The sequence below is a fragment of the Micromys minutus genome (genome assembly GCF_963924665.1).
Source record: "Micromys minutus genome assembly, chromosome: 25".
Lineage (NCBI taxonomy): Eukaryota > Metazoa > Chordata > Mammalia > Rodentia > Muridae > Micromys > Micromys minutus.
In genome coordinates, this window is record NC_137960.1 from 40767734 (window position 1) to 40838858 (window position 71125).

General features: G+C 44.3%; 4 protein-coding genes and 1 pseudogene across 6 annotated transcripts in view; 4 read left to right on the top strand and 1 right to left on the bottom strand.

Moving 5' to 3' along the window:
- The window catches only part of LOC308437188 (sodium-dependent glucose transporter 1), a gene marked incomplete at both ends in the record, with an annotated part of 9897 nt that extends 5711 nt beyond the window's left edge, over nt 1–4186 (top strand). Inside the window, 2 exons of the mRNA XM_080938245.1 lie at nt 1732–1848; nt 3177–4186. Coding sequence (XP_080794371.1) covers nt 1732–1848; nt 3177–4186 — 1127 coding nt within the window. The remainder of the gene's footprint in view (nt 1–1731; nt 1849–3176) is intronic.
- An 8312-nt stretch (nt 4187–12498) lies between these two features.
- Nucleotides 12499–28621, top strand: LOC308437199 (sodium-dependent glucose transporter 1C). Its single transcript, XM_080938259.1, has 4 exons — nt 12499–12768; nt 23483–23651; nt 25055–25171; nt 26402–28621. The coding sequence occupies exons 1-4, from the start codon at nt 12718–12720 to the stop codon at nt 27328–27330; spliced, it is 1266 nt and encodes a 421-aa protein (XP_080794385.1). The 5' UTR covers nt 12499–12717; the 3' UTR covers nt 27331–28621.
- An 11429-nt stretch (nt 28622–40050) lies between these two features.
- On the top strand, nt 40051–46417 carry LOC308437154 (sodium-dependent glucose transporter 1B-like; the record flags this gene model as incomplete). Its single annotated transcript, XM_080938207.1, is given in 6 exon segments — nt 40051–40097; nt 41235–41271; nt 41483–41651; nt 42862–42978; nt 45199–46164; nt 46167–46417. Coding segments are annotated over 6 exon segments (1587 nt in total).
- A 16915-nt stretch (nt 46418–63332) lies between these two features.
- Nucleotides 63333–63886, bottom strand: LOC308436846 (chromobox protein homolog 3-like; annotated as a pseudogene). The gene has a single exon. The product of its transcript is annotated as a chromobox protein homolog 3-like (transcript).
- A 2845-nt stretch (nt 63887–66731) lies between these two features.
- The window catches only part of LOC308437198 (sodium-dependent glucose transporter 1C-like), a 9120-nt gene continuing 4726 nt past the window's right edge, over nt 66732–71125 (top strand). Inside the window, exons 1-2 of one of the 2 annotated variants that reach the window (XM_080938258.1) lie at nt 66732–66952; nt 71097–71125. The exon at nt 71097–71125 is cut by the window's right edge and continues 140 nt beyond it. The gene's annotated coding sequence lies outside the window, so the exon portion shown is untranslated. Of the gene's footprint in view, nt 66984–71096 lie in introns of both variants that reach the window. The other variant, XM_080938257.1, reaches the window with a different exon arrangement.

Sequence of the window (71125 nt, forward strand, 5' to 3'; positions counted from 1 at the left end):
TATTTAGCAGTAGCCTGAAGACGTGGACAATCAGCGTGCTTCGCTGTCCTTCACAACTACTTCAGAGTCTAAAGTCCTGTGTCGGTGACTGGAAACGACTAACCCGGAGGGAGGAAGGAGTGTTAGCAACCCCAAGTGCAGTCAGCCTTCGCGAAAACTCAGACTGTGTTCCTGACGCACAGAAGTGCCGCCCCCAGCGCTGAGCTTCTCCGCGGCACAGCGGGACTCCTAGAGAGCTAGAGATGAGAGACTCCCGCCCTTAAACCCTGGATTGGACACCGAGGCGTGCAGAAGGCTCACGGCTGCTGCAGGCTGCATTTTCATCTGCTGCCTCACATCAGCCTAGAAGCCGGGAAAGTGTATTGTTCTTGATGGATAAATGAGTTAACCCTCTTATTTCCAAAATGGACTGAAAGAATCCATAGAAGGACTATACGAATGTAAGGTCTTGTTTGTGGAGAATCCTGTTACACAGAAATCCATCCCAGGGACTCTATGCCTTGTATTTTCCTCCCAAGTCTACAAACTAACTTATCAAAAGCTTTACTATAAACTGCTAAACTAATCCCTCCGTTTGGTCTTACTGTTATTGCATATATAAACATCTCGTTTACTCCTTGGATTTTGTTTTGTTTTTTGCCTGTGTATGTGTGTGTATGTGTGTGTATATATGTGTGTATGTGTGTGTGTGGTGTGAGTGTGTGTGTGGTGTGTGAGTGTGTGTGTGTGGTGTATGTGTGTGATGTGTTTGTGTTTATGTGTGTGTGGTGTGTGTGTGTGTGTGGTGTGTGAGTGTGTGTGGTGTGTGTGTGGTGTATGTGTGTGATGTGTTTGTGTTTATGTGTGTGGTGTGTGTGTGTGTGTGTGTGTGTGGTGTGTGTGGTGTGTATGTGTATGGTGTTTGTTTGTGTGTGTGTGTGGTGTGAGTATGTGTAGTGTATGTGTGTGGTGTGTGTGTGTGGTGTGAGTATGTGTGCGTGGTGTATTCATATTCACATGTGTGTGGGCTCATGTGTGTTCAGATATGTGTGTGGGAACATGGAGGCCACAGGTGTGTTCCTCGATTGATTTCTGCTCTGTTGAGTGAAGCAAGCTCTCTCACTGAGCCCACAGTTCACAGATTTGACTAATCTAGCCAGCCAGCTTGCTCTGGCGAGCCTCCTAAACTCTGGAATCACAAGGGGCCACCATGACTACTCAGCTTTTAGGTGGGTACTGAGGATTAGAACTCTGGTCTTCACACATGCATGGTTCATGTTCAGCCCCTGGGCCAGCCCTCTCATTACTCCTTTTGGCTTATTTTGTATAATTGTTAAGAAACATTAATTAATGACTGCGCACATTCCAGAGCCCTCCTGTGCAGGTCGGAGGACTTTCTCCTTCCACACGTGGGCTCCTGGGCTCTGATTCAGTTTGTCAGCGTTGCCATCTTACTCGGTCTCCTTGTGCTTCTGAAGTGTAAAACATTTAAGTAAATAGTTTTTATCACTTTTGTTATAAAACGTGGCTTAATTGTATAATTTATAGTTTTCTTCTGTCAGTGATAATATTATATCCAATTCATAAACTTCTTTGCAGAGCTTATGCAAAGGCATGGCTACAACTCTCACCTTACAAGGTTACCCACTTTCAGTTGATGCTGTTTGCATTTGGGAAGCTGTTATCATGCTGACTTGACTCCAGACCACGAGTACTGAGCTTGACACCTGATTTTCAATTGTGTTTTCTCAGGGCTGTCCAACCTGCTCACCACAGCTGGTCTTTACCTCACTCCTTTCTGTAAGACAGCCGCCTTACTGACTACCATGATGTCCGTCACCGGAGTCTCATTTGGTGTTCTGGATACAGGTTAGTGAGTCACTCAGGGTCCTATCTGAGACTGGGGCATGCTACTGCTGAGAGGAGAGGACAAGGTATTAAATTGTTCTCGTGACGGACTTGAAGTGACTGGGAACTATCGATCTGGTCGTCCTGCTAGCAACTGCTCTTCGTATAAATTAGGGCATTGATTTTCTAAGTATCCGACGACAAACGATCTTAGATTCTGTCCTAGGAGAGATTATGAGTTGTTGCCGTCAGGATCCGAAGAGGAAAAGCCGAGAGCCAGTGCTGTGTGCTACTTTCTTTGCATTTATTCATTTTTTTTGTTCTTTGTTCTATAGTAAAGTTTCTGCATATGTGATGCTGTCTTTGAAAACCTACAGGGGTGGGAAAGGTGACTCAGGAAGATCTGAGAACTCACTGGCCATCTGGCCTAGACAAATGGCAAGCTTTTGGATTAGTGAGAGACATTGAATTTATGAAAATTCAGAGTGGAGTGGATTTTTAAAATTAATCATTTTAAAAGAGAGATAGTTGTGAACTTGAAGTTTTCGACTTCTTCTTGTAGGTCCTCTGATAGAGTTAAAGGCAGACTCTGAAATATGTAGTGTTTCCTACAATAGGCACACCAGGGCCAGGATCCTGAATGGGTATTTTGCATCTGTTTTAAGCATAAATAAACAGCATTTTTATTATTGCAAGTATAGCAGCTGATAATGTGTCTGAAGTATATGTATATGAATGTTGTTGTCTTAGTTAGGGTTTTACTGCTGTGAACAGGCACCATGACCAAGGCAACTCTTACAAGGACATTTGATTGGGGCTGGCTTACAGGCTCAGAGGTTCAGTCCATTATCATCAAGGCAGGAACATGGCAGCATCCAGGCAGGCATGGTGCAGGAGGAGCTGAGAGTTTCTACATTTTCATCTGAGGGCTGCTAGCAGAATACTGGCTTCCAGGCAGCTAGGGTGAGGGTCTTAAAGATCATGCCCACAGTGACACACCTACTTCAACAGGCCACACCTTCTAATAGTGCTACTTCCTGGGCCCAGCATATACAAACCATCACAATTATATAATGTGTTTGTGTGTGTGTGTGTGTATCAAATAAAATTCCCCAGGGCATTGTCAGCATATTTTATAAAAAATTTAAAAAGTCTTTTGCTAATGTGTTCCTGGCTCTAAGAGGCAGTAGTTGATCAGATAGTTGGATACCATGTGTAAATAAATATGAGACAGTTTGCGTAGAGATCCTACACCACAGAACTGAATCAGTACAATCTTTGATAATTTACATTAGTCATGTATTAGATAAGTTACTGTATTTAACTTAAATCATTTCCTTTGTTGGTAGGTGGAAACGTCCTCATCTTGGAACTTTGGGGGGACAAAGGAGCCCCACATATGCAGGCCTTGCACTTTAGTTTCGCTTTGGGTGCTTTTCTGGCTCCCCTGCTGGCTAAACTGGCCTGGGGTACCACAGCATCTGCGCAGAACTACACAGAGTCCCAGTTTGACCGGTCAGCCTTGAACCGATCCTTTGAACCCTCCCCAGACTCTGTGTTCGCGGTACCCGATGTCAGGAATCTGCTGTGGACATATGCCTCCATCGGCACATACGTCTTAGTAGTTTCTGTCTTCCTGTTTGCTCCGTTCTTTAAGAAAAGCTCAAAACAGAAAAAATCCTCAGCCTCTGCTCAGGGAGCTCAAAGGGCTAAATATCACAGAGCCCTGCTGTGCCTCCTCTTCCTCTTCTTCTTCTTCTATGTGGGGGCCGAGGTGACCTATGGCTCTTTCGTATTCTCCTTCGCCACCACCCATGTTGGTATGGAAGAGAGTGAGGCAGCTGGCTTGAACTCCATCTTCTGGGGGACCTTTGCAGCCTGCAGGGGCCTGGCCATCTTCTTTGCAACACTCTTACAACCTGGAACCATGATGGTGTTGTGTAACATCGGCAGCTTGGCCTCGTGTTTTTTTCTGGTGCTTTTTGACAAGACCCCTCTTTGTGTCTGGATCGCAACTTCTGTGTATGGAGCCTCAATGGCAGCCACATTTCCCAGCGGCATCTCCTGGATTGAGCAGTACACCACCTTAACTGGGAAATCTGCAGCGTTTATTCTGATTGGTGCTGCCCTCGGACTAATGGCGACTCCTGCACTATCTGGAATTCTTCAAGGACACTATCCAGATCTGCCAGTAATTCTGTACACTTGTCTGGGCTCAGCAGTACTAACAACTGTTTTATTCCCTGTGATGTACAAAGTAGCCACCTTACCTCTGGATCAAAAGCAGGAGAAAAGCATCAACAGTGAGGGCCAGAAATTTTTACTTTCTAGCTCTAGGCTAGTCAGAGAAGCTAAATGAAAGGGGAAGGCAGAAAGGGGTGTGTGTGTGTGTGTGTGTGTGTGTGTCTGTGTGCATGTGCATGTGTATGTGCAATGATTTTGCAGTGGTTAAAATAAAGAATGGGACATTCTCCGATAGAAATACAATAGAACTGCTTTTATATAACCCATAGCCAAGGTCTCCAAGCAACTCTCTTGAAGTATTCTGCAGCCTGTGTCTTCTCCTGATGACAGGGAACATGCAGTCATGAGGTATCAGGTCTCCTGAGACCCCTTACACTGCCCTTATTGAAGTTATTGTCCCTACCCATGATTCTAGAAAAGTCTTTCTAAAATAAAATCCATAACTTCTACAGTACCTATAAGACAATCCCGAAAAGTTAATGTAATTGCCAACCTATTCTTCATTCTAGTGAAGTGAGACACAAAACAGAAATAGCTTTAAGAATATGCTCCTATTGTGAACATGGACCTGTCTAAAATATTTAATAATATATTTGAGTTCTGATTTTCTGAGAAGTGTGATTTTAAAGCCATATTTCAATTCTAACAATAAAATTATGACACTCCTTACAATAAATGATTGTTCAACATTTTAGCAAGGCTGATCAGCAGGTCCCTCCATCTTCACATATAAAATGCTGAGTCTCATGATTTGGCCCGGCACAACATCACTATTTACGTGATTAAGATTATGAAGACACCTAATTCGGCATCATTTTCCTATTTTCTTTGGCATCCATTGTGCATAACACTGCTCAGGGTCAAGGCCAGAGACTTAGTATATACAAGGCAAATGCTCTACCCTTTAGCTACATTCTAGCCCCATGACAGCTCCTCTCACAGCTGCTGTTGTTTGCTGTACGTAACACTGGGTTTCATAAGAGCTGGTGAGTGGGAGTTCAGAGGTTTCGTCCATTATCATCATGGCAGGAAGCACGGCAGTGTCCAGGCAGACCGTGATAGAGAGGGAGCTGAGAATTCTACATCCAGATACCCAGGAAGAGAGCGTAACATTGGGCCTGGCTTGAGCTTCTGAAACCTCACAGCCCACACCCAGAGACACACTTGCTCCAACAAGGCTGCACACTCCCTATAGGCCAAGAGGGGGGGCATTCTCATTCAAATCACCACGCCTCCTAATCCTTCCCAAATAGTTCCACCAGCTGGGGAACAAGAATGGCCCTATGGGAGGCATTATCATTCAAATTCTACAGCCCTAGACAGTGGCAGGTTTTGGCCACTTTGAACCTTGTTAAACTTGGATTCTGCCTTAGCATCTACTTTAAGAGCTCAGAGATCGTGCTCAGAGAGAAACATGGTGCTAAGAATATGGAATAAACTAGGAATCCACACTAGAAAAATCTATTTGGATTCCACAAACCAAAGAGTGAATGGCTTTCTATTACTACAGAAATACTTGGGACAGTCAGCTTATAAACAGAAGAGGGCTTTTTAGGATCATAATTTTGGAGAATCCTGTCCATGATTGCTTGACTCCTCAGCTTTGGGGCTTGTGGTAAGGGTACAAGTGGAATAAAATCACTCATCTTATACCCAGGATGCAGGAGAGAATGTGAAGATTACTTTAAGAGATGAATGCACAGTGGCCTAAAGGTTTCCCACAAGGCACCATGGCTCAAAGTTCCACCACTTCCAAATGCCTGACTCTCACCATGTATCATCAGGATGTTGTGACATTTAATATCCAGACTGTGGTATTCTACCCCGTTTCCCAAAGAGCTTATCCATTTTACAGCACAAAATGTCAGTCACAGTAGAGACTTCCTGACACCTTAGATGTCTTAGTATTGTTCAAAGTTTCAAGTCCAAAAGGCCTCACCTCTGGGACCCAAACCTTTCAACACATGAGTGTTTTATGGACATTCACGAGTCAAACTCATACCCATCTAGTCTGTCTCCAAGGCTCTTCATGGTATCAAGGATCCCAGTTCCCTGTACTGTTCAAAAGGCCAATCCCAAAATGGTGGGTCCTCGTCCTGCCCTGATGCTGGGCTTGGGAAGCACCCAGACACACCTCTCCAGGGATGGGAAAGCACAGTCTGAGATGTGAGAAAGCCAAAGCTGGTATTCCCTGGCTTCTGGGTCCCTGGTGCTCCCAAACTCCTGGACATCCAGGCGCAGCTGAATTGTGAGGAGTTGAGAGCAGAGTTGGGGACCTGTGGGCTGAGGATGGTGACGAGGCTGGGGCAGGGTGGTGGGGGAGATGGAGCTCTGGCTTTGCTCATCAATGAAGGTCCGTAGCGTGCCTGCGGTTGTGGCTAGAAGCACAGAAAGGCCTTCTGCAAGAGGCGTAGGCTGAAGCTTGGTAGTCAAAAACCCTCTTCATGTTCCCCATGGTGATTCTTGATGAAAGAGACAGTCCATGGTTCTAAACTGTTCTTCATGGAAAATGGATGCATACTGTACCCTTCTCAGGGTGAACCCTCAATTAAATATCTACTACAGAGAGAAATGTCTGGTAAGGGAAGCTTATTGGCTAAACGCTCAGGGTTTCTAGGCACCTCATTAGCATGGAGAACTCTGTTCTGGGCCTACGTGACCATGTCACATTTCCTTATGTGGGAAGTGTAGCACATGTTCCAGGCCAGGAATTTGGCAGAAAGCAGGGAGGTACCCGCAGAGTCTCTGGGTCTCAGACCCTCTCTACCTTACTAGGCTTCCTGCCATGGTTTACCATCTCCCCAGAAATCCTCTCTGAGGCTCAAGCAAACTCTTAGCTTTGAACTCCTATAGAAAGAAAAAAGGAGGACTGGAGAAATTGTTTATGGATAAAGCACTTGTATGAGGCCCTGGGATCAATTCTCAGCTACACTCAATGCAAATCAAAATTTCCCAACTCCATGATGAAACATGCAAAGGGTAAACACTCCATTTAATAAGGAAGAATGAGGAAATAGGAAGAAGAAATTGGACCAAATTAAGACCTAGCAGATAAGACATTATATCCCATAGTTTCATTTCCAGCACATAGGGAGGAGAGGGTCGGGAATTGACTGGTGTGACCTTTGCTTATTGTAACATTCATGGCCACATATATGCATACATTTTTCCAACCTACTTTAATAAAAATCCAACCTCTTCTCTAGCCCACCACCCACCATAGGTAGTGGAAAAGAAAAGTTATCAGGACATGGGGGAAGGAGACTGTTAAAAATAGTTCTTTGGGGGTGACTCCAATCTTGGTTGTCAGGATATCAGCAGTTCAGTCCAGAAGCAAACACCACACACTAATCAACAGCTGCCGTCCAGTCCTCTGGCCAGACACCACACATGAACTAGCAAGGGCAGCTCAATCCAGAAGAAACTTCAAGGCTCATCAACTGGCCCAAGGCCACAGAAGCGGCAAGAAGCTGAAGGAATTTCACAAGAAGTAATTTGGCAAGTCTCTCTCTAAGGCATCCCCACAAGTGGAGCTCAGCAATGCAATGTAAGGCGAACCAGTACATAAGTCCACTCTGGACTCTCCCACATGTCTCTCTACCTCTGCCTCCATGCTCCCTTGTCTACAACGAACTTTCTCCTCCACCACATTAGAAGCGACCATGTCCCTTTCATTTCTTTTTTCATGCAGAGGGAAAGCGGAAATGTATGCAATCACGCATGTGGGCAGAGGCCTGCTGCTGGTGTCGGTACAATATAGAATAATCGAGGCAGAAATCTGACATCAGCTTTGGGCCTCTGCGCACACATATGTTACATACAGTATTAAGTGAGCACCTCTAATCCAAGGTATGGTCAAGGGGGTGGGGCCTAGAGAGCACATGACCAAAGCGGCAGGATTACATAAGAATGAGAAGCTGAGGGGAAAGCCCAGGAGTTGGAGAAGTTAATGGTAGGGTTGGAGCGAGATGTCACAGGTACAGCCACAGCATAGGAGCCAGGAGGCCAGCATGCGCTTCGGTGTGCTAGTAGTCAGCCATTTGTCCTCAGTTTCTTTTGAACGTGACACATACACAGCTTTCTTCAAGGTGCATCATGTCAGATGTGTGGACACATGCACACACATGCAATAAATACAGTGACAAAGTCATTTGTGAAATGTCAAAATTAATTTTAAAAAAAGAACAGCATTATTGTACATTGTTCCAAGTCTCTTTAATGTCTGTCTCAATAGAAAAAAAAAGCTTGATTTTTCACATTTCAATCTATAGTAATGGCAATGTAATGAAAGTCATAAAAGTGGAAAACAAAACAGACAGAACCAATCCACAATGTCTTAGAGAAGCACAATTTGGGCCTTGAAGTCCCCTGAAAAGAATCTTTAGCTAGATCCTTTTTTTTTTTTTTTTTTTTTTGTTTGTTTCTTTTCTTTGTATTCTCCTTAACTGGCCTGACTTCAAACTGGAACAAAAAAAATACATCCATAACTGTGACTTTTCTGCGTACTGCTTGTCAGCTTTGTGGGCTCTGGAGCAAACGAAGGTGCAAGCCTCCCGGTTGGTGTGTGAAGTCATTCAGAAAGGATTAGCTGAGCCCCTTCCTCAGGGTGGGAGGCACCTTCCATGGGGTCTCCAGACAAGAGGAAGTTTCTTAGCGTCCCAACATGGACGGGAATCCAGGCTTCTCCAATCTTTGCCAGAACAGACTGGGGCTTTTGAGGCTTCTAGCTTTGTGAATTGAGCAACTACTGAGTTCTCGGTTTCCCCAGCACAGAGGCAGTGACTGGACTACCAGCCTCTGCCACGTAAGACAGTTTTGTGACTCCTTTTACACAGACAGTCTACCAGTTCTGTTGCTCTGGTGGAGCCTAAAATATCACTCTCAAGTCAGTCTGCCATAAAATTCGACTTGCTTTCCAAATACCAACTTAAAAGGCTGAGACTAAGAATCTCCGCTGTTCTTTCTACTCTGCCAACCAAGTAAATCAACTTCCCAGGCTCCGGGCCTGGGGAGATAACGCTGTTTCCACACCCAAGTTGGGAACTATCTAGATGAGTAAAACTCGTCTTTAGTAAGCTTTAAAAATGTAAGTGTAGAAGTCTGGGGAGGTGGCTCAGCAGCTAACAGACCTGCCACAGGAGCATGAAGACAGGCTAATATCTCCAGTAGCTTTCTCTAAGTAGTTTAAAGGGGACTGGAGAGATGGCTCAGCAGGTAAGAGGTGGCTCTTCCAAAGGACCTGAGTTGAATTCCCAGAATGGCACTGGGCCTCACACTTACATGTAGCCCTAATTTCAGGGGATCCAACACTCTCATCAGACTCTGAGGGCACTGCCCGTGAATGGCTTAAAGGTCACAATTCAGGCAAACATTTATTTAAAAATTATTATTATTATTATTATTATTATTATTATTATTATTATTATTTTGCTTTTTTGGGACAGGGTTTCTCCATGTAACAGCCCTGGCTTTCCTGAAACTCATTTTGTAGACCAGGGTAGCATCAAGCTCACAGAGATCCTCCTGCCTCTGCGAAGATTAAAAGAGTGGACCACTGCAGCCCGTTAAGAAGAAAACTTTGTAAACATTAAAGTTTTAAAACCTAAGTGATTGCAGTCCACCTGTGTAATTCCAGTGCAACCAGGGAATGTCTGGATCAAGCTGACCAGCCAGACGAGTTCTAACAAATGAGCTACATGCCAATGTACCCAATGAGCTGAGTTCTAAATGAGGAAGGCAGTCTCCGGCCTCCCCACACACAAAAGCTACTTCGAATGTGTGCCCTCACACTCGAACACACAGACACATGCTGTGCCGCACTCACACCTGTGTGATAAAACTCTTGTGTTGTGAGTCCGGTTAAGAGTCCACTTTGCCCGGTGTTTGCTCGGCCTATCTGTGAAGAATGTGCCTAATCACGTGTGGGAGGGAAGTGCGTGGGCAGGACACAAATAGTAGGAGATGTGTTAGGATGTACGTTTGCCCTGACTGGACTTATGTGAGAAGTAAGTTAGTCAAGAAATAAGTCAGAATGTATGCTCGGGCCTGATTGGACCTCGTGGGATGAATGTGAGTTTTGCATTTTCCAGCCTCTGAAAACATGATCTGTGTCCATTTCCTGGGAACCCAGAGATGGACCTGATCAATTTGTCATCCTGGCCAGTATTAATTAAAGCTTGCTTCACATTTGGCTTAAATTGTCCTGACCACCACAGGTGCCATGCATGAACACTCTCAATAACAGTAAAAGCAAGAGTTAGGATGTACAGCCAGTGACTTGCTGTCTGGCGTCGGGCAAGCTATTCTGTATTATGCAAGCCTTAATTGTTCTACCTGTAAATAGGGTTAAGGTAGACTTAGTGTTTGCTGTGAGATAGTGCACATCAAAACGTACGCAGCACATTCAATTCATATTTGCAGACAGTGAACAGAGGGACAGACCAGGAAATATCAGGTCTGGACAATGTGAGGACACACAGGGATTCTGGAACATCGTGTATAAGGGCAGCACCTCTGGCCTCCCTCCATTCCCTAGATAACCTGAGCAGGGGGCAGGAGCTTCTACCCCAAGTTTGAGCTTATTAGAGTTTCCCAACTTGACACAAACTGGTCACTTGAGAGGGGACCTCAACTGAGAAAGCACCTCTACCAGGCTGGCTTGTGGGCATGCCTGTGGGGGCATTTTCTTGATGATGCTTGAGGTGGGAGAGCCCAGCCCACTGTGGCAGGTGGCTGTGGGTGTGTGCAGAGACAGGCTAAGTAACCAACGGAGAGCAAGAGAGCAGTAAGCAACATCCCGTGGGCTCTGCTCCAGTCTCTGCTCCTGCCTTAGCTTCCCTCAGAGGTGAGCTGTAAAGTGTAAATGAACTGTGCCCTTCTCCGCGTTGCTTTTGGACATGGTGTCTGCCCTGGCCACAGAGCAGTGCATAGAACACAGTTCTCGGCCCCATTTCTTCATAAGGATTCCTCTGTTGTCTCGTTGCTCTCTGAAGTCTGAAATACTTGCAGTTGTTGGGACATGATAGAGCATGCTCCTCCAGCAGCCCGGGTTTCCTCAGCAGTTATCAGCACCCTAACATGCATCCTGAGCAGCAGGGATGCTGAGAGACTGAATCTGTGACTTTACCCACATCCGCTGTTTCTTCCTTTTAGAGTCGTGTTCCTTTAAATCCGTTAATAAAGTTGCACCTGGGAGAGTCATGGCCTCTGATGTCCTCCAACGGCTGGGTGCGCATTTGAAATGTCACAGCTGATGTCATGTGGATTAGAAGCAGCAACAGCTGATCAAGACAACACAAGTCTTGACAATATACTACCCCATTTTGTCTTCTCGAAGTGAATCTGAACATCTGTCCGTTCCGGAGAACAGCATCTTCATGACGGCTTTCCAGACTGTCGCCTACAAGGATTACTTAATTTGGAGGTCTTTCTAAATCCAGAAATTCCAAAGGACTTTGTTTGGGCCCATTTCACAAGGAGCAGGTTTTAGAACTAGAGGTTTTAAAAGGATTTGACCAAGGTCAAGATTTGTTGGCCTTCAAAGTAAAATGTCTTGGGGTTGGGGAGCTCGGCGGTAGAGCACCTCAAAATGATTTCACTGTTTTCTGCTACACAGTCCACTCCAGGTCTCGCGCTGCCTCTGGCATTTGGAACATGGAATCCTTGTTCCTGACCAGAATTCGGTGGTGGTACTTTTCCTTTTCCTGAGGCCCTCATTTGTACCCAAGTGCATCCCACTTTCTGCTGCATTCTTCTGGTTTCCGCCGTCTTAGCGACAGTGAGGAAAGGAAGCGCTCCTTCGCTGTCCTGTGGTAACTACTGGTCGCTATCTGCGCAAATGCTGGCCTTTGCGAATCGAATCTTTCCCTGGACCTGCTGGAGAGGGCAGGGCAGGGCAGGGCAGGGCAGGGCAGGGCAGGGCAGGGCAGGGAGTCCTGAGTATGCTAGATGGCTTCCCAGTGGTTCTGATAGGCTTTTTACAGTTCCTTAGCAGGACGTGCTGGTTGAGGTTGGAGACGAAGGCACCTACAAGCTTCGCACCTTTTTGCTTTATTTTTCAGACAGGGTCTTTCTATGTTGGCCTCCGACTAGCCTCCCAAATGCTGGAACTAAAGGCCTGCGTGCCACAGTTTAGCACTTGCAAATTTCTCCACCTCAAGGCACCCGTCAGTCAGCTGCTGTCCGCGGTTCTGCTAGGTGAGGTGCTGCAGCCCAAGAGTAACAAGCCGGTCTCCCGGGTAACCACGTTTTGCTTCCAGCAGGAGACCCCACCCTCATTGGGTGGAGCCTTCCTTCGTATCACGTGATCGCACTGGCTTGTGCGAGATTGGGCTTGAATGTCTTCTTCCTCTTGCAACACAGGCGTGTTCGAAGTCCAGCTTTCCTTGACCTAATGCAGAAAGGTTCCTGGGGCAAGGTGGCAGGCACTAGGCGGAACCTCCAGGGACTGGAAGGACACGAGCTCAGAGCTCCAGAAGAGTCTCCCGGAAAGCTCGGCAGTAGCCTGGAGTCGCCAAGCTGGAGCTGGAAGTGGAGTTCCGTGGGTTCGGGGCCGCGGCTGCTGGGCAGCGCCTTCTCCAGACCGAGACCCCAGCGCAGAATGACCAGAAGGCGGTGGCCTCCCGGCGGAGTGGCCGGGCCGGGAGCATGCTGCGCTGGTTCTCCACCGCGGTCCTGTACGCCGCCTTCCTGGGGCTGGTGAGAGCTGAGGCTGCACCCCTCCCAGGCTGGGGGGCGAGCCTCCTGCCCTTCCCAGCAGGACTCTCACCCTCGCTGCCTGCACGTTCGGTCTGTGACGCTGGGCACTTCAGGCTCGTCAGCTATCTAATGGGCGCTATTTTAATCTCTGAGGGTTCCTGTCCAGTTCGAAATTGATCTGCTGTTTTCTAACTGCAGCAAACTTTCCTAGCATTGCCTGGGGCTGTAACCACCGCACTCTGAACTATCACTTGCTATACAATAAACTGATTTTTGTTTTCTAGCACTTCCATTTCTGGGTGGCCATTCACTTGGTTTTGCAAATAGGCCCAAGAGGAAAGAGGCCACTCTGCCCACGGTCCTATTGAAGTCAATCCTGCTGCACTTCTGATGTTTTCTTAGAGCAAAATGTCACATCAGAAGTGCCTTTCGCCAATCCCGATGTAAACTGAAAAATTCCCCGTTACTTGGTAAATGTGAACTGGGGAAGTTGGGGGGTTGGGTTCCCCCAGGACACAGCTATGACACCCGGCCCCTTTAACAGCTTCTCAACGTTTGAAAAGACTGACTAACACCTTACACACTGAAAAGCTTTTCTGCCAATCGATTAATTGCTTGATCCACACAGACTCTCAGTTCATTGCACTGCTAGGCTTTCTTCGTGTCCTAATTTGCTGTTTGAACTGCAGACAACGTCAGAGTAGGAACATTTATGCTCACCCCTTGGGGGTGGCTGGGAAGAGTCTTGCTATGTAACCCAGGCTGGTTTAAACTCTGGAGTCTCCTACCTCAGCCTCTTGGGTACTGGAATTACAGGTATGCATCACCACGCCCAGCCCTGCGTGTTTATATGACATGATGATGCTGTGGAACTTATTATGGTTGTCTCTGTGACCCAAACGGAGTATAATCAAATAATCTAGACATTACATTAAAAAAAGAGTTCAAAGTGTTCTATTCCTGCTATTGGTCAGAATTTTTGTTTGGGTTCTGATGGCGACTAAGAACCACAGCCAGCTGTGAAATCCACTGACTTAACGTCTCTTTGTGGCTAGTCTGCCTGGTAACAGTCCATGGGAACCTAGAGACACACGTAGCTAATCGTAAGCAAGTCTTAGGGTGCCCAGGCTTGCCACCACCACTCTGGGTGTCTGCAAACCAGCTGAGCGGTTCCTACTCCCCACAAACATTACACTGTTCCTCTGAGACGCTTTCTTAAGGTATTCATTCACCACCAACACCGTCAGCTATTTTGATATTATTATTATTATTACTATTATTATTGATGTAAATGAACTCAGGGTCTTATCCACTTACCCGCATGCTCTTCCAGCTGATTTATTTCCTGCTCCTCAGCATTCCTCTTCAGTACTTTGCTTTAATACAAGGTCTCACTATGTAGCCTTGGCTGACCTGGAACTTGTTACGTAGACCAGGTTTGCCTCAAGCTCATAGAGATCCGCCCACCTCAGCCTTCTGAGCACTGGGATTGTAAGTTTGTGCTGCCACACTCAGCGTCACTTCTCTCTGGGTAGTAGTAAAATCAAGGAGAAGTTATGTATAACACTGCACTTTACTAAGCACCAGGCACAAGCTCACAACATGGGCAAGAAGATCCAAAGCTAAATTTTGTTCCACTAATTGACGAGCATAAACGTTCTCATCTATCTTTCTGAGAGTGCTTTACCACACTTCTGAACAGAGAGATTTGATTTTCTACAACACACAAAAGTTCCCCCGACTTAAACCATAGCTTCAAGTACCATGACACCAACTGTTGCCCAGAGTGAATTCAGGATCATCAGGTCTTTTCTTCAGTGGACGCGCTCTTTATCGTGTGGTTGGAACTAATCTTGGAAGCTCATTATTGCCTGCTGCATGGTCAGAACTAATTTTGGATATCGGCTGCTTTGGTATGATTGTGGGAAGTATGGAAAACTATTCAGAAGGCAAGAGAGAGTTATGCCAAACAGTAGTTCTAAATGAGCAGAAAAGCTGGAGAGAGTGGAGAAATTCTCCATAAACCAACCTTGGGCGTTGGGGATGGAAAAACATGGCTACCTACGGCCATCTGAGCAGAACTCAGTCGCGTTTGATCATTCCTAAGTTTGTATGGCTCTTGAACATAGTCCAGTGGATTAGAAACATGGAGCAACATTGTCCACTGTAGCAGTGGTTCTTAATTTGGAAGTATTGATTAGCCCATAAACCCAATAGCTAGCTGATGTTTTGTCTTTTGTTGTTGTTGTTGTTGTTGTTGTTGTTGTTGCATGGCCTTAGCCTTAGAGCAGCCTCCACAGTACAATTATGTATCTCCTCATAAGGAAGGGGAAGGAATGGGGACAGTTGGTGATGGGGAAAAGGGCTTTTTCAGTAACAGATTGGTCTTGATCCGTGAGTTAAGCTGTCTTCTGTTTCTTGGGAGAACCGTTCCTGGCTAGGTTTGCTGTAAGGTTCCCAACAGGTGGATGGTTTCGAGTCAGGTCGTAAAGTACAGGCCACCAGCAGTTGGCTACGAAGAATTTCTTTTACTAGTGACTATGCTTTGACCTTAACTACTGAGTCATGGCACACTTCATCTGAATGGAGTGAGAGATACTTGGAGCCTATCAGGAGGAGTGGCCCTGCAGTAGCTTCGTCACAAGACGTGTGCTCTCCTGATCCAGTTGGAACCATTTGATAACACCATTGACAGGCAGTCTGGCCCATCCAGGAGCCGGCTTGATGCTATTGTGTTTGTGATACTGGTACCGTGAAGCAAGCATTGCTGTTGCTGAAGAATTGGGGAGGGTGGAAAGGAAAACACATTTTTTGTCACTGTAGCTATTTATAGCATTAGACGTTCTGTATAGAAAGCTTCCATCCACCTAGAAGAGAAACACTGAAATCAGCAAACGGATGGACCTCAAACTGTTCAAATCATCCAGGGGCCTTTATTAGCTTATCAAAATTATGAGTGTGACTAGCCAGACGTGAGCTATGAGCCTTTTGTGCAATTTCCATAGAGCAGACATCCCTTGATGTTCGTTTGACTTATTTCAGCTCTCCCGTGATGAGTCTTGGAGTGTTGAGCTTTTGCTGTTGGATGCTGTGAGGACCCAGAAACACCAAGCAGCCATCCAAGCTAGCCCAAGACCAAGCTTGACAATGCGTTTACACTCTTCACCAGTTTGCTTTTTCTATTCAGGTGCCTGAAAGTGTTTGTGAACTGGCTGATATAAGGATTTGGTTTGGGTCCATCTTGTGGAGATTGTCATTACTGCACAGCTCAGCAATTTCACCACTAGCTTACAGTGACAACCTGCCTTTGTCCTTAACTAATTCTTGTGGTTCATGTTTATGAGCCATAAATATGTTTCTTCACTAGAATTATAAGTTTTAGCTATTCACTGGAGCAGCCTTAAAAATAGCAGAACTCTGTACTTAGAATCCTTCCAAGAATGTCAACCCTAAACAGATACAGAGCAAACTGTTCATGACAAGACTTAAAATGGCCATGGCTTAGATCTGATGAGAATTCACTACATTAGTAAAGCACTTGACAAGAAAAGTTGGATATTTCTGCTAAGTTTCTTTACACACGATATGTCAGTCATGTTGGCCAGAACTCCCAGGCCTCCTCCTGCCTCAGCCTCCTGATTATTTAGGACTACACATGTGGGCCACTGTTGCAGGCTCTTGTATGCAGTTAAAGATAACTATCAGAATTATGACTGCTGGTGACACATTAGGAGCACTGCATTTCTACAAATCTCATATAATTTCTGAAATATCACATTGACACAGTACAACTCAAAGAGATTTTAATGTTGCTCATTGGACTGTGTTTCCTATATTATTGATTAAATTTCCCCAATTAACTTGCTTCTACTCTTTCTAGGAATGTAGATCATGTTTTAGAGAAACTCCAAGGGACTTTCTGAAAGACCTTAAGTTAATCCAAGGTAAAAACAAAACAAACAAACAAAAAAACCCCACATGATTTAATTTGAAGAAGGTCATAAAAACATCAAAAGTTTAACACATTTGATCAAGGTAGAATTGCAGGTAATTGTGAACAATAGTCTTTCATTTAACCAAAACAATATTAACACTTAAACTTAATTTTAAAAAATCACATAACTGTGGGGGTAAGCTGAGATCTGTTAGTAAAGAGGACTCAGTTTCCTTAAGTGCTTAAAAAAAAAGTCACAAATGCAGCATGAGGCACAGAAAATGATCCTGGTCGTTTCTGTGAATTTTTGTTTCTTGGGCCAACTACCTCAAATGACACAATAGCAACAGACCCTTCACACTTCCTACTGAGCACCGTCCAGTATACCAGGAACACGAGAAGACCAAGTTCTAGTTCTACAGTGAGCCTGAGCTTTAACGCTCAACTTCCAGGAAAACTGCCAAACAATTCTCTTCTGTTCTCAGGCAGCTAGGCCCCACAGAGAGCTCTTTTCACAAATTCTACTTGCACAGACATCCTGCAAGATTCTAACCCACTCTACCTTGGCCGTACCTTAGTGTAGAGCAAGTCCTGTTTTAAGAGAAAAAGGAATTCATTTTTCCTGATCATGCATCTTCATACTTTACAATTTTCCTTAAAGTCTTGGTGATAGTAAGGATCACCATGACCAAGGCAACTTATAAAAGGAAGACTTTGTTTGGGGCCCACAGCTTCAGAGTCTATGACTATCAAGGCAGAGACAGGCAAGCATGGCACCGAGGCAGTAGCTGAGATATTATGTCGTCTTAGTCAGGGTTTCCATTCCTGCAAGTTGGGAAGCAAAGCGTTTATTCAGCTTACACTTCCACACTGCTGTTCATCACCAAAGGAAGTCAGGACTGGAACTCAAGCAGGTCAGAAAGCAGGAGCTGATGCAGAGGCCATGGAGGGATGTTACTTACTGGCTTGCTTCCCCTGGCTTGCTCAGCTTGCTTTCTTATAGAACCCAGGTCTACCAGCCTAGGGATGGCACCACCCACAATGGGCTGGGCCCTCCCCCCTTGATCGCTAGTTGAGAAAATGCCTTACAGCTGGATCTCATGGAGGCATTTCCTCAGCTGAGGCTCCTTTCTCTGTGACAACTCCAGCTTGTTTCAAGTTGACATAAAACCAGCCAGTACTTATGTGTTGAGAAAACAACCACATACCAGAGAGTTGGGGGGGGGGGCAGAATCAGAGACAGGGAGACAGAGATAGAATAAACACTGGGAATGGCTAGGGCTTCAAAAATTTCTAAGCCCAATCCCAGTGACACACCTCCTCCAATAAGGCCACACCTCCTAATCCTTTCCAAACAGTTCCACTAACTGGGGACCACGTATTCCAAATATATGAGTCTATGGGAGCAATTCTCCTTCAAACACTGCATACCACTCTCTGATCCCCATAGACTTGTAGCCACATCATAATACAAAATGCATGTATTCCAACCCTGTGGTCTTTCAGTCTCAACACAGTTTGAAAGTCCACAGTCTCTTTTGAGACTCAAGGCAATCCCTTGACTGTAAATTCAAAGCTCATATCACATACTTCCAACATACAATGGCACAGAATATGAATTCCAATTCCAAATGAGGAATAATGGGCTTGTGGGGGAATAGTGGACCAAAGCAACCCCAGAAACCAGCAAACTCCAAATCCTGTAACTCAGTCCAGTGTCAAAGGGCTTAGATGGCTCTGCTCTTCCAGCTTTGCTGACCACGACATACTTCTCTCCCTTGGGCTGTTTCTGCTCCCTGTCTGCAGCTCTTCTTGGAAGACACCCTATGGTGCTGCCATCTTGGGTGGGGTTTCTAGCACAATCCAGGCTTCACTTTCCAGCTTCATGCAAGTGGCCTCTCTGAGCCTCCATGAAAGTAAACTTCTTACCACACACAAGCAGCTTCGCTTCAAACTTTTCTTAGAGGTGGAGGAAGATTCCACAGCCCCTATATGCCTGCATCCTTTCAGAACCATGTGGCTGAAGCTGCTAAGTTCTGCTGCCTGTTTGGTGGCACCTGGTCCCTCTTTTGAACTGCTCTTGCTTAAGCTTTTCTCTGTTGCAGAATCTCTCGTTTTTATAAGCTGGAAGCTTAGCTGGGTGGTGTCTGGTCCTGAGAACATGGCTTCCTTTATTCCACTTCATATCAGGCCTCTTCTCTTTGAGCACAAGCCTTGGCTCCAGCATTAAACTTCTTTCTGCTTCTTTCTGCCCTAAACCGTGTGTTTTTTTATTTCTTTCTCCGACCTTTTTCAAAAAAAAAATTATTTGTTTATCTTTATTTTTGATTTTATGTGCCTGATGTTTTGCCTGTGTGTGTGTGTGTGTGTGTGTGTGTGTGTGTGTGTGTGTGTATACAATCCTCAAGAACAGAGATTGCAGACAGCTTTGAAGTGTCATGTGGGTGTTGGGAATTGAACCAAAGAGTATCCAATACTCCCAACCACTGAGCCAACTCTTCAGCCCTGTTTCTTGCTCTTTTTAATAGCAGATCTGCATAAAAGTCATTGCTAATAACCAAGTGACTAAAGCTGTCTTGAAATATTCTGTGCCAACAAAATTAGCCCATGACTTTTTAATGTAGCCTCAAGTGGTTTTTAGTGCAAGACAAAAAATAGCCACACTCTTTGCCAAAGTATCACAAGAAGAATAAGTAGCCCCGTTGCTAACATTTGCTCCCCGCGGAGGCCTCTTTGAGCTCACCTCCATGGTTCACCTGCTCACAAGCACTACTGTCCGTGTCCCAAGCTTCACTCATAACATCCAACCACTTTGCTAGTCCACATTCCAGTCATCCACATTCCTCAGACATCCCACCTCTCAGGCCTGTCCCAGCAACGCTGGAACCATCACTGAAAACTTAAATGTTGAGCCAATAAGTAAAGACAGAGCGAGAGAAAGCTAACTGGGAGTTTTGGAACCTCAAAGCCCTTGGTGCCACACCTCTTCCCTCAAGGCCATGCCTCCTAATCCTTCCCAAAGAGTTCAACCAACTGGGGACCAAGTAGTCAAAGATAGAAGTCTGCGGGGGGGAGGGCATTCTCATTAAAACCACCACACTTAAAAAAAGGCATGTCTCATTTTTAGCAATATTATTTTCATGTATTAGAATTCTAAAATGTACTTACCTTAGTTTTCATCAATGATAGTAAATGTCAATTTTATTCAGTTGTGTGTAGAGTCCTAAATCTATTGATCATAATTCCTAAAAGACGCATGTGCTCTTAGGATAATCTGCCAATGTGGTACAGATATGTTCACTAATAGTCCTGATCTTTAGTCTCTGTGAGAAGAAACTATAAAAGAGCCATAATTTTATCGCTAGTCCTTTGGCATCCTCTGGTTTTTGCTAGCTCTAGGTTTAAATTATTTGAAAAGTTTTCCCTCATCCCTAACTGTACATTTCTTTTTTAAAATTGCTTTTTAAATGTGTATCAGTGTTTTGCCTGCACGTCTGTCTGTCCACCACATGTATTCCTGGTGCACAAGGAGGCAGAATGGGGTCAGATCCTCCAAGACTGGAGTGAGACAGCTGTGGACTGACATGTGGGCAGCGGGAGTTGAACTCAGGCCTTCTGGGAGAGCAGCAGTAGTTTTAACCACTGAGTGATTTCTTCTGCTCCCAGCACATCCTTGATGATAAGATTTTTTATAGAGACTTTTATGTCTTGTGCTTGAGATACTGATAAATGTGAGGTACCAAGTGGCTACCAAATGCTGGTTTTCTTGCTAAAAAAAGAAAAGAAAAAAAAAATAAAAGATAAGTTTAATTTGTAGTAGCCCTAAGGAGAAAAAGTTGTAAATACGTATTATATTTAATGGCGAAAATTCTATAAAAATGTAAAAAAAAAATTTTAATTCTGTTTTATTAACTAGACTATGGTTAATTTCTTTTTTAAAAGACGTTTGTAATTCTATGTTCTTTTTAGATCTATTTGTTTTATTCTTTGTGTATTAGTGCTTAGTCTGCACACATGTATGTACACCGCACACATTAGATCCCCTGTAAGAGAGAGATGGTCGTGAGCCACTATGTGTGTTAGGAAACAAACCCAAATCCTTTGCAAGAGCAACAAGAGCTCTTAATTGCTGGACCCAGGTTCTATCTTCTTAAGCAACATGATTTTTATGTTTAATTTAGGGGCTGGAGAGATGCCTCGGTGATTGAAAGCACTGAGTGCTCTTCTAGAGGACCCAGGTTCAAATTCCAGCACCCATATGGCAGCTCACACGCATCTGTAACTCTAAGATTTGACACACTCACACAGACATTCATACAGGAAAAACACCAATCACACAAAATACAAATAGATAAAGAAAAGAAAAAGAATTATACTAAATTTAGCAATATAGTCAGTGTAATGGTACAGACAAATACAGACAGATATACTTCAACATATAAGCAACAGATATTAACTTTTTCATGTAGAGAGTCTGGGCAGAGCCAGGCATTGTGACACATCCCTTTAATCCCAGCACTCAGGAGACAGAGGCCTGAGTTCTCTGAGTTCAAGGATGGCCTGGTCTATAGAATGAGTTCTAGGACAGCCAGGGCTGTACATCTACAAAGAAACAGTGTCTCAAAAAGAAAAAAACAAAACAAAATAAAACAACTAACAACAAACAAAAATTTGTATTGATTTGAACAATCTAAGCAAACATCCCCTTTTTGTCCACTACAACTCTATGGTACCCTTAGATTAACTCATTTCCCACAAAGTACACAGGTTCTGAGCCCGTAACATGTGTTAATGAAGCTAGCAGACGTTAATGAAATCAGCAGACTCCCAAGTCCTCCTCAGATTTTTTTAAAGGGTCTGCCTGAGACCCCTGGTTGGATACAGTCCAGTTAATTATCAGATCGAAGGCATCTTGGAGTCAATCCAGTATAAAACGCTCAAGCACAAGCAAGAACTCAGCACATACATCTACATCAACCTAATCGAAGAGGAAACCTGCTCACAACCCTGGCTGTCGTGTGAGGTCTGGCCAATACATCTGAGTATTTGGTGCTGTCATGATCAATGGAGATCTAGTTCCAATGATCCATCTGATACCAAGAGTCCAATTTAGCAAGAGTTCATTTGAGCAAAGACTCTAATTGTGAATTTGGCAGCTCCTGGAGCCAACAGAAGCAGGCAGCCCTACCCAACAGTGTGGGAAAGGAAGGAAGTCTTATTTATGCAACCTATGGGACTGGCCATGTGTTAGGAGAGATAGGGTCACAGAGTTACAATGTGACAGGTTAGTTAGACTTTGTTACATGCCAAGGTAGAGTTACTGTTAAAGTGATGCTGTGTCTATGACCATAATATTTTGCAATAATATTTCACAAAGAAGGGTGATATTCTGTGCTTCCAGTGGCTGAGGATTTCTTTGAAAGAAAATGTAGACTTGAGTAAGTTCTATTGACTTGTCTCCTGTGTACTCTGAATGTGTGGAACCCCTTGTGCACCAGGAAAACTACCGTTCTAATGGTATAAGAAATGAGACAGATCTGAAATGTGGCTCAGAGGTTCAGATTTCTGGCCGTTCTTCCAGAGGATCCATGTTTTATCCCCAGCGTCTATATCAGGTGACTTGTAATTATCTATAACTTTCATTCCAGGAAACCTGAAGCCATCTTTGGGCCTTCGTGGAACCGTCGAACACACATCACACACACACACACACACACACACACACACACACATACACACACATACACACATATACACACACATACATATACATTAAACATAAAGATGTAAAATGAAAACAATTTGGTAATTAAAATTTTTGACGTGTAAATTCTCATGTTAGTGATTATAACACATCTCACAATATTAAAAACTGTATCAAACATATATTTGAATATATGTTTCAAAAGTATTTCAAGCTTATGATAAATTCATATTTTATAAATTTGCTTTATTTATTATTTGATTATTTTGAAATGAAGGTCTCACGTTGCCCAGGCTAGATTTGAACTTGCTATAAACCTGAAGATGCCCTTGAACTCCTTGATCTATCTACATCCACCCCAGGAATGCTGGAATTACAGGTGTGCGTCACCACACTCAGATTTGTTCGGAGCTGGGAAGTGAACCCTGGCTTTGTCCATGCTAGGTAGGCCCTGTACCACTGAGCCATATTCCGGCCCAGATTTATAATCACTGATAGACGCCCAGTGAATACTTGAACATGCTTGGCAAGCACTCTACCACTAAGTTATATCTCCAGTTCATACTAATGTTTCTTTAAATGGGAAAAGCTAGAAGAGTTAAATCAGTTTTGGCCTGGAGAGATTTCTCAGCACTTTCTTAAGTGCTAGCTATTATTCTCCCAGAGGACATGGGTTCGATTCCCCGCATCCACATGGAGCATAGGTATAGCAAGGGCATAACTCATAACTCCAGTTCCGAGGGATCTGATGCTCTCTTCTGGCCTCTGCATACCATGGTGCACATGCATTAAACACACACACACATAAGATAAAAGTAAATAAATATTTAATTTTTAAAAAAGAGTTAAATAGGTTTTTTTTTGGGGGGGAGGACCTTGAAAAAAGAGAAAATCAACTAAGTCTATGGCTCTGGCACTATCAGCATTAGATACTTCTGTACCATGAAAGGGGCTTAAAAGACTTTCTGCTTTGTAACTCACTCCTCAGAACTTTTTTTGTAGTAGATAAAAAAGAAACGGATATTATCTTGTTTGCAAGTAAACCTTTCTTTCTTTCTTTCTTTCTTTAATTTCAGGGAATGACGGTTGCCATATTGGGACCCACATTCCCAGACCTGGCGAGGAACGTGAACCGGAACATCAGCAGCCTTTCCGAAATCTTCGTGGGCCGAGCCCTTGGCTACTTGTGCGGCTCTGTGGTTGGTGGGGTGCTTTTCGACTGCATGAGTCCTTTTCTACTTTTAGGTGAGTAAGCATAAACGTCTGTGTACAACTTGACACCGAGTATGAAACGCAGAGGCTCAATTCAGACAACACACCAGAAATGGGCGTGGCTGTCCAGCCGCGTGTCCGTGGCTCCTGCCTCTACCTTGGCAGGCGGAGGGACTCTGTATGAGCCCTCCGGAAGCTTGCTAGTCCTCGGGTTTTCCATATTCTGGGGGGGGGGGGGGGCGATGGCAAAGCTCTTACTGTACTCACAATTGAGTAAATTGATTCTCTCTATGGAATATTTAGACTCACATTACTACCTGTGAAGAATGGAAAATGGTATATCATTTGTGAGCTCCCTGCAAATGCCATGGCCATCAGAGTGGTGGCCGGCAGAGTGGTGGCTGGAGAGTTCAGGGTACCCAGTAACAGGTAGGGTCTGAGGGATGAGGGAGAACCAGGAAGCCAGGTCTGCTTTCATATGTTAACTAGGCACCTTGTCCCAGGTTTGAAACTTAGGACGCTCTAGAACTGTTGACGAATAAGTAAGCAGTAGCTCTTATTTCCAAAGTAAACTTAAAGAATACACATGTGTATGCAGTTTTTGGGGAAAGGGTCTCTAAGAATCAGGGTCAGGGCCTGTGTCTTCTAACTGGATGTTCTACCACTGAGTTATACACCAGCCCCAAACAGGAATCTTGATTTTCTCTTCCTATCCACCACACTAGGCTATTTTAAATGTTTTTGTTATTTAATTTTAATTGTGGGGAGGTATGGGCAAGTCAGAGGTCAACATCAATTTCCTTCCTCAATCACAATCTACCCTATTTTTAAAATTTTTACTTTTGTGTGTCTGTCTGTGTATCTCTGTCAAACCTTTCCATTTTTTAGCTTATATTACTTGTTAGATTATTGTATTATGTTTTAAATGTGTTAATAGTATTAAAATTGTATTCACATCACACACACACACACACACACACACACACACACACACACGCCAAGTTGGCTTCAAATTCAAGAGATCTGCCTGCTCTCTGTCTCCCAAATCCTGTTATTAAAGATATGCGCCACCACACCAAGTAATTTTATCTTGTAATTCATAATGATAATATAAGATTTACATGGTGTAACCCATTTGTATGAATTCTCTAATTATCCAGGTTTTTAAAAATGTATTTGATGTATGAATGCTCTGCTGCATCTACATCTGTGGACCAGAAGGGGGCACCAGATCCCCATTATAAATGGTTGTGAGCCACCATGCGCTTGCTGGAAGTTGCACCAGGACCTCTGGTCAGTGCTCTTAACCGCGGAGCCATCTCACCAGCCCCCTAATTGTCCAGTTTTAATGTGACTTTACATTCGTTTTTGCTTTGAGACATTGTCTTGACCCTGTGGGAACACTTCCTATAACTGATGTTTTCACCTCTTCTCAGGAATGTCCATGTTGGCTACCACAGTTGGTCTTTATCTTATTCCTTTCTGCAAGACAGCAACCGTATTGATTGCCATGATGTCTGTATTTGGTGTCTCGTTTGGTGCTCTGGATACAGGTTAGTGACTCCAACTGTTGTCACTGGGGAAAATGGATAAAATTACACTGTCACCTGCAAAGCCTCGTGAAGTGACAGGGTGGTGATGAGACCGTCACAAGCTCACTTATTTAGATCCACCCTTCAAGCAGCCGTGTTCCGTGACAACTAGGACACCGGTTTTGAAGAGCTAATGGTTAAGTGAGCTAGAATATATTTCCCTGTGTGAGCATATTGATCTGTGTGTCCAAATGGGAAAGGACCCCTTCCTTTTTGGTCATATTAAGATAAGAAGAATCAATGGCTTATTTATGCACTGAGGTTGGAACCACAATTGGGCCATGGAAGCCATGAGTCACTGTCATACTTAGGACACTTGGAGTTTCTCCGAGCTGCGCCCACTTCTCTCCATTTGTGTCCTCGGTGGCTCTGAGTGCTGTTGACCAATGAGCATGATCTGTCCCCAACTCCAACTTTCTCTTCGGAGCTCGCCAGACAGTGTGAGCTCAGCTTCTAACAGAGATCCTTGCTTCCTGTCCTGACTCGGGGTTTACCTCACATATAAATAATCTTTAGTGGCTGCCAACTCCAAGTACATAAAGCTAAAAATTTGAATGTATTTATTCAAGTTAGAAAATATGCTTATTAAATACATTATTAAAATGTCAACATATTTATCACATACATAGTAACAAGTGCATGGGTAAAAATTATCCCCCAGTGTAGTAATTACAATGTTTTGTGAAAACCTTTACATATGTGCCATGAAGGCAGTGACCACCATGCTGTGGGTCATGTATGTGAGACATTACAACGCGTACTTCTTGATGATGTACTGGAGAGCTTTAACCACAGAATCAGCTCACAGCCAGTCAAGAACTTATAACTTTGAGCATTTCTCATGTTCGCTCTGTGCAATGCATATTTATTCTATTTCTGATGGCAATGAAGCACTTTATTTTTATAGAATTTTTTAGCTTTTTATTAATTTAATTGTGTGCATGTATTTGCATCTGTCTGTGGGTGTGGGTGTTCAGGTAGATGAGAGGTTGCCAATCCCATTAGGAACTGGAATTAGGCAGGATTGTGAGCCAAGGGACTTGGGTGCTGGGAACCTAAACCTGGTCTTCTGCAAGAACACTAAGTACTCTTAACTGCTGAGCTGACTATCCACCCCTTTTATAATTTTTTTCTGTATTTTTACTAAGTTACCATGTCTAGCAAATTATTTTCACCATGTTTCATTGGCAGGTGCAAATGTCCTCATCTTGGATCTTTGGGGGGACAAAGGAGCCCCACATATGCAGGCCTTGCACTTCAGTTTTGCCTTGGGTGCCTTTCTGGCTCCCCTGCTGGCTAAACTGGCCTGGGGTACCACAGCATCTGCTCAGAACCACACCGAGTCTGACTTTATCTCTCTAATGCTGAACCGATCCTCCAAAGCCAACGAAGACTCTGTGTTCGCAGTACCTGATGACAGGAATCTGCTGTGGACATATGCCTCCATTGGTACCTATGTCTTAGTAGTTTCTGTCTTCCTGTTTGGTCTGTTTTGTAAGAAAAGCTCAAAACAGGAAAAATCTTCAGCATCTGCTCAGGGAGCTCGGAGGGCTAAATATCACAGGGTCCTGCTGTGCCTCCTCTTCCTCTTCTTCTTCTTCTATGTGGGGGCCGAGGTGACCTACGGCTCTTATGTATTCTCCTTCGCCACCACCCATGTTGGTATGGAAGAGAGCGAGGCAGCTGGCTTGAACTCCATCTTCTGGGGGACCTTTGCAGCCTGCAGGGGCCTGGCCATCTTCTTTGCGACACTCTTACAACCTGGAACCATGATTGTGCTCAGCAACATTGGCAGCCTGGTCTCCTGTTTCTTTCTGGTGCTTTTTAACAAGACCCCTCTTTGTGTCTGGATTGCAACTTCTGTGTATGGAGCCTCAATGGCAACCACGTTCCCCAGTGGAGTGTCTTGGATTGAGCAGTACACCACCTTAACCGGGAAATCCACAGCATTCTTCGTAATTGGTGGTACCCTGGGAGAAATGGCCATTCCTGCAGTGATTGGAATTCTTCAGGGACAGTACCCAGATCTGCCAGTAGTTCTGTACACGTGTCTGGGCTCAGCCATATTCACGGCTGTCTTATTCCCTGTGATGTATAAATTAGCCAGCTTAAGTCTGTAATGAGAATGAAAGGAAAATATCTCAGGGTCAGAACACTCTGTCCTTGAAGTTTGTCCCATCGAGAGAAGAAGCAACGGGAAGAAGCAGAAGAGTACCATGGAATGGATTTTGAAGTAGACGCAGTGAAGCGGTCTGTGTTCGTGGACTAGAAGCCACCGTTGCTGTCCTCACCAACTAACTACTCTCGGGCACATTGCTTTGGATGAACAGGATGGCTCATCCTTCTGTGAAATCCTGTGTTCATTTATTTACTTGTGATTGTGACCAAAACTTGACCAGAAGCCAAGGGACAGTTTTGTCTCACAGTTTGAGGGCGCGGTAGATCATGGAGGGTGGACATGGTTACAAGACGCTCAGGTGTCAGGCGTCGGGGCCGGGGTCCTCATTCCTTCGCTTCTTGGTAGAACAGGATGCAGAGAGAGCAAAAGGGTGGCTAGGTACAGAATCCTCAAGCCTTGTCCCTAGTGATGCACTTCCTCCAAGGGAGCCCCACTTTTTCCAGAGGAACCCTACTTCCTAAAGGTTCCACAATCCTCTAAAACATTGCCCCCAGCCAGGAACCAAGTGTTGAAACAGATAAGCCCAAGGTGGGGAGGGTTGCATTTCTTGTTTAAGCTATAGCAAGCACCTTGTCAGAATGCTTAGAGAAAGCAGAGTTCTTACTGATTCTGTTTTTTGGGGAAGTAGGAAATTGAAAGGTCAAACTCAGGCCTCTGCATGGGTTACCCAAGCCCTCTACCAAACTTCAGATCTTCAGCCCCTGGTTTTCTTGGATCCACACTTCTAAATAAGCCAATCAGAGATGATCAGTGGTCTCTGGGGATTTTGGTTCTGAGGTCAAAATGTAGTTAATGCTAAGATGCTTTGAAATGCATAAGTATTTCTTGGTTTTCTAATCTTAATTTTTTGTTATGAGGCTCCTGTTTTGGTAGGGGTCATCAGGCTATATCTTATTCTCTCTAACTTTCAGAGTGTACTCAGAATTCCTTCATGTTTAAAAAGTTGGGTAGCATTCACTTAGATCACTGGAAGACAATGGACTTGTAGAGTCAAAGTCAGGCCATCCATATTCCCCAGGAAAGTTGGGCAGATAGTTCCATTAAAGATTAGATATGGACAGATGTCTTCATTTTGACTGACTTTACTGGTCAGTGGATTAAAGAGTGTTAATTACTTATCTCCCTATATCTACAGAGAGATTGTGTAGTGGGTTTTAAGAGAGCCGTCTGCCAGGCTGGACTCTGCCTTCTAGGTCGGTCTATGCCGCGGCTCTTGACATGACCTCGTTTGTCTCAGCTTCTGATTGAGATTCCAGGAATGAAGGAGAAGCGTTCCAGGATGAGTTCGTCCAGTGTGACTGCTGGCACATCCAGTGTGACTGCTGGTACATCCAGTGTGTCTGTGGAACAGCCAGTGTCTGGGGCACAGCCAGTGTGTCTGGGGGCACAGCCAGTGTGTCTGGGGCACAGCCAGTGTGATGCTGTCACAGCCAGTGTGTCTGGGGCACAGCCAGTGTGTCTGGGGGCACAGCCAGTGTGTCTGGGGCACAGCCAGTGTGTCTGGGGCACAGCCAGTGTGTCTGGGGCACAGCCAGTGGTGCATGTGGAATGAGTGTGATGCTGGCACAGCCAGTGGTGCATGTCGAATGGAGATGGAGAAGGAAGCCCGACAGGCTCAGAGGCGCTCCTGAAGGCGGACATCCGCCGGTTGGATGTGCTACTCTACGTATACCTGCTGGCTTTCTGAACAGTGTGTTTGATTTGAAGGTATGTGTGCCCTTCACAGTTCAAGCAGACCTCAACCAGAGTGTTTTGTAGTCAATGATCGTTTAATATCATGGCCAATTATAATTGTTTCTGTATACAGAGTAAAGATAAACATAATTTACATTCGGTGCTTTGTATTAGTAAAAAAAAAATGGTGACTACAGTTCCAACTCAGTAGACATTATACCACCTTTAAAGACAATTTTTAGGGGGAAAGGATATTTACTTGTTTGTTTATTTCAAGATGGGGATCTTACATTGTCATTTTAGCCTTGTATTAAACTCCGGTACTCAAGCAGTCTGCCTTCCACAGCCGTCAGGGTCCCTGGGAGATACAGGATTACACCAACCCTCAGACTAAGTATTTTTAATATATGAATTTTTGTCTGTTTTCAGAGAGGATTTGTAGACAGTTTGTTCCAATATCTTGACAGTGGAATGGATTGGCTCTAGTTGTGTTCAGAAGGAATTGTGGCACTTTGTTCTCTACGTTAGTGGAAGGGTGAATTTTTATGCTGTCGTATCTAGAGATCCGTAGATACTTTGTACCCCTGCCTTAAATATGAGAACTACACTTGGATCTTTTTGAGCCCTCAACTACCTCAGTAAGACATAATAGGCCTGGGCCTTTAGACCTAGATTTGACATTTCCTAGTAACAATTTGAGTAATAATCACATTATAAACACTGTGAATACTTGACAACTTTCTTTTATAGTTAGCTAGTCTGCCGAGGGGTTGGAGCAGTTGTGTGGCACATCAGACAAAGCTCTGCCTCCTGAGTGTCTGTCTGTCTGTCTATCTATCTATCTATCTATCTATCTATTATCTACTGCAATCATTTTCAACCCAATTGCCAATTTGTTGCATTTTCCTCTTCAACCCAAATAAACACATTCAATGAAAACACAACTCAGTAATTAGGAAAACAAACTGTGGTCTATTTTGGGCAGATTCACCACTACACTCTCTATTCCCCTCCTAAGAAATCCCCCTCACTTTCCGTGAACAGTCCTCTTGTTCCCGTTCCGTCCTCTCTTCTTTCTCCTCTGACTCCTCCTCTTCAATTTCCTCTCCTTTTCCCCATTTCCTCTCCCTGTCTAATTATGTATTGCCTTAACATAAATCTACATCTATCTATCTATGTATCCATGTATGTATGTATCTATCTCTACCTATTTTCTATCATCTATCTATGTATCATCTATCTATCTATCTATCTATCTATCTATCTATCTATCTATCTATCTATCATCTATCTATCTATTGATGGGCTCTTTCTCTGTCACTCAGCTGGCCTGGTACTTATTCACTATGTAGCTCAGATTGGCTGCTACCCTTGGTAGGACTCGTGTTTCAGTCTAAGCATGAGCCACCATCCCCAGATAACCAGAGAACAAAACAAAACAAAACAAAAAACAAAACAGGCAGAGGAGATTTTTTAAATGTGGTAAGAAAGTACTTGTGCTTAGAAGAAAATATAAAATTACCAAGTCTTCTGAGTTTGTGCAAATGTAGTTCGGTGGAAAAACAGAAGGACCTTAAATGATGACCATGTTCCCCGGGGCCATAATTAATCTTCAGTCTAGCAAAAGCTACAGATTGCTCTCGTAGTACAGTCAAGGTCTACGGGAAGGTTTTCAGGGTTGTTTTGTTTTTTCTGGGGTGGGGGTGGAGCAGGGATTCTTAGATCAAAATTAGATGCAAATGTGCTTGTTTGTTTTATCCTGGGGTATAAAGTGCTTTTCTTTAAACTGTGATATGAAAAAAGTTTAGTGATCCTGAACGAGGACAAGGTGCCATCTGCTTCTGCCCCTCCAAGAGCCCATAAGCTCTGGAGGAGAAAGAACCCTGACAGAAGGCGATTGCACTGTCCTTTTGTCCCTAGGGAAAGTGTTTGGTTCAGTGGATTTTAATCCCGACTACTGAAGAGTAAACCCGCAGTGTTCCTACATCACCCACGTCCAGAACTGTACACTGAAATGCCCACTCACTCGTGTACCCTCCGGCAAAGCCGAGGACCAGCGCCACTGGGAAAGCAGACAGCTGGAGCCTCGGCTGGTGACGGTGCGGGTGATTTATAGGGTGCTCTCCCCGAAGGACAAGCTGGGGCGAGGAGATGCCTTGTTTGCTGTCAGCATTGATAACGCTTGCTCAGGTATGGAGAAAGGTGAATTCTGCCTCTGGAAGTTCTGCCAAAACACAAGCTGCCAGGCTCGCTGGCGCCCTCACCTCCTCCTCGGGCACTCTAAAGAATTGCGACGTTGTTTCCGTCTAATCAACCGTGGTTTTATTTCCTGTTTGAATGAAAATAATGAAATAAAACGAGGAGACATCTACTTAAATCTACTACTCCTGTAGATTTAAGGAAGAAAGGAGGCAGAAGATGGCTGGCGAAAACCAGACCTCAAAAGGAGAGAGCGGGAGGGAGAGCAAGGGAGGAGCTGCTGACTAAGAAAGGTGGCCCAAGCCCAAAAGATTGTAGGGATTGAAGTGGGGAAAAAAAGCAGAAGCCCAGCTCCTGGAGGGAGAGGTTTAGGGTAAGGGGCTGGGTGGAGTGCTGGGAGGGGCCCAAGGTACTGAGGGATGGTGGGCGATCTGGGAAGGGGGGCAGGTACTGAGGGATGCTGGGAGATCAGGGTGGAGGCAGGTACTGAGGGATGCTGGGCGATCTGGGAGGGGGCCACAGGTACTTCATGAGACCAATGTTGTGTCTGAGTCCTAACACTCTTAAAGAATAAGAGTTGTCCTGTGAATTCATTACAGCTACACATGATTGCGCTCACTGTTTATATGGCTTTTTATAACAGCTTGAGTAGACTATTGTGATACTGATAATTATAAATGCATAACAAATGCTTGCATTAAGCTTAGACTCTTGGATCACTAGTTGTTTCATTAAAAAGAACACCTTCATAGTTTACATTTTGAGTGTTTCACACCTATACTGGGTTCCTACAATGTGAGGAGCATTTACTTCACACTATTGCTGTAAAAACAACCTGCACAGTCCTCCCCGGCCCCCAGCTTCTCTCAAGAACTTTACAACTTCTAAACTTACCAGTTCTCCAATGAAACTGTTATTTCCGACAGACTTAGAATGCTCACTGTGGATACATTTCCTAGTTGGGGGGGGGGTGATAGAAACTCCTCTGTTGCAGAGGAGGAAGGAGACTTTCTGAATGGCAGGCAGAAATGGACTTTGCTCCTTGTTCGTCATCCGAGGCCGAGGCCGGGCACCTGAAAGCCTGCTGCCGGTGCTCTTGCTTGCTTTGCACTCAGAGAAGAACGCTGCGACAGCTCCCATCTTCCCACTCCGAACAGTTATGAGTCTTTGGGAAAGGTACTTTGAAAGTGGGAAAGTTGAAGGAGATTAGATGTCTTATCTAAACAATTATAATAAATGATAGTCCCTGAGGCCTTAGCTGCTAATTGTCTCTACTACTTTGAGTGACCTGGGTTTACAGCTGTATTGTACTCTGCCCTGGACAGGATTTTCTTTACCTTTACTTCATACTTGAGACTCTGGGCAAAGGTTGGCCATTTTGTCTCCTCAGAGAGGCAATGCGGAAGGCCAGGCAGCTCGTTTTTAAAAAGCCCCTTACTGAGGAGAAAAGCCGGTTCTTCCAGAGAGCCTCTCTGCACAGTAACTGTGGCTTCTCCCTAGCACTGTGGCTGCCGAGAAAGGTCCAATAGCACTAGAGAGAGCTAGGCAGTCAGTGGGAAAACTGCAGCCCAATCCAGGTCCATGCTGAGAAAGCCAGCCCTACTGTGAGCCAAGGTGGCCCAGCCATCTGCCACTGAATCCTTCTGGCCTGAGAAGCCTCAGATGCACAGAAGGGCAGAAGGAACGTTTCCCCAGAGCAGCAGTATGACAGAGGGGTCCCCAGCTTACAAACGTGTAAGGTATTAAGTTTGAAAACTGGGTATCAAAAATCATAGAAAAATATTTAGTTTGAAGATAAGAAAATAGAGTCTCTAAAGGAAGGAGAGGGGGATGAAAAGAAAAGGTAATGACACAATGTATCTGGGCCCCATAGGATCTCGTTTCAATCTTTTCCCATCTTGTTTGCTTCTCTTGAACTTTTCTAGTTCTTGGGGGGGGGGCTCCTCTGTCATCTCTGATCCCTAACACTCTGAAGGGGTCCAGATCTTATTCTCCTTTGCTATGAACACAAAAGTAGAGGGTTTCCCCCAATGTAAAATGTCCTTGAGTCAGTAACCAGAAAAAAACTTTAGCTTGACTTCTCTCCCAGAGAATAATGTAACCACAAAACTCGAAATCATGCTGGTTTTGATAATTAAGACATTCAAGACAATTAAAGCAAGCTAAACAAATATTGTATGAGCCTATTCTTAGGCTTTCTCTAATCTGTGTGTCAGAATATTTAACCCAGAATTCTCATGAAGCCCACACTTAAAAGAAAATAAATTATCCTGCAAGACTTCTTCAAGAATTTCCTCAAGCATCTATTTATTTATTTTTCATACAATCCCCCTGTATATTCTGTTGGAGGCAGCAGCCCTTCCTCTCAGCCTACTCTTAGCTCAGCCTGTCCCTGCACAGCAGGGGCTCCCAGTGCCTCTAGGCCCAAATTTCCTGCACTAGTTCTAGACCACAGGAAGAATTTCCCATGTGGCTCAGGCAAAATCTGTGTTCTCTTCTATCTTTAAAAACAATTAAACTGGGCTGGAGAGATGGCTCAGTGGTTAAGAGCACTGACTGTTCTTCCAGAGGTCCTGAGTTCAATTCCCAGCAACCACATGGTGGCTCACAACCATCTGTAATGGGATCTGATGTCTGAAGACAGCTAAAGGGTACTCACAGACATAAAATAAATACAATCTTAAAAAAAATACGTGCAACAATGGATTCCATCAAAAATATTTTAAAGGGGGGTGGGGATATAACTGGGGGAGAACTCCTGAAGATCTAGACTGCTCCCAAGGAAGAAACCAAGACAGACAAGTGACATGAACAGTGGTCCCTACACGGGGACAGCCCTGAGACTGACTGAGACGTGAAAACGTCTCCAGCCAGGACTTCAGCTAAGCATAACAATAAATGAATCTTGTTGGGCTCAGAGGCTGCAGGACTTGTCACTCCATCTTTTCGAATGGCAGGGGAAAAGAGTCTATTACCGTTTGCCTATACCGTCCAAAAGAATATGGAATTTGACACCTTTTCCCTGCTTGAACATAGAGCAGAGAATCGTCTTCAATGAATCTGTGCACCCTGCGTATGCCATACATGTGTTAATGAAAAAATGTGCATTACCCTTCGACATTTCTGTTTGCAGGATAGAGTACCAGACACCATGGAAGACAAAACAGGTAGCTCAGGTGATTCAGCCTCACAGACTGCGCCAATTGCTGCTTCCTCAGAAATCTTCATCCAGAAAAACATCTATGTGTCTGACCAGAAGGTGCAACATCACACTGTTCAGCAGGGACTTCAGTTAAGCCCTGCACTTTCATATCACACAGACATTGGACAATAAATGTTACAACTGGCTTTCTTAAGACTGGCCAGTATCCCAATTTTCTTAGTGCCCCTAAAAAGGGAATATTAACCCCCAGTAAACAGGAAGCAATTTTAAGAGAACAATGCCCCATTCCAAAAAATGGGATGGATGGTTTTCAGTCATTCAGTGGGTGATAGATGTCATCATTCAAGGAGAGTTAGCCACAAGTTGCTAATGGTCTAGGTCAAAGAGGAAACAAAGTATAAGGGGTTAGATTCAAGGATTTCTTTTTCTTTCTCCAACCTTTTTTTCTCTCCTATCCAGTGTTAGGGGGAAAGAGGGAGAAGGGATGAAAAACAAAAGGGGGGGATATAGGAATAATAGAATAAAATTATTCTATTTTTTGTACATTATTGAATCTACTTTTGGACCAAAGAACATCGACAAGCCAAATATTTTTACATTGGTGTGGACTTTGTATATTGATACAAACTTAAGGTTATTTTTGCTGCAACATACTGCAAATCTGTTTCAACTCTTGTATAAGGTATCGTACCTATCAACCTCATTTAAAATTGCAATATAAAGTTTTAGTCCTTTGAAGCTACCATTTAGGATAATTAAGAAATGCAAGTTAGTAGTCAGTCAATCAAACTCAGGGTCATGTTAGATATTAATTTAGTTAATTACAGAAATAGTTTTCCTAGGTTAAACAAACAGTGAATAGTTAGAAATGGAGAATGTTTGCCTCTTCAGATACAGTGCAGATAGACGGATGTTCTTCAAAAATGTTGGAGATCCACAGATTATGACATTTTAAAATGTTTTACCTTTTGCATTCTTCATGTGTAATCACATTGCCAAAGACAAACTACTTCATCATTTATTGTAAATAACACTTCCCCAGACCTATCATAACGTTTCTGTGATGTATTGTCTTCCAGTTGCAATAAAAATTACTGAGTTGCATCAAAAAATGTTTTACTAATAAAAGCCTTTTGGGCAGTGAGACATGTCTGATCCTGGCAGGGTCCCTAGTCTGTTTCATCGAAGACCCTCCGTATGAATCTCCATATGGAGTTTGCTTCTATGTGGCAAGCTAGCCACTGGGCAAGAAATCGCCCTGCTTCAACGGCTAAGCGTATGATGTTCAAACTGGACAAATGGGACACAGGGATGTCAACTGTTGAGCTTACAAGGACAAGGTAGGCAAGTCCTTCAGTATTCCTGCCTCACAAGAAGTGTGTCGGATTAAAGATGATGCTCCAACGACTCAGAGACTGTCCAGGCATCCAGCCACCCCGGCCATCTCTACAGTGTTGGAAGCTGCTTGCTCTGCACTTCCTGTTTACTCGGGCACTGTTTGTCCTCGGGTCTGATGGGGCTGAAGACTGGATGCTTATAGTCTCACAAGTAAGCTCAAGTTGTTTAGGATTTCGTGATTTAAAGACTAAAAAGATATTTTAAAGTTGGTAACGCAGGTTATGATAGAATGTGATTTAGGTACAGAGCTTTGGACTCACCAAGCTAGGATGGTAGAGTACTTTCTCCAAAGTCACCAAATACACTAGACATTGTGATGTAATTTTTGCCTGATGTTTTCATAGTTGTTCTTATTGTATGTAGTTTATTTTAGAGAAAGAGCCTTTTATTGGACTAAAAGGGGGAGATGTAGGGAGAATCTCTTTTGTGCTGTGTGGAAGTATCACCTATCAATAAAAATTGGATGGTCAAGGAGCTGAGGCAGGATTAGAAGATGGAACATCTGGCAGAGAGAACTCTGGGAGATAGTCAGAGGTGAGAGTTTCACCACCCAGACTCTGAGGAAATCAGATGCATGAAACTGAGAAGAAACCAGCCACGTAGCTAAGCCCAGGTTAGAACAAATAGGACAGTAAGTTAAGAGTTAGCTGGGGAGCCAGCAGAACTTACAGCCTAGGCATGTTTCTAAAAATAAATGTAAGCCTTTGAGTTGTTATTCAAGAACCGGGGTCTGGGTGCAAAAGTGAAGTGACCCTGAAGTGACACACTTCTCCCAACAAGGCCACAGCTACTCCGCCAGGGCCGCACCTTCTAATAGTGCCTCTACCCAGGGGTCAAACATTCAAACACAAGTCTATAGATTCCTGCACTTCACATAAAACCAACTGCTTCTGCTCAGCTCCTCTGACCACCCGGTCTTGGGGTTTCTTGTCGGCTTGTTTTGTTGCTTCAGCTGACCTTGAACAAGTGATTCTGTGGCTTCAGCTTCCTCAGTACTGTGGTTACAAGTGTTTTCCACCATGCATGGCTTACACTTTAATTATTTCCTTACAGAATTGAATGCTGTTGGTCCTAGAGTCCCTGAGCAGACTGTTACAGTCGGGCCTGCTGGTGTGTACCTAGAACCCCAGTCTTGTCCAAGTGAAATAGAAGGTTGAGAAGTTGAGGTTAGCCAGAGCTGCATAATAGGATTTTACTGCAAAACAGGGGGAAGGTCTTGGTTAGGGTTTTGCTGCTATGAAAAGACACCATGACCAATGCAAGTCTTATAAAGAACAACATTTAATGGGTCCAGCTGGTTTACAGGTTTCAGAGGTTCAGTCCACTATCATCAAGGTGGGAACATGGCAGCATTCAGGCAGGCATGGTGCAGGAGGAGCTGAGAGTTCTGCATCTGGAAGCTGGGAAAAGACTGAGTATCCTCAGACAGCTAGGAGGAGTGTCTCCAAGCCCAGCCCCAGAGTGACACACTTCCTCCAAAAAGGCCACACCTTCTAATAGGACCACTCCCTGGGCCAAGCATATGCAAACTGTCATGGCAGGGGAAAGGGGGAACAATTATATCTTTAAACCAAATTTGTTTCAATCCAGTCTTTTTGCAGGGAAAGGCCTGTTTTGTAAAAATACCTGTAGAGTATTTCTAATGAAGTAATGTTGGCAGAACTTGAGGTATACTGAGGTGACTGCATGGGTATCACAGGAGTGAGAAAAGGTTTCTTCAGGATGGAATGAGCTCAATTTGAGGTGAGAGAGAGGAATTACCACGAGGGCTGACACATTCCTGGAAAACATTCTATTGTCATATTAATCTCAGTATGTCGTGGGGGAGTTAACTGCTGAAGTGCAAACTCATGGTGTGTGTCATCTTTACAAAGATCTTTGGTCCTAACTTGTGTCCCCCCCATCTCCTCTTACTGTGTTTTATACACAGCTACCATACTTACTTTAAAGGTACCTTCCTAAACACCCCCAAAACTCAGAAATCGCAGCTCCCTGGGTCCCTTTGCTTGTGCCTGCGCGAAGCACAGGTTTACACCATTGTTTTGTGTAGTTTGATTCCAGTTTCTCTAGCCCGCAGGACCTACAATGGCAGGAACTGTAAACGGTGCGCTCAGTCGCCCAACACTTAGACTGTGGTTTCTTCTGTGCACTCCCCTAACACCTCTTATGTGAAAAGTTCACTTTCTCGTGGGCATTTCCACTATTCTTCCAAGATCAATGGCATCCTCCCAAGTAGAATAGTCCCTCTTTTCTACATGTCCCCACAGTCCTCTCTTCATATTGCTTGGCCTAGAGGCCGGGTCACGCAGTCAGTGATCGTTTACGTGTCTTCTTACGACCACATCTCAAACTCTATCTCACATGTCTGATTCTCGCTGTTTTATATATACCGTGTGTGAATGTACACACTAGGCAAATTCTCGCCGTATTATTGTACGGGATAGGAACTGACGTCGAGTGGTCCCTCAGTCTGACTCAAGATACAGGGCCATCAAACAGAGCTCATGACTCTGAGTTTTAAAATCGTATTAGTTGCCATGACTTTGCTGTTTTAGAGGCCACGCCCCTCGAAATTCTCAGTTCTGGGGCTTCGAATTCAACCATGGCCTTTGTGAGAGTCTTGGCAGAGAAACGGGGACAAGAAGGAAAGCCATAAAGCGAACGCTTAGCGGTGAAGAGCACTGACTGCTTTTCCAGAGGTCCAGAGTTCAATTCCCAGTAACCACATGGTGGCTCACAACCATCTGTAACAAGATCCAATGTCCTTTTCTGGCGTGTCTGAAGACAGCGACAGTGTACTCACATACATAAAATAAATAAATCTTAAAAAACAAAACAACAACACGGAAGTGGTATGTCTTTGCTTTAAAGGCACACTACTCGAATTGTAAAACAAACAAACAAACAAAACTGATTTAGGTAACCGGTTGGGGTGGTTTGGAAAGGCTTTTAGGGGTCACACATGAATGGAGGTGTTTTAGCAGGATGATGAGACCAAAAAGGAGTCTCTGAGGATGTGGAAAGATGAGGGGAGAGAGTGGCACTGTGCTCAGGAGTGGGGGGGGGTGTTTAATAAAGGCCAAACTAAGTAATCTTGTGGCTAAGATCTCAACTAGCAAGACTTGGACCATCTAATATACACCATGCTCTGTCAGAACTATGTTCTGAATTGGAAGACACATACCCGAAACCACAGCTCTGAACCTAGATTTGTTTCTGGATGGCAGGTTAGTGAGAATTAATCAGCACATAGGAAAGCTCCTGGTGAGTTTCATGGAATGTTTGAGGCGTGTCAGACAGACACAAGACTCAGACATCTCAGGCATCAGGGCAGGGCTTTGGCAAGTTCTTGAGGGCCAATCCTCCTTCCCTTCCTCAGGAAACCCTGGGGTCAGACTTCATCTCTCGGGTCTAGCGGGCTTTTCGTTGGGGTGCAGTGGCGTCTTCTGTGGCTCCGCGGTGTGGCTGCCTTTGCGCCTGCCCGCGCCCTGGGAGCCCAGCAGAGGTGCAGGCTGGGCAGAGCACCGCGTGGACCGGCGGTCAGGGAGGCGGCGTGGGGGAGAGACTCGGCGGGGCGGGGCTGGGCTGCGCCCAAGGCTTAGTCGCGGAGAGAGCTTGAGGGAGTCCAGAGCCTTTCGGAGTCGCCAAGCTGGAACTGGAACTGGAGCTCCCCGGGGCCGAGGCCCCGACGACTGGGCAGCGGCTCCTGCAGGACGCCGAGGTCCCAGCGACGCGCAGTGAGCCGGAGGCGCCCGGGCGCGGCGGCAGAAGCCAGGGCGTGCTGCTCTGGCTCACCACGCTGGTCCTGTACGCCTCGTTCGTGGGGCTGGTGAGCCGAGGCTGGCCCCTCCCAGGGTGGGGCTGGAGGCTCCGTGGGGAAAAGCCCACCCCAGCTGCAGACCTGCTCCCCCAGCCTGCACAGAGGGAGCCCGAATGCGTTCATCTTCCTGGGTCTCCTTTTCCCCACTTAGAAAACGGTTCTAATCTTGGAGGGTTTCCCCCACCCAACTCAAACGGATCACCTTAATGCGTTTTCCAGTGTCTTTAAACTTTCATTGTCACCTGGGTGCGATGGGAGGAGATACAGGCGGGGGAACCGGAGCCTTCACCTGCTCTCCTCCACAACCATCCTCGCAAGCTCCAAATTATTAAATCGTCAAACGCCACCTTACCTGTTCCTGGTGGCCTGACCAAGTTTTGACAACTGGTAATTTTCCAAACGGAAAAATGGGCCCCGAGAGGAAAATGACTTTCATCACCAAGGTGGTTAGGTGGTAAGAGTCTCGAGCCGGTCTTTTAGCCTGCATCTTGCAGATGGGTGGAGCCGCGTTCGTTTTTTGAGATTTTAGTGACTGCGGCTGAATCTGTGGTGCTTTCACCTCAGTCTTCGGGACTGCAGATCACCCATCCCTGGCTTGCTTCCTGGGCCACTTCGATGCAGGAGGGTCTATGATGGGAAGCACTGCAGGTGCTAGGGAGCCTTCGCTGTGTGCAATGTCTCAAGTCCTGTGAACCCGTAGTCAGTCTTCTTTCCTTGAACCTGGTGCTTGCTGCGCGCCTGTCCACACTGTAGTCCTTAGTCCTGCGTTCAAGCTGTTAAGATAGGGGGGAACATTTGGTTTGGGGCAGACCAGTCAGTGCATATAACCAATTACTCTTAAAATATAGATGACTCAGAAACGTTTTTCTTTTTCTCGTTTTAGTTTTCAAATGCTGTCCCCCTTCCTGGTTTCCCCTCGGCAAGCCCCCATCCCATCTCCCTCTACCTCTATGAGGGCGCTCCCCCACCCATCCACCCACTCCCACCTCACTGCCCTAGCATCCCTCCGCTGATACCAGATAAGGCAGTCCTCTGCTACATCTGCGGCTGGAGTTGGGGGGGGGGAGTCCAGTTAGTTGATATTGTTCTTCCTATGGGGTCGCGATCCCCTTCAGGTCTTTCAGTCCCTCCCCCAACTCTTCCCTTGGGGTTCCCTGCTCAGTCCGATTTTCGTAAAGGTACCAGTGAATTTTCTCTTCAATCCGTGGTTCTTGCTAACACATTCTTGCTACAGGCAACACTATTGATAAAGCCTTTTTGTATATGCTCATGTAACTATTTCCTAAAAAGCCTTATAGTTTGCACTGCTGCCTCGTGGCTTTGCACTTTCATTACAGAAACCTATAGACTTAGAAATATTCAAATAATTGATTTCCAGCATATTATGTGTATGTAGTTCAGAGAAAGAAATCCATGTGTGCCAGACGTGTTACTTTTTAAAAACATAACCAACATAAGTTGATGTTTGAGAATTTAATTTTGACATCTAAATTCCTATATCAGTAGCAAATGGAATAGATTTAAAATAAAGAAAATATTTTGAAAATAAATTTGATATATCTTAACTATTAATGTGGAAAACTCTTTTAAGGTATTCTTCAAAAACTAAGAAAGAATTGCAACCAAAGGTAAGAAATGAAATTTAAAAGTTGAGTAGAAGAAAACTCACAGGAACATATGATTCTAATAGTAAAGGGTTGCATTTTTTTCCTGTTTGGATAAAGGAAACCCCTACATTACACTATAATTCTCCTCCCATTTTCTGTAAAGGAAAAAAACAACCATTTACAAAGACATTAATGGCTGCAAGTTCACAGGTCTTCTCTGTTTAAATTTCAGGGGATCAGCATTGCTATCCTTGGGCCTACATTTCAAGATTTGGCAAGAAATGTGAACCAAAACATCAGCAGCCTTTCCATGATCTTTGTGGGCCGAGCCTCTGGGTTTTTATGTGGCACCATGATCGGTGGAGTTCTTCTTGACTATATGAACCATTTTTTACTTTTGGGTAAGCAAACACTGCTTTTCACCGTTTTCAGTGAGTCTCCAACTTACTCTAAATATTAAAAGCATAGACCGCGGAAAGGTCGACAATGGAAAGAGCCCAGTGAATCCTCCCAGGCAGCTGGGCTCCCGTAGCCTTTGCCGAAGGGGATCGATTCTGAACCCTCTCGAACCTTGATTAGCTCTATCTTGGGTGTGAGTGCTGACAACCCTGAGCAACGCTGACTGACCTTTACTGTGATTGAGGCTCCACCCCAGGCACATGCACTGGCTGACCATGACTCTGCTTATCTGGGGTGGGGCGTGGCTTCTGGGACCATGGTGATCAGAATGAGTTTCTGGAGCCTGGCCAGGCTCTGTGGACTTGGGCTTGGAGATGAAGGGGCAGGAGATGGTAGGGAAGGGATGTAAGGAAGGATGTTGAACCCTTGTCAGAGCTGAGCACAGACGGACCCCCTTGGATCCTGACCCTGGGAAAGAGGGCAGAGCTGGTAGTATGCCATTTTCAGTAAGTTGGCGAGATTAAAGGCAATCTAGATTACTATACTAAAACATCTTTGGAGGCAAGGCTAATAATTTATTGCTGATACTTAAGTAATTATTGTTATTTCCAAAGTGGATTTTTTCATACTTCATTTCCTTTTATCTCACAATGGATTTATTCGGTAATGTTTTCCTATAATCGGTTATAATGATTGAGTTTTGCTTTTGCATTTTTACATTGTTACCTTATAAATTTTTTCTTTGAGTTAATACTTTTTTGGACCATCTCAAACACTATAAAATTTATCTTTTGTTACAATTTCTAAGTTGATCATGAGCATCATGAGTTGATCATGAAGAATTGAATTCAAGTCATTTACATTTTTATGGGCCACAAATATTATAAAAGCTTTAGATTAAACCACTACATCTAGCTCAAATTTTTTTGTTTTTGTAATTTGGTTTTACCTTTTTTTGTTTTTGTTTTTAAGGCAAGCTCTCACCATGTAGCCCTGCTGGCCTGAAACTCTGTGTAGACCATGTTGGCCTCAACTTACAAAGCTCTGTCTCCCAAGTGCTGTGATAAAAGGTGTGCACCACTCTGCCCAGCCCAAAGCCAACCAGATTTAATTCAGTGTTAGTTTTTATTTTGAGAATTTCTTCTGATGTCCCTTTGACTTCAGACCTTCATGAACACTTGTTTTCTAGCTGGCTTTATTCTTTTTCCTCAGGTGTGTCGATGTTGGCTACCGCAGTTGGGTTTTATCTCATTCCTTTGTGCAAGAAGGCGTTTCTACTGATTATCATGATGTCTGTGTTTGGTGCTTCCATTGGTGTTGTGGATACAGGTTAGTGAGCACTTCAGCGTCGTCTCCAGTATCAGGGACTGTACTATGAGGAAAGGTAAAGTATATGAAATTAGAGTGCCACTTGTCTTGCTGTGAAAACAGCATGGACTCCCACCTCGGCATCTCTCAGCACCTCAGAATCACACCTCAGCACTTCACCACCTCAAAACTGTACCTCAACACCATTTCTTACTGCCAATTAGGGCACGAATTGTCGAACACCTAACTATGAAGTGCATTTGGAGGATTTTGCTTTCTGAGAGACTGCTGGGTTACCTAAACATGGAAGGACTCCCTTTCTGTGGGAAATTGTAATGTAAATGGGCAGGCTTTCCTTTAGGGATAGAGTTTAGCCACTTTAGTATAAGAGAAAATAGCGACTTGATAGGCTAAGCAAGGTGTATTAGTTACTTTGTAATTGGTGTGATAGAACACTGAAGAAAGCAACTTAGAGGAGAAAGGGTTTGTTTGGACCTACGGTTCCAGAGGTGTGGAGGCCATGGTGAGGGAGTAAAGGCAGGAGCAGGAAAGTGAGGGTTCACATTGAACTACAAACACAGAGCAGAGAAAACAACTGGGAATGGCTGGAGGCTCTTACACTCTCAAAGCCTGATTGACTCCAGTAGTACATGTCCTCCAGGACGCTTCTTAACCAGTGTGAACGGGTCACCGACGGAGGGACCATGGAGACCATGGACGGCATTCTCAGTTACACCGCCTTGCAAGGGCAGGGTTATTAAATGGCTGCATGCAGAAGCAGCTTTTCAGCCTACAGTGCGCCCCAGATTCTGGGCTCGGAGAACCCGCGTGAGCACTACATTCCTGCCTTTCTTCTTGGTTTTTTTTTTTTTTTTTCATGCTTCGTCCTATCATTGAAGACCTCCGAAATTACATGTAGATCTTTATTCATCCCCAACCCCAGCTTTCTGTACCCACCTTTCTTGCTCTGTGGGGAGAAAGGATATTTGATAGATCATAGAAATGGCTTATATTTCTAGATTCATTTGAATGTAAAACTGCACATGAAACGTGCTTGTCTCAAAATATCTGAGTTTTTGAAGATAGTCAAATACTCGATGCTCCTGGCTTTTCACGTTGTGGGTGTTGAAACTGCAGTGCACGGTTCTGAAGATCGTTTTTGTTTCCTGCATCAAGTGTCACAGATTTCCAGGGCAATCTGGCTGGTATCTAGGTGTTCAGTTTCTATTTTAGACCTAAGTAAATAATTTCTTCAATTGGGATTAGCACCCAATTGAAAGTACTGAAGCTTTGGTAGTTTCCCCACCATTAGATAGCATTTTGCCCAGTATTCTACATATATTTATGCATAGACCTGGAGAAATGATTCAGATGGGCAGTGTATCTGTCTACAAAACACTGGGCTCAGTCCTAGTCACTGCATAAACTAAGCAGCACATTCTTGTACTCTCGGTGCTTCCGTGAGGTGGATGGAGGTATCAAAGATCCAGGATCTTCTGCAACATAGCAGGTTCATGGCCAGGAGAGCATATATGAGGGCGCTCTCAAGAATTACAGATAAATTCATCAGCATTTTGGTGTTCTATTGCTGTGAAGAGATACTAAGGCAACTTACAGACAAAATCATTTAATAGGGAGTTTGCTTAGAGTTCCAGAGTATTAGTCCATAAGCATCATGGGAGAGAGCATGGTTCCCAGGTACTGGGACAGTAGCTGAGAGCTTTACATTCTAATGCCGAGAGAGAAGGGTGGGGGAGAGGGGAGAAGCAGATGGGGAGAAGAGGAGGGGAGAGGGAGACACAGAGAGAGCCTGAGAGGGCCTGGGCCGGGGCTTAGTGTTGGCTTTTGAAACCTCAAAGCCCCAGTGACATGACACACCTCCTTCGTAAATCCCTCCTCATTCTTCACAAACAGTTCCACCAACTGGGGATTAAGCGTGTAAATATATTACATATTGAGACCACTCTCATTCAAACCACAGTTAATACTACTACCCAGTGAGATTACCACCATAATAAATAGTTTCTAATGTATCTGGCTTAAGTGATGGTTTACCAACGTGTAAATCCCATATATGAAGATAAGATATAACACAGGCCTCTGGTGATGGTGGTTACAGATCCTTAATTACACATTGGTTCTGGTATAAACTGAGAATGCCATAAAACTCCTACTACTTAACATAGACACTAATAAAATGCTCCTACTAAGTGACTGTCAGATTATTTCTTTAACTTGTAGGTGGAAACGTCCTCATCTTGGATCTTTGGGGGGACAAAGGAGCCCCACATATGCAGGCCTTGCACTTCAGTTTCGCCTTGGGTGCCTTTCTGGCTCCCCTGCTGGCTAAACTGGCCTGGGGTACCACAGCATCTGCTCAGAACCACACCGAGTCCGACTTTATCGCTGTAATGCTGAACCGATCCTCCAAAGCCAACGAAGACTCTGTGTTCGCAGTACCTGATGACAGGAATCTGCTGTGGACATATGCCTCCATCAGCATCTATATCTTAGTAGTTTCTGTCTTCCTGTTTGGTCTGTTTTGTAAGAAAAGCTCAAAGCAGAAAAAATCCTCAGCATCTGCTCAGGGAGCTCGGAGGGCTAAATATCACAGGGCCCTGCTGTGCCTCCTCTTCCTCTTCTTCTTCTTCTATGTGGGGGCCGAGGTGACCTATGGCTCTTTCGTATTCTCTTTCGCCACCACCCATGTTGGCATGGAAGAGAGCGAGGCAGCTGGCTTGAATTCCATCTTCTGGGGGACCTTTGCAGCCTGCAGGGGCCTGGCCATCTTCTTTGCAACACTCTTACAACCTGGAACCATGATTGTGCTCAGCAACATTGGCAATCTAACCTCATGTTTCTTTCTGGTGCTTTTTAACAAGACCCCTCTTTGTGTCTGGATTGCAACTTCTGTGTATGGAGCCTCAATGGCAGCCACATTTCCCAGCGGCATCTCCTGGATTGAGCAGTACACCACCTTAACTGGGAAATCCACAGCGTTCTTCGTAATTGGTGCTGCCCTGGGAGAAATGGCCATTCCTGCAGTGATTGGAATTCTTCAGGGACAGTACCCAGATCTGCCAGTAGTTCTGTACACGGGTCTGGGCTCAGCCATATTCACGGCTGTCTTATTTCCTGTGATGTATAAATTAGCCACCTTACCCCTGGAGCGCCAGCGCAAAGGAAAAAGGAAGAGTGAGGACCAGAAAGTCTGCTCTTCAGCTCTGAGCTACATAAATGGAAACATGCAGAAAAGTGGACCGGAATGGACTCTGAAGTAGTTGAAATGAAGAATACAAGGCATTCTGTAATAGAGAACTCTAGAAATACTCTGATTTGTTACAGCCCACAGCCAACACCTCTAAGGAAGTTCCCAAATGCCTCTGTGTTAGAGCCCTCTCCAGTTAATGGAGGCAACTCCCTTCTGACACCCGAGGAGAAAATGGCTAACACTTGGTGAAGATGCATTGTTTGATAAATGCATAGTTGCTACTCTTGAGGAAGCCTTGCCAAGTGGAGCCATAGCAGGTTATCAGCAACTTCTAGAGATCAGTCTCCACATATAACTGCTAAAATGTTTTGACATGTTCTGGAATTTCCAGAGTCTTCTAGAACGTTGTAATGAGCACAGTCAAAAATGTCATTAGACATGTAAAAATAGCTTAGTCTGGATCCCAACTATACCTAAGGCTGCATCTGACCACCAGATCCCCGTGAGCACTCATTTAAGATAATCAGACACAGTCCCAGAACCCCATGGCGCCCAATGGACAGCATATAAGCAGAGACCAAGAGCAAGGCTCATTCTGCACATCTGGAGAGATGTCACCTTGATCTTTTCTTCAAGAAAGTGAGAGTCTTCACCAGGATGCTGACCCTCGAATCAGAGACTTCTGTTAGAGACTGGACCTGACCTTAAGCTAAGACACACTGCACGGGTGAGCAGCCCAGGGGAGGTAGGATTAGGACCATAGTTAGGAACATTGTGTGAAGACCCTCAGCTTAATAAAATATAACTTTCGTTATACTAGCTGTGCCTTCTTGTCAATGACACAAGTATTCTCATGCAGTAGGATTTTGTGATGAGACTCCTGTTTGGGGTCTCACTAGGAGACATGTTATAAAAAGATGTTTGTGTTTGAGAAGTTGGGGAGCACATGTAAGGAGGCATCATGGATGACTTTGGCGAGCAAACGACCAGACATCCATAACCTGTTTGTTTGTCTATTAAGGCAAGGTTTCTCTATGTAGCCTGGCTGTCCTGGAACTCAGAGATATCTCTGCCTCTGCCTCCTGAGTTCTGGAATTAAAGACATGGGCTACAGCAACAGGCTATGGAGAGAGACATTTTGATTCAGAAGAAACCTGTAGTAAAATTGATACTATAAAAGATTTACTAAAAAACTTGCTTAGGAAATATTAAGTTATATGGAGTGGAATTCCGTTAAAGAGGCATTACCTTCAAGATGACTGGACAATTGGTTTACTCACCAGATGTGTTAGAAACTGGGAAAAAGAAAATTTTGTACCGTAACTGAAGTTTGGGGTTGCGGAGGAAGTTTCTGCTAAATGTTTATTCAACAAGACTGACCTTCGGTTAGGCTATATCCCCATAAAGGACTTAGAACCACTCAGTGGGTCCATTTCCTTATCGAAGGCCAGGCCTTTTAGAGGCAGCTAAAGTGGGCAGAGCAGAGTTACACCCATCATTGTGTCCTGGTCTGTGCTTTTAACAGGAAAAACATAATTCTGCTAGGTGGGCAAGATGTGCCTGGGTAGCAACTATGTGAAGAGAACATTGGTGTGCTCAAGAAACATCTGATAGTATCTTAGTTGTACAAATTTCCGTGTGCCCACGTCTCCAGACTCGCAGTCTCCTGTGTCCATCTCTCTCTCTCTCTCTCTCTCTCTCTCTCTCTCTTTCTCTCTCTCTCTCTCTCTCTCTCTCTTTCTCTCTCTCTCTCTCTCTCTCTCTCTCTCTCTCTCTCTCTCTCTCTCTCTCCGTTTTTTAATGGATATTCCCTTTATTTACATTTCAGATATTATCCCCCTTCCCCCAATTCCATCCCCATTGCCTCCATGAAGGTGCTCCCTCTCCCACCTCAGCTCCTTGGTGTTCCCTACACTGGGAGAATGAGACTTCACTGGACCAAAGGCCTTTCCTCCCACTGATGCCCGGGAATGCCATCCTCTGCTGCATGTGCACCTGGGGCCATGGGTCTCTCCATGCAACTCATTGGTTGATGTTTTAGTCCCTGGAGCTGTGGTGGGTTTGATTAGTTGATCATTTTGTTCCTCCCATGGGGTTGCAGACCCTGTCAGCTCCTTCAATCCTTTCTCTAGCTCCTTCATTGGGGTCCCCATGTTCAGTTAGATGGTTACCTGCAAGAATCCTCCTCTTTATCAGTATGGCTCTGGCAGAGCCTCTGAGGAGGCATCCAAATCTGGCTCCTTCGAGTAAGCACTACTTGGCATCAGCAACAGTGCTTAGGGTTAGTGGCTGCATATGGGCTGGATCCCCAGGTGAGGCAGTCTCTGGATGATCTTTTCTCCAATCCCTGTTCCTCTATTTGTCCCTTTATTTACTCCCATGAGTGTTTTGTTCTCCCTTCTAAGAGTGACTAAGGCATCCACATTCTGGCCTTCCTTCTCTTTGAGCTTCATAAGTTCTGTGAATTGTTTCTTGGGTATTCCATGCTTTTTGGGCTAGTATCTGCTTATAAGTGAGTACATACCATGAGTGTTCTTTTGTGACTGGGTGACCTCACTCAGGATGATAGATTCTAGTTCCATCCATTTGCCTAGGAATTTCATGAAGTCATTGTTTCTGATAGCTGAGTAGTACTCCATTGTGTAAATGTACCATATTTTCTGTATCCATTCATCTGTTGATGGACATCTGGGTTCTTTCCAGCTTCTGGCTATTATAAATAAGGCTGCTATGAACATGGTGGAACATGTTTCTCTGTCCATTTAAATTGTCTGGCGTATACCTGGGGCCAGGACCTGAAAGAGACTGAAGGATGACAGCACTTGTGGAAAGAATAAGCCCAGTGCGTGTGTGCGTGTGTGTGTGTGTAAGCAAGTCAGATCTTCAACTGGAGGCCTGCTCTTCTTTGGGCATTAGCCATAACCAGCCTCACAGGTGTTTGACGTTTGTAAAGGGCTTTTCCTTAACCTTTTAAATATGCGCAGTGATTCTCACTGGGTAGACATTATTTCTGTCACAGTTCAGTGGAAGAGTGTTTGGAGATGAGGACTTGTCTTTGAATTCTTTTTTTTTTTTTTTTTTTTTTTTTTAGAGAGGAATAGAGGAGTAGAGGCCGGCCATGAGCAGGTGGCGAGAGATGGGGGGAAGGGAAGGGGGGAGAGCCAGAGCACAAGAGGGCAAGAACTTGTTTTTGAATTTTTACTCATAGTGTTGAGTTAAGGAATGCTAAAGACTTGTTTGGTTTTATGGTTTTTGGGTATAAATTTTATATATAGTATGGTGGTTTGAATAAGCTTGGCCCAGGGAGTGGCATTATTAGGGGGTGTGGCCTTGCTGGAGGAAGTGTGTCACTGTGGGGGTGAGCTTTGAGACCCTCATCCTAGCTACCTGAGGACAGTCTGCTCCTGGCATCCTTTGGATGATGATGTAGAACTCTCAGCTTTTCCAGCACCATGGCTACCTGCAGGCGGTCATGTTTACTGTCGTGATGATAATGGACTGAAGCTCTAAACCTGTAAGCCAGCCCCAATTAACTGTTGTCTTATTTTTGCCTTGATCATGGTGTTTCTTTACAGCAGTAAAACCCACACCAAGACTGATATGTTTTACTGATAGGATGCTGCGGGAGGGGGTGTCTTAGTGGGCCCATGCTGAGGCATCCCGTCCACAGGGTATCAGTCACACAACAGGCCTAGTATAAAAGGAAGTTTATTTGGGACCTGGGAAAAAGGTCTGGGGAAGGGGGTAGAGACAGAGAAAGAATGGGGACAGAGAGGGACAGAAAGAGAGAGGAGAAAGAAGGGAAGTGGCCAGCTGGAAACATATGGGAGAGAGGAAGAAGATGGAGAGAGGAAAATAGAGTGAGAGAAAGGGGGGAGACCGTTTATAAGTGAGCCAGGCTCATACCTGGCTGTTGCTAGGTAACTGCTGGGCAGAGCCTAGAGGGAATGCCAACAGACACACAGGAAATACTTTACCGCAGGATGTGACTCTGCTTTCTAGATTCATGCAGATGCATCATGGGCCTCTTTTATGTCATCTCCTTTTCCTTCATGTAGAAATTAAAAGAGATGATTTTCAAAGTGAGAAACCCGCAGGGTTCGGAGTTTGTGTGAGACATCTGATAGAACAGCCCCTCCTTCACTTAAGAATCTGAAAAAGTTTTACATATACTAACACTTTAATACTTCATTTGAGTGATTATATGAAAAGCCATTTTTATTGCTTCATTTTTGTTACTATTGTTGCCCTTTCTTGTTTTGGTTTGAGACATCTTGCTGTGTATCTGTAGACTGGCCTGCAGGTGGTTCTCCTGCCTCAGCCTTCTGAATTGAACACCTGCACTTCCATGTCAGAGTACTGCTACATTTGATCCATCTTAAAATATGCCTTCTCTATACTTTAACATCTCTTGGAGCAGGCCTTCTATGAAATATACTTGTTTTCCATACAAATATGTAGTATACTTCATAATTAGTGTCTTAATTTCTGAAATTGAATAATTCTTTTGATTATGGTGATTATACTATTTTACAGTTAATTTAAAAAGATATGGTATTCTCACTGCAACATCCAGGCTGCTTCCAAATACCTGGCTCAAGTGATTCTTTCTCAGCATCCTGAGTATGGTGAAGCTGTTACGGAGGTGCTACCTCAGTGCAGAGCTGACTGCTGATCTGCCTTGTTCTCAGTAGGGGCCATAGTCACATTATAAACACTAGTAAACAACAAGATACTTTTCAATTATTTTAACTTACAATGAGGCAGTTTTTCCCAGGAGTTGGAATATGTGTGCAGCCTCCTGGGCTTCTCCTTGAACTCGAAATACCTGGGACTCTTGTAACCGAGGGTCGGGAATGAGGAAGGCTATTCCTTATAAATATGGCAAAGCTGGCCTGTGCTACCCTTAGATAAAGTCTAAATTAACATAAGATTATATTTTCTACATGTTAGCTGAATGACATTGAATATCTACCATATTACAGTATGATTCCTCTTACCTAATTTCTATAAATTTGCTTTTGATAAAAAAAAATGCTTTGTTGTAAGTAACTCTGTCCACTCAGCCTTATGGCCGCCATGAGCTCATCTTAGTGACTTGACACCTTAGCGCTGGCCTGGCGGGTAAGCTGATACTAAACACTGGCGTCACTTGTGCTGTATTTCTCCCTTAGGCAGATATAACAAATGGCCTTTGCCTCGCTTTCCTGCCTTTTCTGAAGCCCTCAGGCCTTAGGCAGCCTCTGTGAAGCTTGATAAACAGGGTGTCTGCCTTTTACAGAGCCCAGGGAGATGAACGTGGTGATGAGAATGTGGCTTACACTTCAAAATCCACAAGCAATCCCACCAACCAAGGAGAATGGCTGCTGTGTGGGCTTACACCTCTAGACAGTGGAGTTTGCTGACCCTCAGACCCCACTTCGGGTAAAGATGGTCCTCTTTCTGGGAGTCCCTGAGGACATTTGCTACCTTTGTCCCATGACACATGCACACAGCACACACCATGTACAACATCTATAGCTGTAATCTAGTTGTATTTAGGTTTCTCCACTCACTTTATTGACTGAAGGTCACTTCTTCATGTTTGTAGAGTACCAACTTTTCTTTTTCCAACACTGAAGATTAAGTCCAGGGCACTTGTAGACAAGTGCTCCACCATGGAGCATGTCTCTAGCCCAGGCAGCACAGATTCTGCATCCTCTGTTGGTGTGCATTTGGGGTGGAGCTACCCTGACACACACGGGCACTGATCTATGGTGCTTCATCCAGAACGTCATCCTGCCGTAGACATTTCCGAGATGATGGACATTTCCTTATATGTGCTGGCCCGTGATGCTACAAGCCACATTTGGTCTGAGTTTAGCTCTTAAAATATGGCTTACATTCATCTATGTCACAAAGGATGTCCTTAACACGGCCCCTCAGTCATACTGACTCAGTAATTTTTTATTAGTTTAAATCATTTTCTAATTGTATTTATTATATGGCTTGTAGGACGGCAAATACAGTAATGACTTAAATATGCACAGCTGCTGTGCTTGATTACTGGCTGCTGAACTAGAGGGCTAGCCAGCTAACAAGAGTCAGGTTATCACATACAGGGGTGTTGCCAGGATGCATGCCTGTTGTTCCTCTGGGAATTATCAAGAACTATTGGCAGAAATATTATGTAAATGCTTTATTAAATTGATACCACCTTTGAGAAAGGCCTAGACTCTGGAGCTGGGAAGATGGTCCAGCAGTTAGGAGCACTGAATGCTCTTTCAGTGGACCTGGGTTCAATTCCCAGCACCCACGTGGCAGCTCCCAATGTCTGTAACTCCAATCTGAAACCCTCACATAGGCATACAGGCAGGCAAAGCACCAATACACAGAAAATTAAAAAATTACTTTTTAAAAGGGGAAGGCCTAGACTCAAGAGGTTGTTGGTGTAGACACTAGAGCTAAGCGGTATCAAGGATGTGCATAAAACCACACTTGCTTATGAAGAGGTTTCCAGCTCCTTTTCCTAAATGAACTGTGTGTGGTCAGTCAGCATTTGAACTGGGCTGAACGTGAGTCTAATGCTCTTTCTCTTTCTTGAAACTTGGTGTTTCCAGTGCACACCCTCTGCTCTCTCTCAAATTAGTCCATCTCCCATAACTCTTGGTTAGAGAGGACTGGCTTCAGCAATTTCTGTCGACTCTTACTTTTATGTCTCAACGTTTTATGTTGCTTTACACTTTTAACTCCAGACGTCACTTAGTATCTGGTCTCTTAAATTTATTGAGATGTTGGTGGGCTATCAGGAGTTTGGTTGTCAGTTAATACAGAGCCTGGAGAAAGATCCTGGAATCATCCGGAGACAAACAGCTTGAACGGTTGGGCTTTGTAAGCTCTGGAAGAGTATACGGTGTACAATTTCCCCTTTCCCACCAATTCTAATCGTCACAGCTGGCTTTCTCTCTCTCGTGGAAGACAAGTGAATAAAAGTGTAATTGGCAGTAGGTGTGTAAAACCCAAAGCAAAGCTCCAGGGCTTCAGAGTGTTTGGGACTGGGAAAACTTTTGAGTGGTTTCCTTAATCTAGCCATGTGATGCTTTTATTTGTGGGTCCATTACAATAAAGTTATTTTTTTTATTTAGTAAGTTTATTTAAATAACTTTTATTTAATAAGTTAAATGGTATAAGGTACTTTTTAATGATGGTAAAACATTTATATAAGTATATTACCTACTTTCATATTTGCAGCTTAGTGACAATACAGACATTGGCATTGCTGTAAATCCAACCACTACAGCCAGCATGGAAAACTCACCTTGTGAAATTAACACTCTCTTTCGTACACTAGCACCGCATTCCACACACCTGTGGTGCCACGGCACCGCCATAAATGCTTTGCCTGTGAATTGAGTCAGTACCTAATGCAGGTCGAATGATATCAAATTTGTCACTTAATATCTTTTATTGGACATATTTTATTTACATTTCAAATGTTACCCCCTTTCCTGGTTTCCCCTCCACAAACCTCCTATAACGTCTTCCCTCCCCCTGCTTCTATGAGGGTGCCCCCTCACCCCTCCTGCCTCCCTGCCCTGGCATTCCCCTACACTGAGGACACTGAGCCTTGGCAGGACCAAGGGCTTCTCCTCCTATTGATGCCCAACATGGCCATCCTCTGTTAGATGGAGCCATGGGTCTGTCCGTGTGTACTCTTTGGATGGTGGTTTAGTCCCCGGGAGCTCTGGTTGGTTGATATTGTTCTTACCGGGTTGCAAAGCCCTTCAACTCCTTCGATCCTTTCTCTAACTCCTCCACTGGGGTCCCTGTGCTAAGTTCAATGGTTGGCTGTGAGCATCCACCTCTGTATTTGTCATGCTCTGGCAGAGCCTCCCAGGAGACATATCAGGCTCCTGTCAGCAAGCACTTCTGGGCATCAGCAGTAGTGTCTGGGTTTGATGGCCGTATATGGGCTGGATCCCCAGGTGGGGCAGTCTCTGGGTGGCCTTTCCTTCAGTTTCTGTTCCAAACTTTGTTTCTATATTTCCTCCCGTGAGTATTTTGTTCCCCCTTCTAAGAAGGACTGAAGCATCCACACTTTGGTCTTCCTTCTTTTGAGCTTCATGTGGTCTGTGAATTGTATCTTGGATAGTCCAAGCTTTTGGACTAATATCCACTTATCAGTGAGTGCATACAATGAGTGTCCTTTTGTGACTGGGTTACCTCACTCAGGATGATATTTTCTAGTTCCATCCATTTGCCTAAGTTTCATGAAGTCATTGTTTTTAAAAGTTGAGCAGTTCTCCACTGTGCAAATGTACCACAATTTCTGTATCCATTCCTCTGTTGAAGGGCATCTGGGTTCTTTCCAGCTTCTGGCTGTTATAAATAAGGCTGCTATGAACATGGTGGAGCATGTGTCCTTGTTAGATGTTGGAGCGTCTTTGGGGTAAATGCCCAGGAGTGGTATAGTTGGGTCCTCAAGTAGTAATACGTCCAATTTTCCGAGGAACCTCAGTACTAATTTCCAGAGTGGTTGTACCAGCTTGTAACCCCAAATTTGTCGTTTTTATTATCTTCTTCTACATAGCTAATGCCTTATGACTCATCAGTGTCGTAACATAGGCCAGCACTTTCTGTGTCTGGCCCAGGTGAGTCTGTAGATGGACTCTTGTAGCTTCTACTGTTTTTTGTTACTAAGAATGATGTTTCTGGGAATCACTTCAAGTAAGGATTTTATATTTTTGGGAATAACTAAAGTTTTACAAGAGTGAGATGTGAATGTGACCATTGTATTTTTAATATTTTGATATTCTTTTAGTTTTTCTATGTGAGCTTAGTCCTAACCATATTTATGCAGAAGAGACCAGCTATGGGAAGAGGACATAGAAACACACTTTCTCAAGGATTGTTTGAAACCTCCATGGTATGCTGGTGGAATGGTTGCACACATGCTGTGGGAGTGACCAACCACTGTCTGTGGGATTGAAGGCCCACACTGTGAGATGGAACCCATGCCTGCCACCATTTGAGCAGCCAAGAACATGAGATTAGATAGACCATGGACCTAGGGGAAACCCAAATACTATTGCTCTGCTAAAAGCATGCAGCAATAAAATGACTGCTAACGACAGTCTGCTACAGCCATAGATCAGGGTCTCACTCAGCCTCACCAGAGAGGCTTCCTGTCTAGAGAAGAACAGAGGGTACAGAGCCCCACAGCCGCACACTGTGGAGAGTGAGGGAGGTTGGACACTCAGTCCCAAATGGGACGTCATTATCAAACTGCCCCCTTCTGGACTTGAAGCTATGTAGAAAAAGAGGCAGAAAGGTTGCAAGAGACATAAGAATGGAGGATCCCAAGGAATCAGTGGCTTCTAGAAACAACCTGATTGAGTTACATGAACACAGAGAGTCCAGGGTAGATGGGTTCAAGCACTGGGAGAGGTGGACACACGCCCCTGTCCACAGCGTGGATACTGTCTCCAACTGTTGGTCACTGGGAGAGGTGGACACACGCCCCTGTCCACAGCGTGGTTACTGTCTCCAACTGTTGGTCACTGGGAGAGGTGGACACACACCCCGTCCACAGCGAAGATACTGTCTCCAACTGTTGGTCACTTGCAGAGGAAAAATTCCTCTTTCCAATGGAGTCTCACTTGGTGCATTAACAGAAAATGAAATTTTTGGATATTTTTTTTTTGTCTTCTAATTCTTTGGGCATTAAAAAAAAACTTATTGGTCTTTTATAGGTATATTATGGTTTCAGCTTTTGTGTTTTTATGGGCTTTGTGTGTGTATACATGTGTCTCAGCATGTGTGTGCTGTATGTGTTTCTTGCACATTTTTTTTTGTTTTATTTTATTCTGTGTTTTAATTCTGTCTTTATTTTGTTTTTGTTTTATGGGCATAGCTGTTTTCTAAAGAGACAGAGAAAAAAGTGTGGTGTTGGATAGGTGAGGAGGATCTCAGATGCCCTGATCAGAATATACTGTATAAAAAAAATATTTTCAATTTAAAAAAGTTTTGCTTCAAATTTTAGATAGGTATCTGACCTTTGATGATAGGTGTCACCCATGTAGTGAGAGAGAGAATGAACTTAGTAAAGTGTGTAAAACTGTGTTTCTAGTTTGTTGTATATTTTAAGGAACCATTTTGAGACCTGACTACATGCTAGGTGCTTCAGATATAATGAATGTCCACTCTTATCCTTGGAGTACTGTTTATCACTGTGTATTAGGACTTGAGACATGATGGAAATGTGGTCTATCGTAACAAGCGAGGCCCTGGAGATGAGCCTCTGAGGGATGCTTCTTGTCCACGTCTATCCTTGTGTCTGTTTCCTGGCTTCAGGAGGCAACCGGGCCAGTCTCACCATACCCTTCGTCATGATGACCCTCCTCACCACAGGCCCTGAAACAACAGAATAGTTGAGTATCAGGTGAAGCCTGTGTAAGAGGAGCCTGGAGTCTTCTCTTACGTGCTAAGCAGTTTCTCTCATGTACTTTTGGCACTGTGGAGAAAGTGCTGACTACTCGAGGCTTGGCCTTATTTTTCTGCTAAGTGAATATTGCTGTATCATACGAACCATTTTCTACTTGGGCTGCCTTGGAAAGGAGGTGTATACCATAGAGTCATGCACTGGACTAAGATGAGCCTCTCACAGCAGTTCCACCCTGTCTTCCTTCCTTCTCCTAGGCTCCCATCCTCTGTATTTCTGTCTGGATGTCAAAGGCAGATTTCAGGACTGATGTGCATGGAGCAAACACCTGCCATTGTTCTAGGGGGACTAGCTGCTGGGGTTTCTGGTCAACCCATTAAGGGGTGAGCGCTGTAGGTCTACCCCACTGCTCCCTTCTAGAGAGCAGGTCACCTCACACTCCTGCACCCAGTACTCTGAAAGCAAGAAGTTCACTTTTAGTCTATTCCAGGGTAGCCTGGGCTCAGTGACTGCTGTTAAAGGGTACTTGAATGACACTGGCAAACCCTGCAACAACATTCTTTTCTAATATAATGGGAAAAAACACCAGCTAACTACAATGTTCTTCTTGTAAACGTCTATTAGTCAAAGTTAGTAGACTGTTTTTAAAGCTTACTTAGTGTGTTGTATTCCACGTGTGTGCAGGCACCCTTTGGAAGCCGGAGAGGGCAATGGTTACTTAAGCTGGAGCTCTGGGTAGTTGTTACTCTGTGTGGATGCTGGGAACTGAACTCTGGTCTTCTGGGAGAGCAACAAGCCCTTTTTACTGCTGAGCGATCTCTCCTGTCCCTGAACTGTACTTTTCATCCAGAATGACAAGTGTTAATATACCAGAGTAGCATTTCTGCTGGACCTCTCTCTTGTAGGAGATAGAATGACACCAAAAAGCCCCCAAGCTCCTACAGCTCAGTCACTTGACAGGCAGTGCCCAGATGCTTACTCAGTGAGCACTGCTCTCGGTAAAATGGCAGGCAATCCCCTGCCTGAGCAGAGCTAGTCTCACTGTTAAAAGTGGTTACAAGACCACAGTCATACAGCCAGGCGGCAGGTATAGCTGGATGAGTTCCAGAAAAACAAGATGCACTTCCTCGTTTGCTGTTTGATTTGAGAATTCTCAAATACTTCATTTGCAGTTTTTCTTTCTTTTTAGCAATTTGTGTGGGTTAATGTACCTAAACCCAATAGGAGCAGCAACAAGAAGCCCCAGAAAAGCAGCATCAGGGTTTGTCCAGTGGAGCTAAGGGAGCAAGAGCTGCTGGGCTTGAGCGGATCTTCGGTTACAGCTTTTAATATCCAGGAGTGACCAAGGTTCAGTTTTCAGCTCTGTCCCGTGTCACTTTCAGAAAATGCAACTTCTGGGATGTGCATTCTCTTGAGACAAGACAACCTTTGGGTCCTTTAACCTTTATTTTAAAATCTGTGTGTGTGTGTGTGTGTGTGTGTGTGTGTGTGTGTGTGTGTGTGTATACATACATGGCATTGCATGCATGTGGCAGTCAAAGGATATTTCTAGAGTCAGTTCTGTCTGTCTGCTGGACTGAACTCAGGTAGCCAGGCTTGCACGGAAAACATGTCACCCACAAGCCACCTGTCCAGCCTTGACTCTGAGTCAGACACATTCCTGAAAGGTCAGTTCACCCGAGGGGTGCCCGAGAGGCTTAACTGAAAATAAATTTGCTGGAAAAACAAAAACCAGTGAAGGTTTCTAATTTGCAGTGCCGTGTGGGAAGCACCCATGGTCATCATGTGGGTGATGAAAGTCACAAGTCCTCACAACGGTGAGTGCAGGCACAGAAAAACCGACTTGCCATAGATAGAGTCCAGGTTTATGAGTAATGACAAGGTTTTATTGTTTTATACACAACCAGTAAGTTGATATTGCCATTCTTATCTTAGAGTACAAAGTGCTTTCTCTGGACAGTGATATGAGAATTGTGTTGTAATCCCAAAGGAGGACAAAGTGCCTTCTACATCTGCCCCTCCAGATTCCATAAGCTCTTGGAGGAGGAAGGACCCTGTGAAAACTGACCTTTAAGTTCAGTGTACTGTAATCTCAGGCAAAGCTGAGGACCAGCCACTGGGAAAGCAGACAGCTGGAGCCTCGGCTGGTGACGGTGCGGGTGATTTACAGGGTGCTCTCCTCAAAGGACAAGCTGGGGCGAGGAGATGCCTTGTTTGCTGTCAGCATTGATAACGCTTGCTCAGGTATTGAGAAAGGTGAATTCTGCCTCTGGAAGTTCTGCCAAAACACAAGCTGCCAGGCTCGGGAGCTTGCTGACCTGCACACCACAGGGCACGTGTGGCAATCACAGGAAGAACAAGAGTCTGCTCTCTCCTTCCTCTGTGTAGGGTCTAGGAAGCAAACTCAGGTCTCCCGGCTTAGGAAGCAAGCTCCCTTAGCTGCTGAGTCACCTTGCCAGTCATTTTAATTATTGTGTGTTTGTATGTGTGCCTGTGCAAGTGCACCACAGTGTGTGTGGAAGTCAGAGGTCAACTTGTGAGAGCCAGTCCTCTTCTCACTGTGGGTTCTGGAGATCAAAGTGAAACCATTAGGATTGTGTAGCAAACCCTTTTACCTACTGAGATGTCTGGCCAGCCCTGACTTTTTGATTTGTGTGGCTCCAAAGCCCATGCTGTTTTATTAAGCTAGTCTTTGTTTTCTGATCTCTAATGTGTATTTAACCCCCTCACTGCTCGTTCATACACTGTAATGTGGCCAGATGCCTACAGATTTGCTCTAGCTCCACTGACAGCTCTAGTCCCTTGGAACACCTTTAACCCTTTATATGGTCATTTGTGTATCAATAACTTGAGTGACTGGCTTGCCAGTCATTGTATGGATGCTAGATATGTTGGGAAGCAAACCAGACATGATCACCATCACCAAGAGTGTAGATGGCAACCGCCAATCAGAACACAGTAGCTAGTCAGAAAGGGACAGGTTATCTGAATAGGTATGGTAAATACATTTCTCTCCTGTTTTCTACCTTGGGGCTAGAGCCTAGGTCATTGTATATACTAAGAAGCACTCTTACCAGTGAACTTGAACCCTAGACTAAGAGCTCTTTTAGATCTCTAAGAGGAGGAGCTTTTGGCCAAGTGTGATGTGGCTTGTACTTATAATCTTAGAGCATGGGAGAGCAAGGCAGGAGGATTCTAATCTACCACAGGCTACAGAGTCAATTTGAGGCCATCCTGGGATATACAGCTTTCTTTTCAGACAGGGTCTCTTGCTGCCCAGGCTGGCCTCAAACTCAGTATTATAGCTAAGGCTATCCCTGCCTTACTGATCTTGCCTCTACTTCCCAAGTGTGGTGATCACAGCCATGAACCATCATACCAGACAAGAAAAGCAACTTGATGGATCCATCTACTTTTCATTCTGTTTCTGATTTCTCTGTGTCTTCTGCATACAAAGCCAAATATCTCTCCGTTCAGCTCAGCTTAATGGCAATTCGGTCTTACAGAATGAGATGCTGGCTAATCCTCGAATCCATAATCTAAGTCAACTGTATCCTTAAAGTAAATTTTTTCTAAATAAACTTTTGGCATGGGGGAAGCCAGAGTTTAGAAATATCTGCAGAAGTAGAATGGATGGTATATTGGTGCATGCCTGTAATCCTAGCTTGTGGGAGGCAGAAGCAGGAGGGCCAGGAGTTCAAGGTCATCCTTCACTCAAAACTGAATTTATTAATCTAATATACCTGGGAAATGTTTCCTATTTTGTTAATCTGTTTTGCTAGTAAAGGTTTACTGGCCAACTCCAAGCACCGTGGTACGGCTCATTTTCCACATCCTCTTCCATGACTTGTACTTCACCGCATCAAGAGCCTCTCAAGGGCACTTTCCAGTATTAGTCGCCCTCTGTCTCTGCTACAGAATACCCAAGGTAACAGACTCACAGGAAAAAAGGTTTGTGTTGGTTATAAGCTCAGAAGCTTCAGTCTGGAGCTGCTTGGCCGGCTGCTGTAGGCCTGGACAAGCAGATCGGCATGGCAGAAAGGTCACATGGAGACAGCTTCTCACACAGAAACACGGGGATTGCTCTTTGGTTGCCATGAAAGGGAGGGAAGGAGAGAGGGAGGGAGGGAGAGAAGGAGAGAGAAAGAGGAGAAGCTTGGGCAGTCCCACTTGCTTTCCCTTCAGGACTTTGATCCAACAGATCGCTGACACTAAAGGGTCCTGCCATGACTTAGGAACTACCTCTGCTATGGTACAAGTTATTCCAGAAATTAATGACTGGGCGAAAACACAGCAGTGTATGGTTAGGCCAGAGAACTATACCTGCCTTCCACGTCACAATCACAGCCACTCGGGAAGTCCTATAACTGTGACTGCAAGGAAGTGACAGCTTATTAAAGTCTAAATTACTGAAAGCAAGAAGATATGGATCTCCTTCTCACAGACAGCCTTGGCGCTTTAACAATTTCTAGAACTAGTATTAAAAAGAAAAAAGACACTACTACCCAAATTATGAGCTTACAAGAACAGTTAAGCTCACAGGAAAGAAAAAAGTAATTCATTCCATCTTCAAAAAGACAAAGACTGTAACTAGTAAGTTTTCAATGCATAATATCAAACCTTGAAAAAAAATCAAGTACTGACAAAAATATATTCATATAGTTTTATGCAAAAAAGCTTTAAAAATCTGTACATTTATCTGTTTTTTAAAGTTGTTTAATGAAGAAAAGACAAAGATATTTGTAACCATTGCAAAAAGAAAAGAAAAACCTATTTCAAAAAGACTCCAAGAAACTGAAATAGGAATTCTCTCATAGAAGTAGCAGGCCTTAGAGAGAACTTGAAAGAAAACGTAGACTAGAATAGGTCTGCTTTAGAAAATAAGGGAGTTTTTCATTGCTACTATGGTAGGAGAAATTGAGCTAATTATTAACCAACAGAAAACAAAGCCTGGGGCTACTGTTTTAATCCTACCTGGTTTAAAATCTCCCTCAGAATAATTCAAATGGTGGGAGTTATTACTGACTTTAGGGAAAACCCTATTGTCTTAGTCACTGTTCCACTGCTATGAAGAATGACCACGACTCTTATAAAGGACAGAATTGATTGGGACTGACTTACAGTTCTGAGATTTAGTCCATTATTCCCATGGCAGGGAGTAGAAGCTGAGTGCTCTACGTCCAGATCAGCAGGTAGAAGAAAGAGAGAGACATTGCGCCTTACTTCATAGCCCACCTCTAGTGACACACTTTCTCCAACAAGGCCACATATTCTAGTCCCTTCAAACGGTCACACCCACACATTCAATTTGGAAGAAACTAAGGCATCATATCTTTCTACTGGTAAATTGTGCCCTGTCCATTTGTTAAGATGTGACTCTTTTTTTAAAAAGATTTGTTTATGTATTTATGTATTTATTTATTTAAGTACACTGTAGCTGTTTTCAGACACACCAGAAGAAGGGATCAGATCTTATTACAGATGGTTGTGAGCCACCATGTGGTTGCTGGGATTTGAACTCAGGACCTCTGGAAGAGCAGTGAATGCTCTTAACCACTGAGCCATCTCTCCAGCCCCCCCCCTTTTTTAAAGGAATATAAAACTACTTATTGACCACTGCTCACCATTATTTACAATAAATATACAGTTGGGTGACATTCTGAAACTACAAAGTTACTTTTCTGGCTCATTAAACCAGATCCCAAATACTGAAAAGATTGATCCTACTAGTAAGGAATGAGTCAGGGTAAAGAAAAAGCATGCAGGTCATTAATTGCTATTAGCAAATTTTGTTCATTCACTCAGTCAGCAGGTTTTAAATTGCCAACATCAGCTCCAACTAAGATCCCATTTCCACATCAAACAGATTCCATGAATCATAACCTTTTAGTACAGATTTTAACTTTCTGCAAAGGAATGTTGGTTCATCAGAGGGACCTTTACAAGACTGGCTGACAGGGTCCTGCCTCTGTAGACCAGCTGAACTCTTAAATCAGAGCTCTAGAATGCTGGGATTAAAGGTGTGCACCACCACACTCAGCCCAAGTCTTGTTACTGAATCACACTACTACTTTGCCTGATTCATTTTCTGAAGGGAGAGCTGATATGGACAACATCCTGTAAATAAACTACTGTGTTTACTTGATAACATATCAATTCTCATGTAGTTGCTTTTAAACTCTCCAATAAATTCGACTCTGCTTAATCTGAAAGGTTATGGTTTAGGAAAATGTTCACAATGATGGAATTTCTTTTGTTTTCTTCAGTTGTTTTGAGTATTAAAAACAAGACAAAACAAACAAGTTATATGTTCTATGTATACACTACATAAGAACAAAAACCCCAGAATGGTCCTTCTGTGTCCCAGTTAAAAATAAGTTCTGACCTTAGTAATGACTGTAAAATCTCCCCAGCGTTTAAGAAAAGCTATTCTTCAAAGCCAAGGAAATACAACACGGTATCAAATACTCTACTGTTAAAGGAAGCCACTACAGAAAGCTCTTACTTGCTCAAATGAATCAGTGCCTTTTGATGCAGAACAAAACCCAAAAAATATCCCAACTACTGTCAATACTTTTAAAACCAGCATATCAAACTTGATTTTCATCTGAATGCTATTTTTTTCTGCACTAGTAATTCAGAACCCAAGATCCAGATTATATATATATGTATATATATATAATATATAGAATTCTATATTATATATATATATATATATATATATATATATATAAATGCAAACAATTACTGTGCTTCATCTTCAGGACAAGAATGCCAAGTCAGCCTCTCCTCATAGAAGGCAATGACAATCTGAGGACACTTCATATTCGCCTCCTTTACCAGCACCAGGGCAGCCTCGTCTGAGTCCTTTCCTGTCATGAGAAACATGAACTCTCCACTGCTGTCTGTGGCACCGATTATTCATTCAGGATCCAGACCCCCTGGCCAAGCCCCTGGTTTGTCAGCAGCATCTCTTTTCTTCTTCGATTTGCTATCATCAGATTCACTGTCAGATAAAGATTTCCTTTTTGTACCATCCTTTTCTTTACCAGGCTTTTGAGAATCAAGAAATGCTTCAATTAATTCTGGACAATCTAAATTTTCTTCTGGTTCCCAAGTATTATCAGCATCTGTGAACCCCTTCCACTTCAGGAAATGCTCCACCTTCCCATTCACTACAGGACGGTCCAGTACTTTTTTTCTACCACAAATTCTTCAGGCTCTGCCTCTTCAACTTTTTTACTCCTTCCATTCTGTTTCTTTCCCATTTTTTGCAATGTAGTTTTATTGGAGGCCATTTTTTAAAGTTTAATCGGAGACTTGAAGAGTGCACCGCGGACTCTCAGGGCCGCGGATCCTGCAGAGTCTCCCGCTTCAGCTCCGCCACATCCGAGAGGAGGGGGCGCGGGCAGCTCCGCCGTCAAGATGTGACTCTTTAGAAACAAAATGCTCACATATTCACCTCCCAAAGGTGGTAGTATATTTCTTTAACTTGGGAACACTGAAAAGTGCCAATCCTGACATTTTCTCCACGCCACTACCTCACGGAAGAAAACCAACAGTCTCCTTTCACAAGTCCCAGGAGGATTTGTGCAAAACAAACAAACAAACAAACAAACAAACAAAAAACAGATGTTGTGGGTAAGATTAACTGCCCCAATTGAGGTAACGACCTTTGCCTAACATAAAAAATAAATACCTTTTGAGGCAAGAAGTTCCAATGGACTCAAACCCGTCATAGAAGACTATCAAGAAAATGGGCTACAATCCCTGCACCAGCATTCACATCGCCCCAACATTACCTATAAAGGAAGCAAAATGGAAGAGGATTCAGTTTCCTAACCATGGAGAAATGGCAGTCCGCTTGCTTTTACTTACTGATGTTTATATTTATGAACAGAATAGGACATTTTCAGACAGGATATGCAGTTATCTTTACTTTTGACATAGTTGAGAGAGCTCATTTGTCTGACATCATTTTCGCTCAGAGGGCAGAACCAGAGCTTTTAGCCAGAGTGTCTGTGTACTTGGCAGAAGGCAAAACAGCTAATATTCACACATGGTTGCTATACATTTGGAGTGGTACACCATTATACATGCTGTGGAGACAAAGAGGATTTATGACTTCCTCTTGCAAGCCCATTTAAAATAGTTAACAAATCACAGAATTACTAGATGTTATCTATTTGCCCAAATAATTAGCCACCATTAAAATCTCAAGACACTTGACTGGCACTGGAGATGGTGCACACTTTTAATCCCAGCCGTGGGAAGCAGAGGCAGGTGGATCTCTTGAGTTTGAGGCCAGCCCAGACTACAAAGTGAGTTCTAAAACAGCCTGGGTTACAGAGAAAACCCGTCTGAACACAACGATGACAAATCCCAAGACACTCTAAAACTGGTTTTCAACCCGTGGGCCAATCCCATAGGAGGTCACATATTGGCTCTCCTCACTATCAGATACTTGATTCGCAACTGTAGCAAACTTAGAAAGCAAAAGTTATGAAGTAACAGCAAAATTGATGATCTGGTTGGCGGAACTGCATGTGCTGGCGGTGTCTTGTTCATGATGCTTCTTCTGTCTCTAACCTCCTCTTTCAGGCTAACAGGTGCCACATGCAAAAGGACAACTGGCAATTGCTGTCAATCTCAGTCCCTACAGTAATCTTTGGGTGGGTCCAAACAGGAAGCCTGCAACACCCCTCAGTGCCTAATTGCCTCTTTGGAATATGTACATAAACACTGGGCATCAGAAAAGGTGATCTCTTAAGGTAAACTAGTTTTGGAAGCCCTCCCCAACAACAGTTTATAGGGTACACTGAGGGTGTCCTGTCCACCCCAAATACAAAAATGGTAGCCACGCCAAGGGACACAAGGCATTACCCTTTGCTGAACCAGCCATTTAGGACTAAGTATTCAACAGTCTTGTTCTCAGCATTTTGACTAGTTAAAGTTTTTTGCACCGACTTCTACTCACTGCTAAAACAAAATGCCAAGGGTAACATTTATGTAAAGGTGTAAATATAAGTCTTTAGAAGGCAGTCTGAAAACACATGCATTCAGGAAACCAGAGGTAGGTTCCTCCCTGGGTCCTATGATCTCCCCAGCCATGGGATTTGAACAGACTTATAGTACCAAGCTATGTGGAGTAGGTCTTAAAGCCAAACAGAAAGTGGTTAGTTATGTCGCCATTCCCCCATGCCCAGCAGGTTGGGTACTGTAGTAGGCAGAGGGATTTCCACTTTAAAGTGCCCTTACAATTTTTGTGTTCTGCAGGTCCCACAGAAAATTTCCAAACACACACATTGAGATGAACCAGAAAAACGTCTGAAATCGTCTAATTAAGAAATGAAGACAAACATAGTAGGAATGGAGAGGAGTTGGAAGCCGATTTAAGAAACATTTCTGAGACAAGCAGGGAAGAAGTTAATGATCATATGATTGAAGGTGGGAAGTTGGTTTACAGGTAACAAGACCACGTTTTGTAGTGGCTTGGTAGTCTAGGGAGCGGGTATCAGAGACAGAATAAGTGGGAAAGAACCCCAGATAAAGAATAGAATGTGGTAACATTTGAGGCTATGGTCCCTGTGGTCAAACAGATGGGACCGCAGTGGAATCCTGAGTGTTGTGTAAATTAACTGAGATACTTCACTTGTGAGTTAAAACGGTAAGGATCCACAACTGTCTGTGGAGTGAGAAGCTGACGTTGAACATTCTCATACGTCTAAGGAGCAAGGGCAAAAAGGTTTGGGAATCGTGTAGAGACAAGACCTTTGGGTTTCCAGGTGACCCAAGAACTTGCGGAAGCTGCCATCTTGCAGTTCCAGGCCGGTCTTCTTTCTACGTTTTGCAACTTCTTACTCTCTGGATCCTGTGGTGAGAAACTCCCCGGCTCACCTAATTGAGACTGGGCCAGGAAGTTCGATCTCCAAGGCAACCACATCAACTTCCGGTTTGAAGAAGCCTTCTGGTTGGTGAGTGGCCTTATTTCCGGAAAGTGATCCTTGCTCTCCCGAGCCCCGGGGGCGGGACCCGCGCCTGCGCAGTGGGAAGGCTTTGCTCCGGGGTCACGCTCTCGCGGGCCCGTCCGGGCGGAATTAGCGCCCGGGGAAGACTTCGGGGCCCCGGGGCGGGGCTGAGCGCCGCCCTGCACATCGGAGGCCTGGTGCACGGAGCCCGCTGGTGGAGCCGCCACGCTGGAGCTGGAGCTGGAGTTCGGTGGGGCTGGAGGGCAGCGGCTCCTCCCCGCCGGCCCGGGCGCAGAAAATGAGTCGGGAGCTGTGGCCCCCGTGCAGAAAGGCCGTGCCCAGAGCGTGCTGCGCTGGTTCACCACCGTGGTGCTGTGTGCCGCCTTCCTGGGGCTGGTGAGAGCTGGGCCAAAACCCCCAGGCCAAGGTTGGAGCAGGCGTCCTGCAGGGAACGTGGTCTCCTCAGTGCCCTGCGCCGTGCATGACCCTTGGTGGATATGGGTTAATTCTCCTGGGTCTCAGTTTTGTCATCTGAAAAAAAAAAGGGGGGGTGGGCACAGTACGTTTCCAACACGAGCAAACTAAGTTTCCTCTTTCTGGGGACCTGACCAAATCCAACCAACTGCTTTAGTTCGCAGATGGAAAAATAGGCCCAGCAGAGAACGTGGCTTTTCTGGTTAAATGATAGCATCAAGGACATGTTTAAATCAAGCCTTAAACGAGTTTCTTCACTCAAGTGCAAGAACTAGAATGCCCTAAAGACAGTGTTTCCCTGTGACCCGAAACTCCCTGCTGTAGACCAGATGGCTGAAACTCATTGTGAAGATCAGGATGGCCTCAAATTTCATAGACATCCACCTGTCTCTGCCTCCTAAATGCTGGGATTAACACTGTGAATCACTGGCCTAAATTGGTAATTTTTGACTCGAGTGTCAGGAGGGCTAAACCTTTAGGGAGGAGAGTCCCTCAGAATTGGAGCCTCAGTTTCTTTAAACTATTTTGATAGGGAAGGAGGGAAGAACACAAGCGCTGCAGATGATGGCGCTCCTCACTTTGCGCTGGGTGTTACAGGTGCTTTGAAGGAATTTCATGAAAATCTGAACATGCTGTGGCTCTGTGTGCGTCTGATCTTTGTCCTTGGTGCTTGGGCAGGAAACACACTCTTGGTTTGGAGGTCCAGCACAATCTGATTTTGTTTTTTGTTTATTACATATGGGGGATTGACCCAGGGACTTCATGTTAGGCTTTCACTGAGCCGCATCCCAAGCCCACAATCAATGTTTCTCAATGTTCAAGTGATGTGGAAACATTTCCTTAAAGGTTATTAGGAATTTCACCTAAAACGAAGGCCCTTAGTTCTTGCGAGTACCTTGTGTAACATCTTGTTAAAGTCATTTTGTCTGTGTTATATGTTTTGCTAAGAAAGCCTTACAGTCCAAATGTTGCATGATGGCTTTGGAATGTGAGAAAAACCATAGATATAGGAACATTCAGATTACTTATCATCAGCATCAGATATACATCTCAAAGGACCAGCTCCGTGTGTGCCAGAAATATTGGCATCTTAATGTAAATATCATAATTTGGTGCTTGACAATTTAAAATTTTAACTACTAAATTTCTGTATTTATGCATATAGCATATTTGAAAATGTAAGTATATATTTTGAGAATAGTTTATTGATGTTCTTAGTTTTTGTGCAGATGGCGTGTGTAGAGGCGGGGCCTCTCACTGAGCCTGGAGCTCACCAGGTCAGCCAGACTAGCTGACCAGTGAGCCACAGGGATTTCTTTCCATGTTCTTCAGTGCTGGGGTTCTAGGCATGCTGCTGTTCCTGTGTGCCCTGGCTAGTTTTATTAAAGCCATCTAGAATCTGAAAAGAGAACCGTAACTGAGAAAAGGCCTCCATAAGATGCAGCTATGGAACATTTTCTTTTTTAAAAATTTATTGTATGAATGCTGTTATATATGCATTCACATGCCAGAGGAGGGCATCAGATCCCTTTATAGGTGGTTGCTGGGAATTGAACTCAGGACCTCTGGAAGAGCAACCAGGGCTCATAACTGTTGAGCCATCTCACCAGCTCATAGGGCATTTTCATAATTAGTGATGGTTGGGGAGGGCCCAGCCCACTGTGGATGGTGCCTTCTCTGGGCTGGTGGTCGTGATTCTATAAGGAAGAGGCCAAGCAAGTTGGTAGGCAGGACTCTTCTATGGCCTCTGCATCAGGTCCTGTCTTCAGGTTCCTGTCTTGTTTGAGTTCCTGCCCTGACTTCCTTCAGTGATGGACTGTGGTGTGGAGGTGTAAGCCAAGTAATTCCATTCCTCCCCAACTTGCTTTTTGGTCATGGTGTTTCACTGTAGCAATTGAAACTCAAACTAAGACAAGTTGGCACAAGGATAGTGGGATATTGCTGTGACAGGCTTGAGCATGTTGTTTGGAGGATTGTGGAAGGACTTTGGAACTTTGGGTGAGAGAAGTCATTGGGTATTGAGAGCTCACCATACTGTTCTTGTAGGAGCTTGGAAGGTAGGAATGTTGAGAGCTAGGCTGGAGACATGACTCAGGGGCTTAGAGTACTGGCTGTTCTTCCAGAGGTCCTGAGTTCAATTCCCAGCACCCACAGCTCACAGCTGTCTGTCTTGGGATCTGATGCCCTGTTGTGTGTGTGCAGACAAAATACCCATATGCGTAAATAACATCTAAAAAGAAAAAATGTTGAGAACAGCACAGTCGACTGAGGCCTGGCTTGTGAAGTTTCAGAGAAAAGCAGAGACCACCAGAACATTTTAGTTAAGAATCCGCACCTTTGGCTTGCTGGAGCTGAGGAATTGGCTGTGACGAGAAGGACACCAGAACCACTAAAGAGAAACCTTGACTTTGCTGGTCAGCTGGGCCTGAAGAATCAGCTCTGATTAAGAGACCAGCATCACTGAGGTGAAGTCTTCTGGGAAGTGTGTCCTCAGAGTGAGCACACAGAAGCTGTGTCCCAGAATTGGCTAAGGTTGTACCTCCTATTGGCAGCCAACCATAGTAGACGTCACCAGGTGGTGCTGTATTTGGAGGCATGAGGGAGTCATGGAGAGCAGTTGAGGCCTGGTACTGTGGGCAGGGCTGCAGTCCCTGAAAAGAGGCCAGGAGAAACTATTAGTGAAAGTGTAGCCCAGTTGCAGCAGAAGACCCCAGCATTTTGGAGATGCCAGTACCTTGGGATGACCACCAAGACCAGCAGGTATAAGCAGAATGGAGGCAGTCAGCCTAAAAGACTGCACTGCAGAGGGCAGAGAAGGAAAAGTGACCAAGCCTTTGGAGGAACCCAGAAGATTGTGAGTGAGACCCAGGCATTGGACATTGAGTTATTTACACTTTGAGAGTTTGGTTTTGCTTTTTTTTTTTTTTTTTTTTTTTTTTTTAAGATTGTTACTATGCCCTGTGTTTTCCCTCTTGAAGTAAAAAAGCATTTAGTTTTTATTTTACAGAACTCCACAGTTGAGATACTGGATTTTAAAGTGTTTGAATTTATAAAGATTAGGACCTTTGAAGATTGTAAAGTGTCTTATACTGTGTTGTTGATGTTACTGTGGGATCCTGGGGCTGAAGAGGTTGTGGCTTAACAGTGATATGTTTGTGTATCAGGTTGACAGGGGGTCAGTTGCCTGGCTAGTTTTATGTCAGCTTGAGAGATGCTAAAGTCATCTGAGAAGGAGGGAACCTCAGTTGAGAAAATCCCTCTGCAAGATCCAGCTGTAAGGGGTTTTTTCAATTAATGATTGATGAGGGAGGGCCCAGCCCATTGTGGGTGGCACCATCCCTGGGCTGGTGGTCTTAGGTTCTATTAAAAAAGCAGGCTGAGCAAGCTGTGAGGAGCAAGCCAGTAAGTAGCATCCCTCCGTGGCCTCTGCATCAGCTCCTGCTTCCTGTCCTATCCTGACTTTCTTCAAAGATGGACTAGTATGGAGGTGTAAGTCAGATAAGCCCTTTCTTCCCTGACTTGCTGTTTTTCCTGGTGTTTGATTAGCAATACAAACCTAAGATACTGTCCTTTTTATGTGAAAGGTGGGGATCTAGACTCAGGTCCTCATGTTCATGCTGTGAGTACTTTACTGACTGAGCCATCTCCTCAGCTCCTCTTTTTTTACATATTAATTATTAATATGGAATGGCCTTTTAAGGTACTGTTTAATGCCAAACAGTTAAAAATATTAAATAGTTTAATAAGTTGTATGGGTTGGGATACACTTGTGGTACCGACATTTTGGAGGCTGAGACAGGCAGTTGGAGCTGTTTTGAGCTACAGAGCAAGTTTGGAGACTCAAACTTCTTAAAAAGTATCAGAGGCTATGAGTAAAAAGCTATTGCTGAGTCATTGGCATTACTGCTGATAATGTACGTGTTTTCTTAGTTTTGACTTAATGTAAAACACACTCCCTTATGGTAGATGGTCATCTCCCTCCACCTGTGGTTTCTTGATTGTGGAAAAGCTACTTCTTGGTCAGCTTTCCAGTGATGGTGACCAGCCCTCTTGTTTTTAACTGTAGGGATTGAGCGTTGCTATCCTGGGACCCAC

What these genes read in the sequence shown, in the direction of transcription:
- LOC308437199 (XM_080938259.1), top strand. Translation starts at nt 12,718, where the DNA reads ATGCTGCGCTGGTTCTCCACCGCGGTCCTGTACGCCGCCTTCCTGGGG. An exon ending in ACGCCGCCTTCCTGGGGCTG is followed by an intron (nt 12,769 to 23,482) that starts GTGAGAGCTGAG and finishes CTTTAATTTCAG; the next exon opens with GGAATGACGGTTGCCATATT. An exon ending in GTTTGGTGCTCTGGATACAG is followed by an intron (nt 25,172 to 26,401) that starts GTTAGTGACTCC and finishes TTTCATTGGCAG; the next exon opens with GTGCAAATGTCCTCATCTTG.